The sequence below is a fragment of the Triticum dicoccoides genome, chromosome 6A (assembly GCF_002162155.2).
Source record: "Triticum dicoccoides isolate Atlit2015 ecotype Zavitan chromosome 6A, WEW_v2.0, whole genome shotgun sequence".
Classification (NCBI taxonomy): Eukaryota; Viridiplantae; Streptophyta; class Magnoliopsida; order Poales; family Poaceae; genus Triticum; species Triticum dicoccoides.
In genome coordinates, this window is record NC_041390.1 from 565,154,536 (window position 1) to 565,226,624 (window position 72,089).

A 72,089-nucleotide genomic window follows, 5' to 3' on the forward strand; every position below is an offset into this window, starting at 1 on the left:
TACCCATCTAAACAACTTTGTTGATTTGTGTGATATGCAAAAGATGAAAGATGTGGACAACGATATTGTTAAACTTAAGCTATTTCCGTTTTCTCTTAGAGATCGTGCTAAAGCTTGGTTTTCGTCTTTGCCTAAAAATAGCATTGATTCATGGAATAAGTGCAAAGATGCTTTTATCTCTAAGTATTTTTCTCCCGCTAAGATCATCTCTCTTAGAAACGATATTATGAATTTTAAGCAACTTGATCATGAACATGTTGCACAAGCTTGGGAGAGGATGAAATTAATGATACGTAATTGCCCTACACATGGATTGAATTTATGGATGGTTATACAATTTTTTATGCTGGATTGAATTTTGCTTCTAGAAATCTTTTAGATTCGGCCGCGGGAGGCACTTTTATGGAAATCACTTTAGGAGAAGCTACCAAACTCCTAGATAATATTATGGTTAATTATTCTCAATGGCACACTGAAAGATCCACTAGTAAAAAGGTTCATGCAATTGAAGAGATTAATGTTTTGAGTGGAAAGATGGATGAACTTATGAAATTGTTTGCTATTAAGAGTGCTCCTACTGATCCTAATGATATGCCTTTGTCTACTTTGATTGAGAATAATAATGAATCTATGGATGTGAATTTTGTTGGTAGGAACAATTTTGGTAACAACGCGTATAGAGGTAATTTTAATCCTAGGCCGTTTCCTAGTAATTCCTCTAATAATTATGGTAATTCCTACAACAATTCTTATGGAAATTATAATAATATGCCCTCTGATTTTGAATCTAGTATTAAATACTTCGCAAAAGAGTTTCAATGCCTTGATTGAAGAAAAATTGCTTAAGATTGATGAGTTGGCTAGGAACGTGGATATAATTTCTCTTGATGTTGATTCTTTGAAACTTAGATCTATTCCACCTAAGCATGATATCAATGAGTCTATCAAAGCCATGAGAATTTCCATTGATGAGTGCAAAGAAAGAACCACTAGGATGCGTGCAAAAAGAGATTGCTTTATGAAAGCGTGTTCTTCTAGTTTTCATGATAATAAGGATGAAGATCTAAAAGTGACTGATGTGTCCCCTATTAAATCTTTGTTTTGCAATATGAATCCCTTGTTTCAATCCGTGCTAAATTCTCCTCATGCTTATAGTCAAAATAAAGCTAGTACCAAACATATCGTTGATGCTTTGATGCAATCTTATGAAGAAAAACTTGAGTAGGAAGTTTCTAGCCCTAGAAAACTTTATGATGAGTGGGAACCTATAATTAAAATTAAAATTAAAGATCATGAATGCTATGCTTTGTGTGATTTGGGTGCTAGTGTTTCCACGATTCCAAAAACTTTGTGTGATTTGCTAGGTTTTCGTGAATTTGATGATTGTTCTCTAAACTTGCACCTTGCGGATTCCACCATTAAGAAACCTATGGCAAAGATTAATGATGTTCTTATTGTTGCAAATAGGAACTATGTGCCCGTAGATTTCATTGTTCTTGATATAGATTGCAATCCTTCATGTCCTATTATTCTTGGTAGACCTTTCCTTAGAACGATTGGTGCAATTATTGATATGAAGGAACGGAATATTAGATTCCAATTTCCGTTAAGGAAGGGCATGGAACACTTTCCTCGAAGGAAAATTAAATCACCATATGAATCTATTATGAGAGCCACTTATGGATTGCATACCAAAGATGACAATACCTAGATCTATCTTCGCTTTTATGCCTAGCTAGGGGCGTTAAACGATAACGCTTGTTGGGAGGAAACCCAATTTTATTTTTATTCCTTTCTTTTTACTCCTGTTTAGTAATAAATAGTTTATCTAGACTCTGTTTTGGTTGTGTTTTTTGTGTTTAATTAGTGTTTGTGCCAAGTAGAACCGTTGGGAAGACTTGGGGAAAGTCTTTTTGATCTTGCTGTAAAAAATAGAAACTTTAGCGCTCACGAGAATTGCTGCCATTTTTTTACTGGATAGTGTTATTTAGTTAATTATTTTTGAAGAAGATTAATAGATAAATTCCTCAGGTCCAGCAATTTATTTTAGAATTTTTGGGGTTCCGGAAGTATTCAAAACCTACAGATTACTACAGATTGTTCTGATTTTGACAGATTCTGTTTTTTGTGTGTTGTTTGCTTATTTGGATGAATCTATGGCTAGTAAAAGAATTTATAAACCATAGAGAAGTTGGAATACAGTAGGTTTAACACCAATATAAATAAAGAATGAGTTCATTACAGTACCTTGAAGTGGTGGTTTGTTTTCTTTTACTAATGGAGCTCACGAAGATTTTTTTTAAGTTTTGTGTTGTGAAGTTTTCAAGTTTTGGGTAAAGAATTGATGGATTATGGAACAAGGAGTGGCAAGAGCCTAAGCTTGGGGATGCCCATGGAACCCCAAGGTAAAATAAAAGGACACCAAAAAGCCTAAGCTTGGGGATGCCCCGAAAGGCATCCCCTCTTTTGTCTTTGTTCATCGGTAACTTTACTTGGAGCTATATTTTTATTCGCCACATGATATGTGTTTTGCTTGGAGCATCTTGTATGATTTGAGTCTTTGATTTTTAGTTTACCACAATCATCCTTGTTGTACACACCTTTTGAGAGAGACACACATGAATTGGAATTTATTAGAATACTCTATGTCCTTCACTTATATCTTTTGAGCTATATAGTTTTTGCTCTAGTGCTTCACTTATATCTTTTAGAGCACGGCGGTGGTTTTATTTTATAGAAATAATTGACCTCTCATGCTTCACTTATATTATTTTGAGAGTCCTTTAGAACAACATGCAAATTTTCTTTTAGGCATAATAAAAACTTTCATATAAGTGCATTGAATACTAAGAGAAGTTTGATACTTGATGATTGTTTTGAGATATGGAGATAGTGATATCAAAGTTGTGCTAGTTGAGTAGTTGTGAATTTGATAAATAATTGTGTTGAAGGTTGCAAGTCCCGTAGCATGCATGTTGGTAAACGTTGTGTAACAAATTTGAAACATGAGGTGTTATTTGATTGTCTTCCTTATGAGTGGCGATCGGGGACGAGCGATGGTCTTTTCCTACCAATCTATCCCCCTAGGAGCATGCGTGTAATACTTGGGTGATGACTTGTAGATTTTTGCAATAAGTATGTGAGTTCTTTATGACATATGTTGAGTCCATGGATTATACACACTCTCACCCTTCCATCATTGCTAGCCTCTTCGGTACCGTGCATTGCCCTTTCTCACCTTGAGAGTTGGTGCAAACTTCGCCGGTGCATCCAAACCCCGTGATACGATACACTCTATCACACATAAACCTCCTTATATCTTCATCAAAACAGCCACCATACCTACCTATCATCAAGACACTACAAAATCATTTGATGATAGTACACCCATAGTATATAGAGCAAACTCCCCCACACTACATGCATGTGTGAATGAACTTTGAACGTCATTGCATATATTGGTTGACATAAACTAGGAGAAGATTTCTCTGTATACAATACTCATCCATGCAACAAGAATATATAACAAGGGTAGATATGCATGAGTGACAACAAGCACTACAAAAAATACTTATCTTAAACCCTCTAAACTTCTCCCCCATTGGCAACGAATGCCAAAATGGATGGAAAAATCTAGAAGACTAATATAGTATGAGTTCCTCCTTAATGTGTGCATATCGGGAAAATGTGAGTGAAATCAAATGCACATATTCAATGATGAAAAATTTGAGGAGCTCAACCCATATATAGGATTTAGAATGCAACAGGATAGTATGATATGAAAATAATGTTAAACATGGGAGGAAAACATTCAAAAGATCCAAAGAACATATTTTGGACAAGACAAAATAGGAATATCCAATGTGATCATCATGTCAAGTATGGGTCCAAAATACATCCAAAATACATGAGTGCGCATGGATATATGCAATGCATACAAGCACTCATGACACAACCTCTTACCGAAGCCACTATACGAATAAAAGGAACACACAAAGTGGTCGACAAGGAATAAATGATATCAAGGAAAGATATGAAATTTCTTATGTATAAAAATTTCTAAGTGGCCAATAATAATCATGATATGTATCCACAAAGACACCCGTATACACAAAAAAGGTTGTAGTTGATAAGAACATGATATCCATAGGTGAATCCACTGTTATATAACTTTGAGCCTAGCATAAGAACAAGGCACATGGCACAAATTGATCTCATTTGCATAACACAAAGTGATGCAAGAAATCAAAAGATCCGACGATCCGGAAGGATAAAAGAATATTATGATTTGAGCAAAGGAGTGTTCTAAGGAAAATAGAGAAGCTCCCCATGATTTGTGCACTATTTAGATTTTTTTTATTTGGATACAAGTGCACAAAATAGGATCATAATGTTAGGGAAAATAGTATTTCAAAATTTTCCTGCGATCACGCAAGATCTATCTAGGAGATGCATAGCAACGAGGGGGAGAGTGTGTCCACGTACCCTCGTAGACCGAAAGCGAAAGCGTTAATTAACACGGTTGATGTAGTCGAACGTCTTAGTGATCCAACCGATCAAGTATCGAATGCACGACACCTCTGTGATCTGCACACGTTCAGCTCGGTGACGTCACTCGAACTTCTAGATCCAGCTGAGGTCGAGGGAGAGTTTCATCAGCACTACGACATGATGACGGTGATGATGAAGTTACCGACACAGGGCTTCACCTAAGCACTACGACAATATGACCGAGGTAGAAATCTGAGGAGGGGTGCACCGCACACAGCTAAGATCAACTTGTGTGTCTATGGGGTGTCCCCTGCCACCGTATATAAAGGAGCAAGGGGGAGGCCGGCCGACCCTCATAGGGCACGCCCAAGGGGGGCAATCCTACTCCTAGTGGGAGTTGGACTCCCCCTTTTCCTAGTCCTACTAGGAGAAGAAGGAAGGAGAGGGGAAGGAGAAGGAAGGAGGGGGCGCCGCCCCTCCCCCTAGTGTCAGCTCGACATCGGAGGCGAGTCCGGGGTTTCGTTCATGCAGATACCATACGAAGTGGAATCTGCGTGTGGCTCCAGCGCTGCGTAATCGGTGGTCCCCATGATGGGGTTGAGCTTCCCATCTTTGTACGACTTGAACTGCTCCGGATTTGAGGTTGGAGCTGCTACAGGAGCTATCTCCTAGATGCGGCCTGATGACAGATTTAAGCCATGTTCATCGGGGCGACGGGGAGCGGTTGCCGCGGTCTCGAATCCGTCGAAGATCAAGTCTCCACGGATGTCCGCAACGTAATTCAAGCTCCCGAATCTGACCTGATGGCCAGGGGCGTAGCTGTCAATCTGCTCTAGATGGCCAAGCGAGTTGGCCCGCAGTACGAAGCTGCCGAATATGAAGATCTGTCCGGGGAGGAAGGTTTCTCCCTGGACAACGTCATTACTGACGATCGAAGGGGCCATCGAGCCCTTTGCTGATGGCACAATGGAACCCTCAATGGAAGCACCAATGTCGGTGTCAAAACCAGCGGATCTCGGATAGGGGGTCCCGAACTGTGCGTCTAGGATCGATGGTAACAGGAGACGAGGGACACGATGTTTACCTAGGTTCGGGCCCTCTCTACGAAGGTAATACCCTACGTCTTGCTTGATTGATATTGATGAATATGAGCGTTACAAGAGTTGATCTACCACGAGATCGTAATGGCTAAACCCTAGAAGTCTAGCCTATGTGGGTATGGTAATGAGTATATGTGGTATGCTTTCCAGAGTATCCCCTTTGGTTTATATAGACACTGAGGGGATCTAGGGTTTACATGGAGTCGGTTACATAAGAAGGAATCTTCGGTCGCCAAGCTTGCCTTCCACGCCAAGTAGAGTCCAATCCGGACACGGTGCATTCTTCGTCCTTCATGTCTTCATAGCCCACCAGTCCGGCCCATGGATAACAGGCCGGACGCTCGAGGACCCCTTAGTCTAGGACTCCCTTAGTAGCCCATGAACCCGGCTTCAATGATGAGGAGTCCGGCGCGTAGATTTGTCTTCGGCATTGCAAGGCGGGTTCTCTTCTTCCGAACTCCAGAATAGTCTTCGGACGAAGTAAGTATATCCGGACCTGCGTATATAAGGGCAGAGAATATAATACACCATGAGCCCAACTTGTTGATAACTGTTCATGACTCCATATCAAGCCTGCCTGGTTACTATTTCCAACCGTCGGCTAGCGAGCTGCCCCACATCTTGGGGTGCGGTTTTACTGGCACATCTCGTCAAGGCAGAGATCGTGTCCCTTTATTTACGGGATTCTCATCAATGCAGGTGTGGGTAACCCAACCGTCCCCTGGGTACAACTCCTTGGTAATAGGTAAGTTTAGAGACCCCGGGGGAGACGCCCAATACTCGGGGCCTTTATATAGAGACCCAATCTCGTTTTCTTCCCTTGCGCTTGCTTCTTCCTCAACCCCAGCCGCCCCAAGTTCCAACCCTTGGGTTCCAATCGCCACCAGCCCTAGTCATGTCCGGATACAACCATCAGGGCCAGTGGGTGGCTTCTTCTGTCATAGAGGAGGATATTGCGAAGCTCCACGTAGCGAGGTATCTAACCTCGGAAATCTTTCATCGGCTTCCAGCACAAGGGCAAGTCATACCGACCCCCAGATCTGGCGAGAGGGTAGTATTTGTATCCCACTTTCTTCACGGGCTGGGGTTCGCGCTTAACCCCTTCGTTCGGGGGCTCATGTTCTAGCCCCAGACTCTATTCTCCTCATCTCGACATTTATCGTCACGTGTGAGGCCTTACTCCGGACCCCTCCGCACTTTGGTTTGTGGCTCAAGACCTTTGGTGTGAGGCCACAGGTGATAGAGGAGGAGCAGGCAGAGTGCAGCAGCATCATAATAGGCAAGCTGGCCGGCGCGGTTTGGCCCGAAGGATCTTTCACCAAATATCCCAACATATGGCAGTAGGGGTGGTTTTATATCAACGAGCCGTGGGGCTCCAAGTGGGCGGCTACACCTGCGTTCTGACCCGGTCCTCCAATTCACCTTGCTTCAAGGGTCAATAAGGGATTGGACTGGGGATCCATCAATGAAGCGCAGACTCTGCAAAGTAGCATCCGAAGCCTTACCGAGAAGGGCATCGATCTATGAACGTCATTCAAATAATGCTAGTCCGCCGGATCCTACCATGTCAGCGGCGGCCTCTTCATATGTGGGAGTTTAACCCATAAGGGCGGCGGACTCTATAGCACTTCTTCAGAACTACGCACGATGGAATGTGGAAATTATATTTCAGGGAACGAGAGCAATGGCCGGACACCACTGAAGACGTTGGCCTTGACTGCAATCATCTGGACACTCCGGTAAGTACTCGATGCCCGAACACCTTTCATTCAGGCATCTCTTAACAATATACCGAACAATCCGTCCTTGTACAAGACTGGATAAAGAAAGCGGTGTTAATCTGGTGTCCGGTGCCTCTTCCCGAAGGCCCTGCGACCGACCTGCTGACGAGAATGTTGATTCCAACACCATACCAGGTGGCTGTGTTCGGGGAAACCGAAATTCTTTTGCCCAAGGACAAGAGTGCAGAGGGAGCCCTCCAGGGCAAGAAGAGGGTCGCCTCCGAAGATCAGGAGAAAAATGCTGTCGTCGAGCGGCTTGGGCCGGGCGAGCGAGGCTGCCGTAGAGTTTGATGATGGGACGAACCTCGAGGCAGACCGTAAGCGAGGCTGGGGTATTTTAAACGCACCTCGTTCTTTTCCCACTAGTGAAGTGATCGTATGTTCATCCACGCAGGTTAACACCTGGTGTTTCTCAATCGTCCTCCTCCTCGGGAGATCTTCTTCCGGAGATGATGGAGAGTGACATGCCTCCTCCGGCCTCATCGCCCAACAGAGGAGATGATACCGAGGTATCGTCCCAAAGGGCACCCGAAGGCGGTGCCTCCGTCACTCGGGGTTCCGGGATCGAGACTGGCGCCCCCGAACCATCCGGTTTACAACCGGAGACGGTTCTGGAGGCAAGCAAGCGGGTTCCTTCACAGGAATGTCGTACTCCGGTGGTGGTTTCTGAAGACCCAGGAGCGCCGAAAATGCTGACGGACATGCTATGACGAGCGTCCATTTCAGAAGAGCACAATGCCTTGATGGTTACGGTGGTCGAAAGGGTTCTATCCGCGAAGAGTGGATTGAATGAGGCCTTCACGAGCCTTCTAAGAGGTTTTGAGGTTTGTGATGTAGCTTTGTCAATTGAATTTTATTGACAGAATGCACCTGATGTATATGCAGTAGCCCCTGAGACTCGGATTGTCTTCCGAAGGAAGCGATCGGAGGATCAAAGAGATATGCTCAGGTATTAACCTTGGTTTAATTTGAAATATAGGCTACTTCCCCTCCTGTGGTTGCCCGGAATACGGATGTGGCCGAACTGCAGTGAAAGCTGGATATTGCGGAGGATGACGTTGCGTTGATCAACCGGTGTCTTGACGACTCGCAAGGTACGTATTTCGAGCATTCTTTACATCAGTGTGCTTGACGCGGGAAAGAGCTTTATATGAAATATGCATGAAATGCAGATGGTGCTGCCGCCGTGGAGGCTCTTTGGGCGGAGCTAATCCGGGCCAAGGAGCGGGCCCGGTTTAGTGATGATGCTGCTGAAGGAGCGTCGGTTGAACTAAAGGTCGAATAAGTTGCGCGATGCCAAGGCGAGGAGAAGGTATCCACGATGACACTCGCTTTGGAGAATGCTACTGGCCGCTGTGAATTTCTTGAGAAGGAGAATAAAGCCTTAACAGCTGAACTGGACAAGGCCCGACAAGAGGCAAGAGATGCGCGATCAGAGTCCAGAGCACTCCGTGAGGAGGTTCGGCATGTGAAAGAGATATTGGCTGGAAAGCCTTTTCTACTACAGACTAAGTTTGGTGACCCGGACTATGCTCAGCTGAACCAAGTGTGGAGTTCTCCGGACGAGTATTTGGACTTGCCAAAGAGTTCTTCCGATGTAGCGCAGTATTACCAAGCGCGAGCTGGATATGCAACGGAGAAGCTTTTTTGGTCACAATTTGGTGTGTCAAAGCGCCCGCTGCTGCTCAATGAACAGATGTCCCAATGGGCCGAACTTCATAGGGTATCTGGCGCTGCCATGAAGGATGTCATCGTCCGGCTATGGCGGACCGAGCCTGCGCCAAATAGCTATTTCAGTTTGGTGCAGAAGCTTGTCGATGAAGTGCCGTGAATCGATGCTGTGAAGCGATCGGTGTGCATTGAAGGTGCATGGATGGCCCTTGCCCGAGTCAAGACATTCTGGGGGAAGATGAAGGCCATCGATGTCGCGACGAAGGGTCCGCCCAAAGGCGAGGACCGTCCGAAACCAGAGCATTATTTTGAAGACGTCCTGGAGGCCGCCCGCTTGATTGAGGGCTAATGCTCGAAGAACATAATGTTCGAGTGAGGTGTATGATGATTGTAAAAGACAACTTTATAGTTAATCTATTTATGTTTTGCTCGAAAAGCTTGAATTCCTCATGTGCGGTTGTTTTAATATAATCTGAAAGTTTTCCAGTTGTCGGCTTCAGCCCCCTCGTAGGAAGTACGGGGGTGTTCGGAAAAGCATTCAATCACTCTTTATCCAACGTCTTGGCCCATGAAGGAGGTGATAATGCGGCGAACCAGGAAATCGGACTATAAGACGTTAACACTTTCACTTAACCATAGGAGTTTTATGGTGGGGCTATGGCATAGCCCCTAGTGTGTATGCGGCGTGTATTGCCTTGCATATATGATTTAAAAAAGATCCCTTGTGTTACACAGAGAATCGCTAAAGATTCCAATAAGTCGTCAAGTGGTTGACCAGCTCTCGCCGCATCATGACAGTCAGTTTTCGGCTTTCTCTACTGAGGTGCTCATCCGGTTTAGGCCAGGGCACAATCACATTAGTTCTCCCTTTACTACCCTAGCCGATAGAGCAGAACGTAGGGTAGAAAACACAGGAACCGGGCAACCCAACTATTGACCCAACACAATGATTCGGAGCTGATGCATATAAGGCCAAACTTGCGACGCCGAAGTATGCTATAGAGTTGTTCGGACTTTTACTGGAAGCTCATTCATTCCCATGCCGAGCCCCTTGCAGGGTATGCCGAGGTGCATCTACAGAGCAGCCGTTAATTAAGGTTGTACTTATTGTTGAAAGAGTATGAAAGATCAGTTCGGATGAGACTTACTAAGAATGGAGCGATGTGCCAATGATAAATTTATATATATATATATATATATATATATATATATATATATATAGAAAATAGAAACCATGGACCCGGCTATTTCACATGCTCGTGGTCGGGATCAGAGGAAAAGGGGCATAGTATAGGTTCGGAATAAAGAGTGCGGCCTACAAAAAGTAATTTTGGACCTCCTGTCGCACGTCTGCGTAGCCCATCCTCGGGGAGGGGGATCCTTAACGGAAGTAACCCCTTAGGTGAGTGTATGGATCCAAACTCTGATAGAGTTCGCTGTAGATGCTTTCCAGTTGGTCACCTGTTCTTTAAAGATGATACAGAAAAAAAATGAGAAAAACATATAAAAAACATTACGAGAATGCTTGTAGGGTTGTCCGTGTTGTGCTTCCGCCGATGCCCATGGTATCTTGAGTGTGTAGTGATGTGCGTGTGGTGAAAATTTTGCCAGTACAGTAGGTGGGTGGCGGGAGCCGAACTTCTATTTGCATTCCAGGAGTGGTCAAACGCCAAAGGGGAACTTTTTCTGGCCCCTGGTGTTCTGCTGGCGAGCCGATCTGTCGTCTTTGTCACACGGTGGCCTCCTCCCCTTGTGATCAGCGTTAAGCTTGCCTGCTTGCTTGAAGACCCAACAGTTACGGTTGGTATGATTAGCTGGCCTATCAGGGTGGCCGTGAATCTGACAAGGTCGGTCCAATATCCTGTTAAGGGTGGATGGTCCATCCTGGTTTGCCTTTAGTGGCTTATTCCGTTGACTGGGCTTTGGATTGTGAAATCCGACATTCACTACTATGTCGCATATGTTGGTATGTTTGGTTCGTCGTGGCTTGCCGTTGCCATCTCGGATTTCGGAAGTGCCCGGGCCGCTGGCATCATTGCTTTTATGAGCAAGCCTGTTGTCTTCTCCCACGCAGAAGCGGTTCATTAGAGCAGTGAGGGTTGTCATGGATTTGGGTCCTTCCTGGCCGAGGTGACGTGCGAGCCATTCATCCTGGACGCTATGTTTGAAGGCCGCGAGGGCTTCTGCGTCCGGATAGTTGACAATTTGGTTCTTTTTGACTAAGAACCTGGTCCAGAGCTCCCTAGCTGACTCACCGGGCTCCTGGACAATGTGACTTAAGTCATCGGTGCATAATGGCCGGACATATGTTCCCTGGAAGTTGTCTCGAAAGGCGTCTTCCAAATCTTCCCAGTTGCCAATAGAATTTTCTGGCAAACTGTTTAGCCAGTTCCGAGCTGGCCCTTTAAGTTTGATAGGTAGGTATTTAATGGCATGGAGGTCGTCTTCGTGGGCCATGTGAATATGGAGGAGGTAATCCTCGATCCATACCGCGGGGTCTGTTGTCCCATCGTATGATTCGATGTTAATGGGTTTAAACCCATCTGGAAATTCGTGTTCCATTACTTCATCCGTGAAGCAGAGGGGGTGTGCGGCTCCTCTATGTTAGGCCACACTATGAAGTACCTCTGGTGGGCTCCTTTTACGGTGCTTGGACCGGGCGTGGTCAGCTCTGTAGTGTCTGGATAGGCGACCATCATCATCGGTCGAGGTATATCTTCGTGATATGTACATCGATCTTGTGCGTCCTGCTCTACCATCTGTGCCAGATGGGTTGGTATGGTGCTCTGCTTGGGCTACTGCTTTGTCTGGACCGAACTGTGGTCGGCCCGCCGCATTATTCAATGGTGGTATGGGCTCCATCGCCCTGCCATCGTATTGAGGGAGCCGCCTACTCTTGGGGTGGCTTTTGTCTGGGATGCTAAGGACGTATTCTTCGGCGGCCAAGACCGAGGGAGTCCTGGATTAGGGGGTCCTCGGACAGCCGGACTATATACTTGGGCCGGACTGTTGAACTATGAAGATACAAGATTGAAGACTTCGTCACGTGTCTGGGTGGGACTCTCCTTTGCGTGAAAGGCAAGCTTGGCAATTCGGATATGTAGATCTCCTCCCTTGTAACTGACTCTATGTAACCCTAGACCCCTCCGGTGTCTATATAAACCGAAGGGTTTAGTCTGTAGGACAACAACAATCATAATCATAAGCTAGCTTCTAGGGTTTAGCCTGTATGATCTTGTGGTATATCAACTCTTGTAATACTCATATCATCAAGATCAATCAAGCAGGAAGTAGGGTATTACCTCCATCGAGAGGGCCCGAACCTGGGTAAACATTGTGTCCCCCGCCTCCTGTTACCATCAGCCTTAGACGCACAGTTCGGGACCCCCTACCCGAGATCCGCCGGTTTTGACACTGACATTGGTGCTTTCATTGAGAGTTCCACTGTGCCGTCACGACAAGGCTTGATGGCTCGTCTTGTTGTCAAGGACAACATTACCTCTGGGGGAGCCCTGGCTGTAGGCCAAACTCTTCGACTAGGCGGCTTTGTCATGACCGCCCGTTCGGCCGTCGCGCCGACGATGACTTCTCGGGTCATCAAAAAACAGCCTCCACGTCGGCTCGGGATTCACCGAGCAGATGGATCAAATGGAGCTCTCTTCCTTGAACAAGCTCTTGGATCGCATCGCTGCCTTGGGAGTCACTACGGACTATGATCGGATCGGGCTTAAACCCGACCAAAGGGAGATTAACTCTCCACCGGTCACCCATCAGATAGCGGTGGTGGAGGAGCAAAGCAGCGACTCTTCCTCTATTTTGAGGACAAACTATGTCCGGATCCCTGAGCTCTCCGAGCCGGATACCCATCTACGGAAGGACATGGCCCAAGCTTCGAACCTAGAATCGGACAGCGGGCCAGAACTACTGGGCAACGCCCCGGAGCCCGAACTGCCAAGCTCGGAAACTCCTCTGCCCCTGGGTCTCAGATCGGGTCAGGGTTTGGATCTAAATCTACCCACCCACCCTCACATAAGTGATCTTTCCCACATTAGACAAGAACCCAAAGAGACAATACATCACTATTGGGCCAGATTCCTCCTTGTAATGAGCAAGGTCAAGGACTGTCGCGAGGAAGATGCAATTTCATTCTTTTGCAAAAATTGCACGGACAAGGGGATCCTCAACGCCATAAGTCACCGTGACATAGCACACTTCGCTGACTTGGCGGCCATAGTACAGAAGTACTATGCAATGGAAAGCACCTGGAAAACCCAAACAAAATTGTGGGATCCTCCAGCTCTCACTAAATCCTCCGTCCGAACTAAAAGGGTGTACTCTCGTAAGTCACCTGATCCAATTACAAAGAAACTAAAGCCCACTACAGGGCGTGGAACCGTATTGGAGGCATGGCTCAATGGGCCATGCAAAATTCACAGTACACAGGATACCATGCCAACACATAGCCTTAGAGCATGTTGGATACTCCGGCAGGTGGCCAAGAGCGGCGAGGATCTCCTCATCAACAATACCACAGAGCACCATCCCATGGAAAATAACAGTACAGTACTAACAGTCTTCGAGACTTTCGCCTCAAATAATAGGCGCAAGCGAGCACTCCGCAGCCTCACCGAAGTCTGCCACGTTGCAACAATAAATCCATGGAACGATACGGCTATAACCTTCAATGCCAGCGACGAACCTCAATTCCAAACAGCCCGAGCACCAGCCGCTTTGGTCCTTAGTCCAATTGTGGACGGCTTCCGGCTTACTAAAGTGCTCATGGACAGTGGCAGCGGATTAAACCTCATCTACGAGGGGACTCTTAGAAAAATGGAAATAGACAAGAGCCGCATTGAGCAAACCAGCACGACCTTCAGAGGAATCATCCCTAGTCGGGAGGCACGATGTGCGGGAAAAATCACACTAGATGTGGTATTCGGCACGCCGGAGAATTATAGGTCCGAAGAAATCACATTCCAAGTGGCCCCGTTTAATAGCGGATACCACGCCCTTTTAGGGCTGGAGGCATTCACGATCTTCCAAGCTATACCCCATTACGGGTACATGAAGATCAAGATGCCTGGGCCCAATGGAATCATCACTCTAGCTAGTGATCCGGACATAGCACTCCGCGCTGAAAATAAAACCGCCGCACTGGCCCTCGAGGCGTTTTCCGAAGCCCTCGCGGTCGAAGAACTAACTGTGCTGCGCTCCACAGTGGACAGGGACGACATGATGCTCGACAAAAGACCCAAGTCCACCTCTTTTAAACTAGTAGACAAAATAGTCAAATTCCAGGTCCACCCAATGGACCCTACGAAAACAACATCCATCGGGGCACAGCTGAACCCCACAATAGACGCCACACTTCGGGAGTTCTTGTGCGAGAATTGGGACATCTTCGCCTGGCATCCTTCAGACATGCCAAGAATCCCACGCAGGCTGGCCGAGCATAGCCTAAACATTCTAAAGGGATTCAAGCCCGTCAAGCAAACTCTTCGGCGTTTCCTAGAGCCTAAGCGACAAGCCATGGGAGAAGAGCTAGCCAAGTTACTCGAGGCCGGATTCATTAGAGAAATAAAACATTCAGACTGGCTAGAAAACCTGGTGATGGTACCAAAGAAGGACAAATCCTGGCGCCTATTTGTAGATTTCAAGGACCTTAACAAGGCTTGCACCAAGGATCCCTTCCTCCTCCCCCACATTGATCAAATTATCGACGCTACCGCATGACATGACTCATTGTGTTTCCTCGACGCATACTCTGGATACCATCAAATCAAGATGGCGGAGTCCGATCAAGCTGCAACGGCATTCATCACTCCATACGGCCCCTTCTGTTTTAACACCATGCCTTTCGGGCGAAAAAAGGCCGCTGCAACCTATCAACGCATGATTCAGACATGCCTCGAAACAAAAATCGGCAAAACGGTGGAGGCATACGTAGACGATGTGGTCATTAAAACCAGACACGTCAAATCTTTAATAGACGACTTGAGGCTTACGTTCGACAATCTCCGAACATATGACATCAAGCTCAATCCGGAAAAATCCGTTTTCGGCGTGCCCGCCGGAAAGCTCTTGGGCTTCATCATTTCCAATAGAGGAATTGAAGCAAATCCGGCTAAAATCCGAGCTCTATCACAATTGGCTATCCCAACAGACCTCAAGCAAATCCAGAAATTAACCGGATGCGTGGCTGCCTTAAGCCGTTTTATCTCCCGATTGGGAGAAAAGGCATTACCTCTTTATCGCCTTCTTCGACGCACCGAACACTTTGAGTGGATGGATGCGGCCATGGCCAGATTGGAAGAAATAAAAGCCCTCTTGGCCAGCAACCCAATCTTGGCCGTGCCAAATATCGGCGAACCAATGTTGTTATATATAGCGGCAACACACCAGGTTGTAAGCGCAGTGCTCGTCATTGAACAAGAGACGGACGTACATAAGTTCCTACTTCAAAAGCCGGTATACTATGTATCCACTGTCCTCACTCGATGAAAATCACGGTACCCACATTATCGAAACATAGCATACGCGGTCTGCATGGCATCCCGGAAACTATGACACTACTTTCAAGAATGTTAAATTACGGTGGCCTCTGAAGTACCACTCAACGACATAATAAATAACCGCGATGCCATGGGCCGGATTGCTAAATGGGCTATTGAGCTCCTCCCATTCGACATAACATACAAACCACGGCGAGCCATTAAGTCGCAAGTACTGGCTGATTTCGTCGCCGAATGGACAGAAGCCGAACTCCCTAAAGAGTACAACGTGTACTCAAATTGGATCATGCACTTCGACGGCTCTAAGATGCTGCCTGGTCTGGGGGCAGGCATCGTCCTGACATCCCCCACCGGAGATACAGTCCAATGCGTACTCCAAATATTATACACAGACTCCAACAATGCAGCAGAATATGAGGCCCTGTTGCATGGTCTCTGAATGGCAGTCTTCATGGGCATTCAACGCCTAGAGGTGCGTGGGGATTCGAACCTGACAATATCTCAAATAAATGGAGACTTTGACGCCAAGGACCCAAAAATGGCAGCTTACCGCAATTCCGTCCTCAAAATGTCAGCTCGGTTCGAGGGACTCGAATTCCACCGTGTGGTCCGAGAAAACAATCAAGCGGCGGATGTCCTCGCCTGCATCGATGCTAAGCGCGACCCTGTCCCACCAAATATCTTCTTGGAAAGGCTGTTTAAGCCATCCGTGGTGTGGGAAGGGGATACCGGCAACAAAAGTCCGGATCCGGCCACAACACCAGATCCCGAACACTCTGACGTAATCGGAGGCTCCGCCATCGAAATAACACCTTCAGCCCATGTGATTATGGCTGTCATCGTCCCGTGGACAGAACCCTTCTTGGCTTACCTAAATAGGCAAGAACTCCCTGAGGACCCAAATGAGGCACGTTGCATTATGCGGCAATCTAAAGCCTACAAGGTCCACGAGGGAGAGCTTTATAATAAAAGCGCTACCGGAGTACTTCAAAGGTGCATCTCCAAAGAGGAAGGACGACAACTTTTGGCAGAAATTCATGCTGGACTCGGCGGCCATCATGCCGCAGCTCGGGCCCTTGTAAGCAAGGCCTTCCGTACAGGTTTCTACTGGCCGACAGCCCCAACAGACGCACAGGACCTCGTCCAACAATGCATCGGTTGCCAGCTTTTTGCAAACCAAAGCCATATGCCACCTACTGCTCTCCAAACAATCCCCATTACTTGGTCCTTTGTGGTCTGGGGGCTTGATATGGTCGGACCCCTTAAAGGAGGAAGCCATAAGAAAAAGTACCTATTGGTCATGGTGGATAAGTTCACCAAATGGACAGAAGCCAAACCAGTTACAACGGCCGAGTCCGGACCAGTGATAGACTTCATATCCAGGGTTGTACACCGTTATGGTGTCCCCCATAGCATTATCACCGATAACGGCTCGAACTTCACAACTGACGAGGTAAAAACTTGGTGCGGCAACATGGGCATTAAACTCGATTATGCCTCCGTCTATCACCCCCAAACAAATGTTCAAGTCGAACGAGCAAATGATCTTATTATGAGCGGCATTAACCCCAGATTAGTGCGATCCTTGAAGGAATCAGATACGCACTGGGTTGAGGAGCTCGACTCCGTACTATGGGGGCTGCGGACCACACTGAATCGCACTACCGGATACACACCGTTTTTATGGTGTACGGCACAGAGGCGGTACTGCCCTGCGACATCATTCATGACTCACCTCGAGTGTGCATGTATGAAGAGAAAGAAGCCGAGCTTGATCGGCAGGACAGTTTAGACGCCCTGGAGGAGGAGCGTGACGTTGCAAAAGCCCGCTCCGCATTCTATCAGCAACAAGATTGACAGTATCAAAGCAGAGAAGTACGGGCCAAAACTTATAACGTTGGCAAACTCGTTCTACGCCTACCAGAGAAGAAAAAGGACAGGCTCAAGCCCAAATGGGAAGGTCCCTTCATCATTGACAAAGTTCTAGTCGGTGGAGCATACCGTCTGCGATGCATCGGACAATCGACTCGAGCCAAACCCATGGAACGCGGCCAGACTCCGAAGGTTCTACGCCTAGTGCCGGACTCTGTGTTCGTCTCCTTACCCCTTACCTCTGCCTTTATATATATGTATATGTATATATATATATATTCTAATCATGGTATTAGAATAGTTATTCTGATCACATCACCCCTATAAGGGCGCGATTGAGATGCTCCCGAACTTGCCGAACCAGCAACTAATAAAAGAAAAAAGCACACCCCGACCCCAACCATCCCCTCCGCTGGCGACGCGACCTCCCCTGATCCTTCGGCGGCTTGACCTCCTAGATCCTCGCCGCCGCGCCCAAGCTTGGGTACCGACCTAGCAGCCCCGTGCGCCGCCCAGCCACTTCCCTGCGCCGTCGCCTGCGCACAACCGCCGCCGCAACCCACCTCCCCGCACCGCCACCTTCCCACCACCGCCGCCACTGGGATCCACGCACCTCCACGCGTCGCCGATGCCTGTGCTCGTCGGCGTGCCCGCGTTCTTCCCCGTTGACGAGATCGAGCGAGTGCCTCCGGTTCCACTGCAAAGTCTCCTCCCCCACGCGATGCAGGCCTCCCCGGGGCGCCATGCGCCAGCAACCCACGGCTATGTCTCCCGCCCTCCGGCTCTTCCCGACTTCACCTAGCGAGGCTCCACAGCCACCGCACTGCCTAATCCCGATGGGGATCTTCCACCGCGGTGCCTAGGCCGTTCAATGACAAAGCCCAGGTAAGTTCATATGCGCAACAATGTCCCTCGGATCCCACTGCAACCATGCTATTCTCGCCAGTGCACCATCCATGACGGGCGCCATTTTCTGTTTCTTCACTACATATGTGAATCCTCTCCTCAAATGGCCACTTGATGTAGACTGCGTCATCTTAGAAGAAATCCAGTGACAATCTATCGAGTGAAGCCGGTGCAATGTCAAGCAAACATACCTATGCAGCTGACAATTTGGCCAGCGGCAACAACATTTCTTGGCACGTGGGTGCTGGTTTTGGCTGGCAAGCAAGCAGCAACAAGCAGCTGCAGGCAAAAGCTACTAGCAGGTGGAAAATAATTCTAGATCAACAATGTTTTACATCCCGAGCTTACTTGTGTATAATTTGATGGCAGGCTGTTGGATTTAGTCGACAGTTGATGGTGTCATGTTGTTCCTACTACTGAATGCACTCTGAGTTTGTATGGTCAATGCTATGAATTATTGAAGCGGATGGACAGGTTTGTAGAATACTCAACTAGATATGTTAGTCTTCAAACATCAGCAGAGTTCGTTTTCAAACAGCAATACCAATGTACATCTTCTACAAACAAACAAAAAGGGGAAATATGCTAGTCTTGCTGCTTATCTACTCTTAATTTTGAACTGACAAAAAATTATTGATCTGAATTGGCAGGTGTTTGATTGGCTCCTCTAACTCCCTTCGCCATGCCACACACCTCGCGTTGCTGGACCACCGCGGTCACAGGCAGAATCCTTTGGTTCAGTATCCAGCGCAAGCAAATCTGAATCCGCACACGCAAGCCTTCCGTTGCCGAGTCAGCCCTCGTTCTGCTGTCTGCTTCTGCACTACTTAAGTCGCGCCACCTGCACCTGTTATCACCACATGACGTTCTACTACACATATATGCTATACTACGACTAAACACCAAGTTGTACTACAGTTATACACCGGCCGTCACAGTGGTTAACATAACTCCTGTGTGGTTACAGGACATGTGCGTGTGTGTGTGTGCTTGTAGGATTGCTGGACGTGTGTTGGACTAAGCAATAGGCTTGCTCTCAACACCATATCCCTATATTTTTCTCTCTTGCTATTTACTTCACAAAAATGTACGCATACTTTTTATTCTCTCTAAATAATGTGTGCACACGAGTGAAAAACCTAGAATTTTGAATTAAAAAAATGATCATTTCAAAAATTATATTTAAAAGGATTTTCCCCATTTCAAGAACAAACCTTGAGGTTCAAATTTAAAAGACAAAAGAAGTTCAAAGTTCAATCACGCGCGCCCTCCCGGCCTACAGCAACCCGCCCACCCTGACTCGCTCGCCTCTCGACCAAACACCGCCTCCCATCCTTTCGGCCTGCAGCTGAGGGCTTTCTTGACCTGCATCTAGAGGGGCTCTTGAAATGCATCTGGTCGCGCGCGCCACTGCGACCCACTGGCGCTGAGGTCCTCCACCTCCACCTACTGCCACCATGAAGTTCACTCTTATTATCATTGGAAAAGTTAAACACTATTTGCAGTATTTACATACATCGCTTTTTTGTTCTTCAGAAGCCACTGACTAGTTGCAGTATTTCACATACTTCAAGCATTCTTTGCAGTATTTCACATACTTCAAGCTTTCATAGTTCAGGCCACCGGGCCGCTTGAAGATTGGTGTGTTCTTCTTGGGATAAATGCAAAAGATGAAACATCAACAAAGGAATAAAATCCCACAAGTCCTACTGTTATTTTGGGAGCTGGATTGTAGTGTTATGAACTTGGTTTCTAGACGGCAGGCTCCTATGACCCGTCGTCGATTCAAGATCCGATCCATCTTTGATTCTCTTGTGCTAGTTAGTACTAAGCTGTAATCTGGTAAAGTGACTAATGCCTATGCCTCTTGTGCTGGTTATTTTGGGAGCTGGATTGTAGTGTTATGAACTTGGTTTCTAGACGACAGGCTCCTCTGACCCGTCGTCGATTCAAGATCTGATCCATCTTTGATTCTCTTGTGCTAGTTAGTACTAAGCTGTAATCTCGTAAAGTGACTAATGCTTATGCCTCTTGACGTTGGCCATGAGAAAATGTGAAGTTGTATTCCTCTGGTCCATCTTTGATTCCATATGTGGTCTAAACACTAACACGTAACACATAAAAGTTCATTTCATCACGACTTGCACCTCTGAAGTTTCGGTGTTTTCAAAAACTTTGATTTTCCTCGTTCCTAAAGAATAAAATGAAGAATTTCAAATTCAAAAACAGAGTATTTTGAAGTATACAAAAATCTCAAATTCTTTTTGCTTGTACTAGAAAAATGTGAAGTTCATTTTTTTCACAAAAAAATTGTTAGATACTTATTGAAAAACCATATTTTTTTAAAATAATAAAACTAAGAAGTTTAAATTAAAATAACAGAGAGGTTCAAAGTTTATAAAGAACTCATATTTTTTTCTCTCGTTACTAAAGAATAAAAGAAGTTCAAATTTAAAAATGGAATAATTGAAAAGTGATTATAAAAAATGGTTTCCCCTATTTTATAAAAAATCTAGAAGTTCAAATTAAAATAATGGAGCGGTTTGATATTTATAGAAAAGGATTTTCCCCATTACTAGCAAATAAAACTAAGAAGTTCAAATTTAAAAAATGGCGAAGTTCGATGTCTGCAAAAAAATCAGATTTTTCTCATAAAATTTCCCGTTACTAACGAAAAAACCAAGAAGTTAAATTTAGAAATATCCAAGAAGTTTTACGATGTTTATTACAAAACGAGGGTTTTTCCGATACAAATGAATAAACACCAAGAAGTCCAAATTGAAAAAACCAAGAACTTTATTTAAAAAAATATAATACTTTAATGTACATGAAAAACTCAGATTTTCCTCGATACTAAATAATAAATCAAGAAGTTCAATTTCGAAAAATGGAGCAGTTCATTATTTATTACAAAATCTCAAATTTTTCCCGTTGCTAACGAATAAACCAAGAAGTTCAGTTCAAAATAACCAAGAAGTTCAAAATTTACTAAAAAAACTCAAAAATTTTCCCATTTCTAAAAATACAAAAAGTGGTTTAAAAATTGAAAAAATAGAGTGGTTTGATATATATAATAATTCATTTTTTCATTGCTAAAGGGTAGCATCATTTTGTCATTTAATATTTTTGGAGCAATTTGATTTTAAAAATAAAGTCAAGAGTTTTAAACGAAAAAATGAGTACTTCAATGTATACGAAAAACTCAAATTCTTCTTGTTTGTATGCGAAAAGTATGAAATTCAATTTTAAAAAAGTTGTATGATGTTTACATAAAAAAACATTTTTTTTCTTTTCTAAGAAATAAATCTAAGAAGTTCAAATTAAAAAAGCAGAGAAGTTCAGAGATTATAAAAACCTTGGATTTGCATGCTCAATTTTGATGAGTGTTTTAGGACTTGGGGCAAAAAAAGGAGAGAGTGGTTTAAGGTGATAACAGCGTGAAGTTCACGTACTACATGGGTGTGTGTTTCATATGACAAAATAAAAATAAAAAAGCAAAGTCTAAAAAAATTGTTTTCTAGAAGTTCAAGTGCTTGGCTCGGGGAAGTTCAAAAATACTTGTGAGAGAGGCTCACCGTGTATTTACATGTGGAAAAACGCATAAAAATGTTGTTTGTGTGAAAGAGGCTCACCGTGTATTCCTTCGTGTACGGTTCAGAATTTATATTGCGGGACGACCGACCTCCAATTACATGGTTTAAAATGCCAGGAAATGACGTCCGACCTTCAATTGCGTGTAATTCGATGTATACACAAAAATGTGACAGAAGTTCATAGTGAAACCAACGAGAAGTTCAAGTACTGCAAGGAATGCATTTCAGGTGAGAATAAAAATATAGAAAAATAAAAGCATAAAAGGTTTGTTTAAATAAGTTCAAGTGCTCTGTCCAGGGAAGTTCAAAAATTCTTGCGAGAGAGGTTCACCTCGTATTTCCATGTTTGATTTTTCCGTATAAAAATCGAATACAATTCTTTACTCAAAATATGAAAAGGTGAAGTTCAAATTGAAATAACAGAGAAGTTCAGAGTTTATTAAAACCTAGGATTTACCTGTTCAAAAAATAAAAAACACAACACCATTTTTTGCTCTTTTAAAAACAACTCATAAACAGAAAAAATGGTTGCTAGAAGTTCAAGTACTCGGCGAGGAAAATTTAAAAAATCTTGTGAGAGAGGTTCACCGTGTATTTAGATGTCCAAAATACATAAAAAATGTTATTTTTTATGTTTTAGAATAATTATCTCAAATCAGAGAGAAGTTCAAAGTGATAACAGCCAGAAGTTCATGTATTACATGGTGCATATTTCATATAAGAAAAATACAATAAAGTGAAATAGAGTGAAGTTCAGACAGACTTGCCCCGGAAGTTCAACTACTTCACGCAGTGCAAAAACAGCATGTCAAAAACAGAGTGAAGTTCAAACAGACATGCCTGAGAAGTTCAACTACTTCACACAGTGCATTTCCATTCGCGGTGAAGGTAGAAATCATGATCAAGTCATTTTCTAATTTATTTCAAAACGACAGGAAAATCATTTGTGTAAGTTAAAGTCCTTGGTCGGAGAAAGTTAAAAAAAATATTGTGAGAGAGGTATGTACAACAAGAATATCATTTGTGTAACACTGGCGAAATGGATAAGAAAATTACAAACAAAAATATGCCACATAAGTTCAATGTGAAAACAGCAGAAAGTTTGACTACTATAGTGAATGAATTTGAGATGAAAAACTTTTAAAATCGTCGCGAGTACGAAAAAACGATCAACACGGGAAAGTTGCATGTTTACATCAGCTTTCCACTGGTATATAACTTGCTCAATTTCGATGAGTGGATGGAGAGCTACAAGTAGTGGATGGAGATCTACGGGCAAAAAAAGCACGTGAAAAGCAGAGTGAAGTTCAGGTACACGCGATGAGAAGTTCAGGTTCTTCACGCGGTGCATTTTTGAAGAATCTGTTTCGTGATAAAGGCAAAACAAATGATCTCGTTGTTTTCAAAATTACATGAAAATGGCTAGGAATCAGAGAAAACCATCAACATGAAAAAGTTCCGCATTTTTCGTAGCTTTTCAGCGGTATATTATTTGTCTCATTCCGATAAAGTTTGTAGAAATTACGGGGAAAATACGTTTTTATCCATTTTCAAAACTGACTTAAAACCGTAAGGAATTGGGAGCAACAATACATACAAAAAAGTTTCGCATTTCTTCAAGCTTTCCAACGCCATATCATTAGCTGCATTCGGACACACGGTTAAAAAATGAGCTCGAAAATACGAACTCAGTAGGACTTGTACCGTTTTGTAAATTACTTTTAAACCGTTCAAAGTTAGAAAAAACTTTTAACATAAAAAAGTAGCGCATTTTCATAAGCTTTCCAACGCCATATTATTTGCCTCAATTGGGTTAGCCGTTTAGAAATGGCATCGAAAAATACAAACTCGGGTGTTCGGTTTGCGAAATTTTATGTTTTTTCAAATTACTCTTTAACCATAGGGAATTAGAGAAAATTTTCAACATGTGGAAGGAGCGGTTTTTTAGCAGCTTTCCAACGCCATATTATATGCCTCTTTTTGATAAACGGTTTAGAAATGCGATCTAAAATAGGATTCACGTTTTTTGTGTGAAGAAAAAACGGTTTTCAAAACTGCTCTTAAACCGCTTGCATTTTGCCAAAAATTTAAGTTGGGTCATGATACTGGTGTCCATAACTTTCCAATGGTATATCGCAAGCCCCATTTGAGCAATGTTGGCGGAAGTTCAACCTAGTTCACATGGAAGTTCAACGTACTATTAGTGGGGCAGGTGAGGTTGTGATCAGAATATTATTCTCATCCCATGATCAGAATAGTGTTTATGTATATATATGTATATATACGCTATCTGTCTTTCTTTCTTTCTTTCTTCGCTTTTTTCACGGCCTTAAAAGGTTAAAATGTGTCTTTACTACACAATCTTGACGAGCCATGCATGCTCATTATACTTGGGGGCTTCTTATACAGAAGCTTAATATAATTATGTTCCAGGCTCTATGCCCCCTGCACATGTGTTACTTTTCTATATGTACCTTTTCTTCGCCATTATATGCATCGATATGACTTAAGTTTTGGCCAAGCTGGGTTGCCTGGCTGTTGTATTTATGCCCTATGTTCCCGTTAATTCGGCTAGGGCATAAGGGGAGCACCTCTGCGATTGTTACTGCCGGAATAGCCGGATGTGTACCTCAGACTGGGTGAAGCCGAAAGCTAGCGTTCTTAAGGGAATATTCGGTCGGTGAACAAAGGATGACTTTTACTTATTGCAATACATGCCCCTAGATGTTTATATCATGTGTCTCCTTTCGCAGTTCGGACATGCACATTAATGCATGCGTACCCAGGGAAAGGAACCCTTAACGGAACTATTCTCCCTGGAAGATGTTTCTTACTATCCATGTAATATAACATAGCTAGTTGGGTACTTGTCTGTTCAAGAACTTATGACCCCTACGCCTGGTTTCCACGCGTACCCCGGTTTTTACATAACTGAGCGGGTATTCGGATACACTCCAGACTGTCGGGTCCGGAGGACGAAGCGAAAAGGTCCGCCATGACAAATGATTTACAATCTGGCTAGGGACAAAATATGTCACTTGAAGTACACAGTCACTTAGACTGACTAAATTCTTCTTCTATACCATCCAACAGGCTGTCTAGCCTACAATCCTGTTGGGAATACTTTGCGGCTAATTTACCTGGTCATATACTAGACTAATGGGGATCTCTTTCCCATCATACCCTATAGGTCCGACCTCGGCCATGTGGTTCAGGTCAGCCTTAGTATTTCGCGTCTTCACCATGGCCCAGGCTTCCCTTGCACCTTGTCGGCAGGCAGATATCTTCCATAATCAGAAGCGCCGCCGCGCTCCCTTGAGCATCTCTACAAGCTCCCCCATGCCTCCTGGCAGGGAGGCGGATGGCCACAAGGCCTGGTCAATGCCCTGCATCACCTGCCGAACTTGTTCGTGCAGTTGTGAGAGCTCTGGCAGAAGATCGCCCGTGGATCCGGGCATCTCCTCTTCGGGACGACCCGTCAGCAAACCTACAGATATTACTCTGTTAGCCGGTTTCTTTGCCGAACTCTATAAAAGTTCATTCAAGCACTTACTAAAAATGCCGCGTTGAAGCCTCTTATTCTCCTTTACGGAGTCAGTTAGCTAGGCCCGAACATTTTTCAGTTCAATGCCCAACCGGGTATTGGCATCTTGGAGATTGTTTTGTTCCTGCCTAACCCGCGTAAGCATGCGCTCGCCAGCCTCTAGCTGTCGTTGAGCATGTTGCTCATCCCCTCGCCTGATCTTTGGATTCACTCCAGGATCATCTGCAGAATCTATTGTTAGATTTGCATGCATGCCGAATACTAACTGGTACATGTCATTTCATTATTTTCGATCCGGACAAGTATTACTAGATGGGGCCTTCTTGGACTCCTCCATTTCGGCAATTGCGGCCCGTAGTTGGGCTTTGCACCCCTCCAGCTCTTGAGAAAACTGGGTATTCTTCTCCGTAAGAACCTACGCATATAATGATCCTTAAATCAGTTGTGCCAACTGTTTCAAGTCTCAGGGGCTACTGATATACATAATTATCAGATTTTCTTACATGTATATCCTTTACATATCGATCCGTGGCTCTGACAAGGCCATTTTGAGCAGCTCGGATGTACGTGTCTCCCGAGTTGAAGGCATCAAACACCTCTTCGGACAAACCAGGGTCGCGGAGTACAGCCCGGCGACGCCTATGATTCATGGCACTCTCCACTCCAGAATTTGTAGCCGACAGCCTATCCGCGTCCTCTGTAGGAGGAACATCCGGTGTTGCCCCCACGTTAGGATCTGCCCCTAAGTCTGGCTCTGGAATCCGGCTGGTGCAGGCGTGGCCGGCAGGCTCTACGAACACGGTCCGGCGAGCGTTGTTTCTGCCAGGAACCTTGGACATTATTATATTTTAAAGACGACAACCACGAAGCAGGGTTTTTTTCATACCTCTGCGACGGCGGCTCAGTCCTGACCGCCTTCCTTTTAAGCAGACCTGTCTTCGGTGCCCCTTGTTGGTGAGTCACCGCGGGTTCGGCATGGCGTCCTGAGGGCCTTCCCTGTAAGACACCATATGTGTGCGGTGGGTGAAGTGCAAAAAAGGGATCCTTCTCGGAAGTTGGGACTCCGGTTTTACTTACATGCGATGTAGGGAGCAGGCCAGGATAATCGGCTATGATGGCCACCAAGGCACCATCGCAACTTAACTGATAGAATATCCTGTTGATGAGCTCCACAAATATGTCCGGATCTTCTTCGAGTCCGGAGTCGAGGGCCCGGTCAGGGTCCTCTGGCTATTGAGACGGGCTATGGACCTCCCTCATAGCTTTTCGCAGTTCCTGCTATGAAATAGCAAGGTAAATATCTATGATGAAGAATGCGTGAAGGTCTGGAGTAAAAGGTAGCAGATCACCCAGTTTGGGGGGTTGTACATGGAGAATCCATCCTGTGGCTTAATGCGGATGAACTCCTCTTCCTCTCCTTTGTATAAATTGGACAGTATTTTCGCTAGAGCAGCGGCGGAGTCGGGACCTTTACGGCTGCAGCTGGTGGCATCGTCTTCTCCATTGAAGTGCCACATGGGTTTCCCCCGATACTGAAGTGGCTGCACCCCCCGCATTATACATATTGACATAACCTCGATTATTGCCAGTCCTGATTTGGCCAGTGGTTTTATCCTGCCCATTAGGTAAAGGACCTCTCTGTTGTCTTCCTCCTAGGGGCTCCGAGGGCGCCAGCTACGGCGTTTCTTCAAAGGGGCATTATTAAACTCAGGAAGGCCCATCCTAATAGGGTCCGGAAGAGGGACGTCCTCCATATAAAACCACTCCGAAGGCCAGTCTTCGGATGCCTTCTTCGGAGTACCGGACAGGTATCCGGTCCCGGCGATGCGCCATATTTTGGCTCCGCCCACTTGATATATTGACCCCTCCTGTGTACGGGGTATGAAGCAGAATAGCCTCTTCCATAGCTCGAAATGAGCTTCACAGCCCAGAAACAGCTCGCAAAAGGCGACGTAGTCGGCGATGTGTAATATGGAGGCGGGAGTAAAGTTATGTAGCTGGAGGCCATAGAACTCCAGGAGCCCGCGGAGGAACAGATGGATTGGAAATCTGAGTCCCCTCAATAAGTAAGGGACAAGGCATACCCGCTCCCCCCTGGATGGGTTGGGAAACCTCTCTGCTTGCTCCCTGCCATTATAAGTGGCTAATCCGGCTCGGGCGGGGACCATATACGCAGGAGGGAGAAACCCCTGGGTCTGCAATTCTACTAATTGGCTGTGGGGGACAGAACACTTCTCCCAATTGTCTGGCTTAGTGCTACGGGAGCGAGAGGAGGAGCTGGGATGGCCGGCCATGATGGGATGGACTTTTCCGGGCGCGCTCTGATGGATACTCGCTATGGGAGGATGGTGTGATCTGGATCTGAGGATCCTCTACTCTTTAAATAGACGATTTACTTACATGGTTAGGGTGGCAAATGTAAAAATGCCCCGACTTCTCGCATTCGCTTGACACGTGGAAGATAGCCATTATTAAAGCACAGAAGCCGAGGAGTGCAACATTCATGGGAAGCCGGACACTACTCGTTACAACAGGTACTCGAGATTTGGAGAAGAACCCGCCTTGCAATGCCGACGACAATCTGCGCGCCGGACTCATCGTCATTGAAGCCTGGTTCAGGGGCTACTGAGGGAGTCCTGGATTAGGGGGTCCTCGGACAGCCGGACTATATACTTTGGCCGGATTGTTGGACTATGAAGATACGAGATTGAATACTTCATCGCGTGTCCGGGTGGGACTCTCCTCTGCGTGAAAGGCAAGCTTGGCAATTCGGATATGTAGATCTCCTCCCTTGTAACCGACTCTGTGTAACCCTAGACCCCTCCGGTGTCTATATAAACCGGAGGGTTTAGTCCGTAGGACAACAACAATCATAATCATAGGCTAGCTTCTAGGGTTTAGCCTCTACGATCTCGTGGTAGATCAACTCTTGTAATACTCATATCATCAAGATCAATCAAGCAGGAAGTAGGGTATTACCTCCATCGAGAGGGCCCGAACCTGGGTAAACATCGTGTCCCCCGCCTCCTGTTACCATCAGCCTTAGACGCACAGTTCGGGACCCCCTACCCGAGATCCGCCGGTTTTGACACCGACAAAGTCCTCGGTCCATCTATCATTGAGCAAGTCTTGGCTTGCTTGAAGCTGCAGCTGCTTCTTTCTTAAGCTCCCTGCAGTGGCTATAAGCTGGCGTTTAAAGCGCTCCTGCTCGAGAGGTTCCTTTGTCGCGGTAAAATCCTCATTGCTGAAGATCTCCTCCTCCTCGGAGAGGGGGAGATAGTTGTTGTCCTCCGAGTCCCCACATGTGGCCTGTTCGTCAGGGCTGTCTTGCCCGTCTTCCCGTTCCTCCTACTCGAATTCTACCTCAGCAGGGTCTTCGTTGTCCGGAGTATCGTCTTGTCTGGTGCTGGGAGTGTCTTCTCTTGGGAGATGAGGCCCAGAGCGCCGGTATCTTGGCTGTGTACCAGGCGGTTTATCCTCGACCGGATTCTCCTTCTCATCGTCGAGAGCGCCGTAAGGTGTGTCTATCATACACACGTCATACCAGGAAGTGCGTGTCCCGTGTCTAGCAGGTAGTAAGCTTTGGCCTTGCCCCTCATCCTCGTCCATACCGTCAATGTCTTCAGCGCGGGGATTAGGTGTGTTGGCTACATCTTTAATAGTGGCTATGAAGTGGGTGGCGGATGGGAAGTAAAATTCTCCGTTGTCCGCTGTAAGTTCGAACTGAACATAGTTCGGAGACGGGTCGCCCGCCAGGGATAGGTTTTTTAGCGAGTCTAGTATGTCGCCCATGGGCGAGTGTTGGAAGACATCTGTGGCGCTGAACTTGAAGATTGATAACCGATCGAGTTCGGCGTACGCAGGCCCGCAGGGTTCGGAGCTCGACATTGGAGGCGAGTCCGGGGTTTCATTGATGTAGATATCGTACGAAGTGGAATCTGTGTGTGCTGCGTAATCGGTGGTCCCCGTGATGGGGTTGAGCTTCCCATCTTCGTACGACTTGAACTGCTCCGGATTTGAGGCCGGAGCTGCTACGGGAGCTATCTCCTGGATGCGGCCTGATGACAGGTTTAAGCCATGTTCATCGGGGCGACGGGGAGCGGTTGCCGCGGTCTCGAATCCATTGAAGATCAAGTCTCCACGGATTTCCGCAACGTAATTCTAGCTCCCAAATCTAACCTGATGGCCAAGCGAGTTGGCCCGCAGTACGAAGCCGCCGAATACGAAGATCTGTCCGGGGAGGAAGGTTTCTCCCTGGACAACGTCATTACTGACGATCGAAGGGGCCATCGAGCCCTTTGGTGATGGCATAGTGGAACTCTTAATGAAAGCACCAATGTCGGTGTCAAAACCGGCGGATCCCGGGTAGGGGGTCCCGAACTGTGCGTCTAGGATCGATGGTAATAGGAGACGAGCACATGATGTTTACCCAGGTTCGGGCCCTCTCTATGGAGGTAATACCCTACGTCCTGCTTGATTGATATTGATGAATATGAGCATTACAAGAGTTGATCTACCACAAGATCGTAATGGCTAAACCCTAGAAGTCTAGCCTATGTGGGTATGGTAATGAGTATATGTGGTATGCTTTCTGGACTATCCCCTTCGGTTTATATAGACACCGAGGGGATCTAGGGTTTACATGGAGTCGGCTACATAAGAAGGAATCTTCGGTCGCCAAGCTTGCCTTCCACGCCAAGTAGAGTCCAATCCAGACACCGTGAATTCTTCGGCCTTCATGTCTTCACAGCCCACCGGTCCGGCCCATCGATAACAGGCCGGACGCCCGAGGACCCTTAGTCCAGGACTCCCTCACCTAGTCCAATTCGGAATAGGCCCATGTGGGTGTACGCGGCCAGCCTTTGTCTGCTCCCTCTCTCTCTCCCTTAAGGCCCAATAAGGCCCATAACCTCCCCGGTGGTTCCGCTAACCCTTCTGGCACTTTGATATTTATCCGGTGACCCCCAGAACTCATCCGGTGTCGGAATAAAATCGTCCAATATATCAATATTTATGTATCGACCATTTCGAGACTCCTCGTCATGTCCATGATCATATCCAAGACTCCGAACAACCTTCGGTACATCAAAACACATAAACTCGTAATACCGATCGTCATGGAACATTAAGTGTGCGGACCCTACGGGTTCGAGAACTATGTAGACATGACCGATGCTACCTCTTGAGCTTGCATTGGTTTTCCCTTGAAGGGTAAAGGGTGATGCAGCACAGTAGCGTAGGTATTTCCCTCAGTTTTTGAGAACCAAGGTATCAATCCAGTAGGAGACTACATGCAAGTCCCTCGCGCCTGCACAAACAAATAAGAACCTCGCAACCAACGCGATAAAGGGGTTGTCAATCCCTTCACGGCCACTTACGAGAGTGAGATCTGATAGAGATAATAAGATAAATATTTTTGGTATTTTTGTTGTATAGATTGGAAAATAAAGATTGCAAAATAAACGGTAATAGAAATAGCTAGTTGATATGGAAATAATGTGATGGAAGATAGATCCGGAGGCCATAGGTTTCACTAGTGGCTTCTCTCAAGATAGCAAATTCTACCGTGGGTGAACAAATTACTGTCGAGCAATTGATAGAAAAGTGAATACTTATGAGAATATCTAAACATGATCATGTATATAGGCATCACGTCGGCAACAAGTAGACCGAAACGATTCTGCATCTACTACTTTTACTCCACACATTGACCGCTCCAGCATGCATCTAGAGTATTAAGTTCATAAGAACAGAGTAACGCATTAGGCAAGATGACATGATGTAGAGGGATAAACTCAAGCAATATGATATAAACGCCATCTTTTTATCCTCGATGGCAACAATACAATACGTGCCTTGCTGCCCCTGCTGTCACTGGGAAAGGACACTGCAAGATTGAACCCAAAGCTAAGCACTTCTCCCATTGCAAGAAAGATCAATCTAGTAGGCCAAACAAAACTGATAATTCGAAGAGACTTGCAAAGATATTTAAATCATGCATAAAAGATTTCAGAGAAGAATCAAATATTGTTCATAGATAATCTTGATCATAAACCCACAATTCATCGGATCTCGACAAACACACCGCAAAAAGAATTACATCAAATAGATCTCCAAGAGAATCGAGGAGAAATTTGTATTGAGATCCAAAGAGAGATAAGAAGCCATCTAGCTAATAACTATGGACCCGAAGGTATGTGGTAAACTAGTCACACATCATCAGAGAGGCTATGGTATTGATGTACAAGCCCTCCATGATCCATTCCCCCTCCGGCAGAGCGCCGAAAAGGGCCCCAAGATGGGATCTCACGGGTACAGAAGGTTGCGGTGGTGGAAATAGGGTTTCGTGGTGCTCCTGGATGTTTTTGGGGTATATGGGTATATATAGGAGGAAGAAGTACGTCGGTGGAGCTGCGAGGGGCCCACGAGGGTAGGGGCGCGCCTCCCTGCCTGGTGGCCTCCTCGCTTCTTTCTTGACGTCCACTCCAAGTCTCCTGGATCACGTTTGTTCCAAAAATAACTCTCTTGAAGGTTTCATTCCGTTTGATATTCCTTTTATGCGAAACACTGAAATAGGCAAAAAAATAGCAATTTGCACTGGGCCTTTGGTTAGTGGTTAGTCCCAAAAATAATGTAAAAAGGTATACTAAAGCCCATTAAACATCCAAAACAGATAATATAATAGCACAGAACAATAAAAAATTATAGATACGTTGGAGACGTATCAAGCATCCCCAAGCTTAATTCCTACTCGTCCTCGAGTAGGTAAATGATAAAAATAGAATTTTTGATGTGGAATGCTACCTAGCATAGGTCTCAATGTAATTTTCTTTATTGTGGCATGAATGTTCAGATCTGAAAGATTCAAGACAAAAGTTTAATATTAACATAAAAATAATAATACTTCAAGCATACTAACAAAGCAATCATGTCTTCTCAAAACAACATGGCCAAAGAGAGTTATCCCTACAAAATCATATAGTCTGGATATGCTCCATCTTCACCACACAAAATATTTAAATCATGCACAACCCCATAACAAGCCAAACAATTGTTTCATACTTTTGATGTTCTTAAACTTTTTCAATCTTCACGCAATATATGAGCGTGAGCCATGGACATTGCACTATAGGTGGAATAGGATGGTGGTTGTGGAGAAGATAAAAGGAGAAGATAGTCTCACATCAACTAGGCATATCAACGGCCTATGGAGATGCCCATCAATAGATAACAATGTGAGTGAGTAGGGACTGCCATGCAACGGATGCACTAGAGCTATAAGTGTATGAAAGCTCAACAAAAGAACTAAGTGGGTGTGCATCCAACTTGCTTGCTCATGAAGACCTAGGGCATTTTGAGGAAGCCCATCATTGGAATATATAATCCAAGTTCTATATTGTAAAATTCCCGCTAGTATATGGAAGTGACAACATAGGAGACTCTCTATCATGAAGATCATGGTGCTACTTTGAAGCACAAGTGTGGTAAAAGGATAGTAGCATTGTCCCTTCTCTCCTTTTCTCTCATTTTTTTCTTTTTTCTTTTCCTTTTTTGGGCCCTCTATTTTTATGGCCTTTCTCTCTCTCTTTTTCTTTTCGTCCGGAGTCTCATCCTGACTTGTGGGGGAATCATAGTCTCCATCATCCTTTCCTCACTTGGGACAATGCTCTAATAATGATGATCGTCACACTTTTATTTACTTACAACTCAAAAATTACAACTCGATACTAGAACAAAATATGACTCTATGTGAATGCCTCCGGCGGTGTACCGGGATATGCAATGAATCAAGAGTGACATGTATGAAAGAATTATAAAGGTGGCTTTTCCACAAATACGATGTCAACTACATGATCATGCAAAGCAATATGACAATAATATGACGTGTCATAACAAACGGAACAGTGGTAAGTTGCATGGAAATATATCTCAGAATGGCTATGGAAATGCCATAATAGGTAGGTATGGTGGCTGTTTTGAGGAAGGTATATGGTGGGTGTATGGTAATGGCGAAAGTTGCGCGGTACTAGAGAGGCTAGCAATGGTGGAAGGGTGAGAGTGCGTATAATCCATGGACTCAACATTAGTCATAAAGAACTCACATACTTATTGCAAAAATCTATTAGTTATCAAAACAAAGTACTACACACATGATCCTAGGGGGATAGATTGCTAGGAAAACACCATCGCTTGTCCCCAACCGCCACTCATAAGGAAGACAATCAATAAATAAATCATGCTCCGACTTCATCACATAACGGTTCACCATATGTGCATGCTACGAGAATCACAAACTTTAGAACAAGTATTTATCAAATTCACAACTACTCAACTAGCATGACTCTAATATCACCATCTTCATATCTCAAAACAATCATCAAGTATCAAACTTCTCATAGTATTCAATGCACTTTTTATGAAAGTTTTTATCAGACCCATCTTGGATGCCTATCATGTTAGGACTAATTTTATAGCCAAAGCAAATTATCATGCTGTTCTAAAAGACTCTCAAAATAATATAAGTGAAGCATGAGAGATCAATAATTTCTATAAAATAAAACCACCACCGTGCTCTTAAAGATATAAGTGAAGCACTAGAGCAAAATTATCTAGATCAAAAGATATAAGTGAAGCACATAGAGTATTCTAATAAATTCCAATTCATGTGTGTCTCTCCAAAAGGTGTGTACATAAAGGATGATTGTGGTAAACTAAAAAAGCAAAGACTCAAATCATACAAGACGCTCCAAGTAAAACACATATCATGTGGTGAATAAAAATATAGCATCAAGTAAAGTTACCGATGGACGAAGACGAAAGAGGGGATGCCTTCCGGGGCATCCCCAAGCTTAGGATTTTGGTTGTCATTGAATTTTACCTTGGGGTGCCTTGGGAATCCCCAAGCTTAGGCTCTTGCCACTCCTTATTCCAAAATCCATCAAATCTTTACCCAAAACTTGAAAAATTCACAACACAAAACTCAACAGAAAATCTCATGAGCTCCCTTAGTATAAGAAAACAAACCACCACTCCAGGGTACTGTAATGAACTCGTTCTTTATTTATATTGGTGTTAAACCTACTGTATTCCAACTTCTCTGTGGTTCATACCCCCCGATACTAGCCATAGATTCATCAAAATAAGCAAACAACACACGAAAAACAGAATCTGTCAAAAACAGAACAGTCTGTAGTAATCTGTAGGTTTCGAATACTTCTGTAACCCCAAAAATTCTGAAATAAATTGGTTGACGTGAGGAATTTGTCTATTAATAATCTGCAAAAAGAATCAACCTGATCGCACTCTCCAGAAAAAATGGAAGCAAATCTCGTGAGCGCTAAAGTTTCTGTTTTTTATAGCAGGATCACATAAACTTCCCTCAAGTCTTCCCGAAGGTTCTACTGGGCACAAACACTAATTAAAAGCATAAAACCACATCTAAACAGAAGCTAGATGGATTATTTATTACTAAACAGAACCAAAAAGGAAGAAACAAAAATAAAATTGGGTTGCCTCCCAACAAGTGATATCGTTTAACGCCCCTAGCTAGGCATAAAAACAAGAATAGATCTAGGTATTGTCATCTTTGGTATGCAATCCATAAGTGGCTCTCATAATAGATAAATAAGGTAATTTAATTTTCTTTCTAGGAAAGTGTTCCATGCCTTTCCTTAACAGAAATTGGAATCTAATGTTTCCTTCTTTCATATCAATAATTGCACCAATCGTTCTAAGGAAAGGTCTACCAAGAATAATAGGACATGTAGGATTGCAATCTATATCAAGAACAATGAAATCTACGGGCACATAATTCCTATTCGCAACAATAAGAACATCATTAATACTTCCCATAGGTTTCTTAATAGTGGAATCCGTGAGGTGCAAATTTAAAGAACAATCATCAAATTCACGGAAACCTAACACATCACACAAAGTTTTTGGAATCATGGAAACACTAGCAACCAAATCACATAAAGCAAAGCATTCATGATATTTAATTTTAATTTTAATAGTAGGTTCCCACTCATCATAAAGTTTTCTAGGGATAGAAGCTTCTAATTCAAGCTTTTCTTCATAAGATTTCATTAAAGCATCAACTATATATTTGGTAAAAGCTTTATTTTGACTATAAGCATGAGGAGAATTTAGCATGGATTGCAATAAGGAAATACAATCTATCAAAGAGAAATTATCATAATTAAATTCCTTGAAATCCAAAATAGTGGGTTCATTGATATGTAGAGTTTTGACCTCTTCAATCCCACTTTTACCAATTTTTGCATCAAGATCTAAAAACTCCGAATCATTGGGATGCCTTTTGGCTAAAGTTAACTCATCTCCAGTCCCATCATTATCAGGATTCATATTGCAGAACAAAGATTTAATAGGAGACACATCAATCACTTTTAGATCTTCATCCTTATTATCGTCTAGTTCTTCCGGTTTGGCGGCCATCTTATTAACTAAGGTGGCCTGCTTATCCAAAATTTGGGCTATTGAGTTTTCAAGATGAGCGAACTAAGATTTCAAACCAAAAAATTCTTTAGACATATCATTGAGCTCTTTATTCATGTACCCCATAAAACTTTTTTGTTCTTTAAGCTCGTTTCTGAAGAAATTATTATGCTCAAACTTCAAGGACATAAAACTTCTAACGTTGTTTTCAATTTCTTCCAACCTTCTAAGGTGAGGATCAACACTTTTTGGTAAAGCCATCGCGGCAAACAATCCAACACACAAGCAAGCAAGAGGTAAGCAAAAGAGGCGAGCGGAAAAGGAGGGCGAATAAAATGGCAAGGGTGAAGTGGGGAGAGGAAAACGAGAGGCAAATGGCAAATAATGTAATGCGAGGGATAAGAGTTTGTGATGGGTACTTTGTATGTCTTGACTTGTGCATAGATCGCCCCGGCAACGGCGTTAGAAATCCTTCTTGCTACCTCTTGATCTTGCGTTGGTTTTCCCTTGAAGAGGAAAGGGTGATGCAGCACAGTAGCGTAAGTATTTCCCTCAGTTTTTGAGAACCAAGGTATCAATCCAGTAGGAGACTACATGCAAGTCCCTCGTACCTAGACAAACAAATAAGAACCTCGCAACCAACGCGATAAAGGGGTTGTCAATCCCTTCACGGTCACTTATGAGAGTGAGATCTGATAGAGATAATAAGATAAATATTTTTTGGTATTTTTGTTGTATAGATTGGAAAATAAAGATTGCAAAATAAACGGTAATAGAAATGGCAAGTTGATATGGAAATAATATGATGGAAGATAGACCCGGGGGCCATAGGTTTCACTAGTGGCTTCTCTCAAGATAGCAAATTCTACGATGGGTGAACATATTACTATCGAGCAATTGATAGAAAAGTGAATACTTATGAGAATATATAAGCACGATCATGTATATAGGCATCACGTCTGTGACAAGTAGACCGAATCGATTATGCATCTACTACTATTACTCCACACATCGACCGCTATCCAGCACACATCTACAGTATTAAGTTCATAAGAACAGAGTAACGTAATAGGCAAGATGACATGATGTAGGGGGATAAACTCAAGCAATATGATATAAACCCCATCTTTTTGTCCTCGATGGCAACAATACAATATGTGCCTTGCTGCCCCTGCTGTCACTGGGAAAGGACACCGCAAGATTGAACCCAAAGCTAAGCACTTCTCCCATTGCAAGAAAGATCAATCTAGTAGGCCAAACCAAACTGATAATTCGAAGAGACTTGCTGTAACATCCCAAAATTCTAAATTTTGGAATGTTATAATAAATAGATAGTTTTGGTTGCTCTGTGATTGATTGACTAAAAGTGAGTGAATTTGAAACTTTTTTAAAGTTAAATGAGAGGGAATAAAAGGACTTTCCCAAACTTTCATTCTGCATTTTGATCCCCATGAATTCAAATTCTTTTCAAATACAAAACCCTAGAGAGAAGATGATATGACTTCTTCCACTTAATTAAATAAAAAGGGCTTTTTGAAAAGATTTGAATTTTATTTGGAAATATTTCAAATTCAGAAACTTTAAGCAACTCAATGATTTTTCATGAGAGAAGATAAAATGACTTCTTCAAAATATATGAAATACGTGTTGGAAGTTTAAAAGTATCATATTTAAAGTCCATTTGAAATTATTTTCAATTTGGAGTTATTTGGGTTTATTCAAATTATTTTTCTCCAAAAATAAAATAAATGGAAAATAAGGTAAAATGATTCCCTACATCAGAAAACTGGAGAGAAATAATTTTGAAATCATTTTCGTATTTCTAAAATGATTTTTATTGGGTTTTATTGTAGAAGTAGCACTATTTGAATTATTTGAAATTTTTGTGAATTTTATTTGGCACTAGAGAAATGTTCACGTTGTAGACAATCTTTTTCTAAAAATTTTGTTATATTATATGCCTATATAATATTTATTTTATTTTATTTTATTTGTCTGAGAAAACGTTTAAAAAAAGAGACTTCTTTCCCCGCGGGCCAACTGGGCCGAAGCCCCGCGCCGCGCCCCACTCGTCCCCGAGCTCGGGACGGACTTCCGCACCCGCACGGCATCGCCGCCGCCGTACGCCGCCCGGACTCCCGCCGCCGCCTCTCCTCTGCCCCCTTCCCCACGCCACCTCGGAGCCGCCTCGCCGTCCTATAAAGCCGGAGCCCCGGTCCCCGTCTCTCCTCTTCCCTCGCCTCGCATCCCGCCGCCCGCGCCACAAACCCCGCCGCCTTCTGTCGACGCCACCGCTGCCTCTCCTCCGCCCGCGTCGCCCACTTGCTGCTGCCACCGCCGCAGTCCACCGTGCCGCGCAGCGCCGCCCCCACGTAGCGCCACCGTCGACGCCCCACTCGCAATTTTATAGGAGTAACGCAAAACCTGAGAGTTTTGAAGGAACGATAGATGTTTTATTTGGCTTGCAGAATCAATGGATTTATCCGAACCTAGTTCATTGACAAGAGAAGTTCTGCAATGCTTGTGAGGATGACCGAGTGTTAGAATGCGAGATTTGCTAAACCATGTACAAGGTAATGATTTGGGTGCGGGATGGATTGATCACCATACTGACTTACTCTTATTATCCGCCTTGCTATACGGGATAGTAAATCTGAGTGACTTACCTATAGTAGAGAGACGACGATATTAAACCTTGTTTAAACCTTAGAATGGTATAGGTATTTTTCCCTTGTACAAGGCAGCTGTTGCCAACCGTAGGTTATACGGTGAGGTTCAACCCAGACCCATTTCCTGCAGGAGAAGCCATATATGGTTGACTACCATGAGATATCGATAGTTGTTTAGTATTGGCGCCAGACCCGTCAGCTAGGAAGATCCAGTCTTGGAATAACCTTACCAAGATGAAAGGACAGAAGAATTGAGGAAAAGGTTATGCCGCTACCAAAAGAGCCCGGATAAGGAATTATCTTGAAGATCTGAGAAGACTGACACTGTTAACAATAAGAATGAAGTATATGAGTTTTAATGGAACCGTAACCATGCTTCTAAGGGTGGTAGCACCCCAGACCCCCTCCCGCGACAATTGATGGATTTTAAGGAGACCCCCAAACCCTAACCTTTTTCTTGCTAGCCTCTCCGAATCTCGAGGACGAGATTCATTTTAAGGGTGGTAGGTTTGTAACATCCCAAAATTCTAAATTTTGGAATGTTATAATAAATAGATTGTTTTGATTGCTCTGTGATTGATTGACTGAAAGTAGGTGAATCTGAAACTTTTTGAAAGTTAAATGAGAGGGAATAAAAGGACTTTCCCAAACTTTCATTCTGCATTTTGATCCCTGTGAATTCAAATTCTTTTCAAATACAAAACCCTAGAGAGAAGATGATATGACTTCTTCCATTTAATTAAATGAAAAGGGGGTTTTGAAAAGATTTTAATTTTATTTGGAAATATTTCAAATTCAGAAACTTTAAGCAACTCAATGATTTTCATGAGAGAAGATAAAATGACTTGTTCAAAATATATGAAATACGAGTTGGAAGTTTACAAGGATCAAATTTAAAGTCCGTTTGAAATTATTTTCAATTTGGAGTTATTTGGGTTTTATTCAAATTATTTTTCTCCAAAAATAAAATAAATCGAAAATAGGGTAAAATGATTCCCTACATTATAAAATTGGAGAGAAATAATTTTGAAATCATTTTGGTATTTCTAAAATGATTTTTATTGGGTTTTATTGTAGAAGTAGCACTGTTTGAATTATTTGAATTTTTGTGAATTTTATTTGGCACTAGAGAAATGTTCACGTTATGGACAATCTTTTTCGGAAATTTTTGATATATTATATGCCTATATAATATTTTTTATTTTATTTTATTTGTCTGAGAAAACGTTTAAAAAAAGAGACTTCTTTCCCCGCGGGCCAACTGGGCCGAAGCCTAGCCAGCCGGCCCAGCCCAGCGCCGCGCCCCGCTGGTCCCCGAGCTCGGGACGGACTCCCGCACCCGCACGGCGTCGCCGCCGCCGTACGCCGCCCGGACTCCCGCCACCACCTCTCCTCTGCCCCCTTCCCCACGCCACCTCGGAGCCGCCCCGCCCTCCTATAAAGCCGGAGCCACGGGCCCCGTCTCTCCTCTTCCCTCGCCTCGCATCCCGCCGCCCGTGCCGCAAACCCCGCCGCCTTCTGTCGCCGCCACCGCTGCCTCTCCTCCGCCCGCGTCGCCCGTTTGCTGCCGCCTCCGCCGCAATCCACCGCGCCGCGCAGCGCCGACGCCGCCGACGCCCCGCTCACCGGAGCCGTCCGTCGCCGTTCGCCGGACTCGTCGGACATGCCCTAGCCGCCGGGTCTCACCGGTTTTTTTGGCCGACCTGACGGTTTCGTCGAACCGCCCGAACCGGTAATAAAACCGACCGGTTTTCGTTTCATTTTTTATATATATAACTTGTTTTTTTCTTTACTATCTATTTAGCGAACGTTCATTAGGTTAGGTTCAGCAGTGAACAGATTCGTCAGTTAGCGTTCTGCAGCGAACGTTCGTTCTGTAGATTTTCCTTTTTCTTTTTAAATTCGGCCAGGGAACCATCCGTGAATACTTTATTTATAGATTAGTCCCTGTACTTCAAATGGTCACTACTTTTTACTCGTTTGTCCAAATCCAACGAAACCAATGCCCACTTCTTCGTTATGATCTTCTTTATCCAGTAAAACAACTTAACATGTTTTTGAAAGTTTTAAAATTTGAATTCAAACATATTTGTATTCAAACCTCGTTTGATCGTAATTTGAGTTTCGTAACTCCAATTTGGTTCATTCTTTTTGCAAATCGAAGCTCTTGACCTAAACTTTCTGATAAGGCCAAATTCACATAATTTTGGTACTGTTAGAAATTGTTTTATGTTGCAAGAGTTATTTTCTTGGTTTTGATGTTTTCTGAATTGTCTTCTTTGTTCTTTCCGATCTTTTGAGTGATTGCTTATGTGTGGTTACTATTGCTTGCTTACGATAGATTGACCAGAGTGTGACGAGTAGAACTGTCAAGAGTTTTGAGTGCGAATCATCTTCATCAACAGTACATGCAAGTTCACACTTTGATCATATCCCTTTCATACCTAGTTTTTATGCATTAGTTTCACCCTCAAACATTGCATGAGTAGGATTGATAACATGTGGGTATTGGGAAGTAGTTGATGAGGTGGGAACCTATTGCCCTGCATTCAAACCTTGGGAGTTACTTTTACGTTATGCTCATATTGCTATGTTATGCTCGTAGACGTGGATTGGTTTGAGAGAATTCATGACAGATGTGAGAGTTATTATTTAATGGTTAACTTAAGGTGGCTACTTTAATACACATCTGGGTGGATTGGTTGGGGCACCCTGGAGCACCCAGTGGTTTGCCCGGGCACCTGGAGAACCCAGTGTTTGCCCAAGGGGATCCCGGAGGACCCGTGTGATCACCCTATGGAATGCCACCCAGGCTCAAAGGGATCATAAGATTATTCATGCTAGAAACATCCGTGTGCAGCCACAAGCTATTATGTGCTCTAACATAGTTGAGTAAGTTGCGTGAAGCTCTTGAAGAGGTAGACTAGCAGATGTAGTGGGTTGTAGGTGGTATAGTCTATCCGGGGTAGAGAGTTAATGCTTCTGAAAGACTGTGTCTCGGTCATCCGTTTCTCAAACACCCTGTAGTGCGAGAAATCTAACGGAGGAGATCAAGTCTTGTGGGGAAAAGTGCGCAAACCTCTGCAGAGTGTACAAACTAATCATGGTTAGTCGTGTCCCCGGTTATGGACATCTTGAGTATCTAGTTCTTGGATTATCATATTGATCTCATCATGTTACTTAAATAATTTGTTGGTTTATTGATGTTAATTTGGGATTGAGTTGGAGGAACCTTCTCAATATTTTTTTCAACCAACTTTGTAGTTAAATAAATTATATTCCTTTGCAGTAGGGAAAAATTGGCTTTTCGCAAAAACATTATAACTATAGAGCCTCCACCAGCCATATATGCATGTAGTGATAGTTATTATTCATCATTATCCTATGGTGTGAATTTGCTAGTATATTCAATGTACTGACCCTTTGTGGCTGCAATGTCTCATGTTGCAGAATTTTCTTATGACGAGTAAGTGATACGTTAGGGTTACGATTTCTACACTCAACTTTGCAACCTTGTTGTTACTTCCGCCTTTTGGATTGAGGTAATAGTATTTACATTACTTTATACATGTGATTTACCTCTGTTATAAATCCTCGAGTACTGTGTGTGTCAGCATACCGATCCAGGGATGACACTTAAGCACAGAGACTTGACCGTCTAAGGTCGGGTCGCTACACTTGCAAAGATATTTAAATCATTTATAAAAGATTTCAGAGAAGAATCAAATATTGTTCATAGATAATCTTGATCATAAACCCACAATTCATTGGATCTCGACAAACACACCGCAAAAAGAGTTACATCGAATAGATCTCCAAGAGAATCGAGGAGAACTTTGTATTGATATCCAAAGAGAGAGAACAAGCCATCTAGCTAATAACTATGGACCCGAAGGTCTGTGGTAAACTACTCACACATCATCGGAGAGGCTATGGTGTTGATGTAAAAGCCCTCCGTGATCGATTCCCCCTCCGGCAGAGCGCCGGAAAAGGACCCAAGATGGGATCTCACGGGTACAGAAGGTTGCGGCGGTGGAAATAGGGTTTCGTGGTGCTCCTGGATGTTTTCAGGGTATATGGGTATATATAGGAGGAAGAAGTACGTCGGTGGAGCTGCGAGGGGCCCACGAGGGTGGGGGCGTGCCTATCCCCCTGGGCGCGCCTCCCTGCCTCATGGCCTCCTCACTTCTTTCTTGACGTCCACTACAAGTCTCCTGGATCACGTTTGTTCCAAAAATAACTCTGCCGAAGGTTTCATTCCATTTGGATTCCATTTGATATTCCTTTTCTGCGAAACACTAAAATAGCCAAAAAATAGCAATTTGCACTGGGCCTTTGGTTAGTAGGTTAGTCCCAAAAATAATATAAAAAGGTATATTAAAGCCCATTAAACATCCAAAACGGATAATATAATAGCATGGAACAATAAAAAATTATAGATACATTGGAGACGTATCAACCGAGACTCATATCCGGTCAATAACCAATAGCGGAACCTGGATACTCATATTGGTTCCTAAATATTCTACGAAGATGTTTATCAATCAAACCGCATAACAACATACGCTGTTCCCTTTGTCATCGGTTTGTTACTTGCCCGAGATTCGATCATCGGTATCATCATACCTAGTTCAATCTCGTTACCGGCAAGTCTCTTTACTTGTTTCGTAATGCATCATCCCACAACTAACTCATTAGTCACATTGCTTGCAAGGCTTATAGTGATGTGCATTACCGAGAGGGCCCAGAGATACCTCTCCAACAATCGGAGTGACAAATCCTAATCTTGATTTATGCCAACTCAACAAACACCATCGGAGACACCTGTAGAGCATCTTTATAATCACCCAGTTATGTTGTGATGTTTGATAGCACACTAAGTGTTCCGCCGGTATTCAGGAGTTGCATAATCTCATAGTCATAGGAACATGTATAAGTTATGAAGAAAGCAATAGCAATAAACTAAACGATCATAGTGCTAAGCTAACGGATGGGTCAAGTCAATCACATCATTCTCTAATGATGTGATCCCGTTCATCAAAAGACAACTCATGTCTATGGCTAGGAAACTTAACCATCTTTGATTAACGAGCTAGTCAAGTAGAGGCATACTAGTGACACTTTGTTTGTCTATGTATTCACACATGTACTAAGTTTCCAGTTAATACAATTCTAGCATGAATAATAAACATTTATCATGATATAGGAAATATAAATAACAACTTTATTATTGCCTCTAGGGCATATTTACTTCAGTCTCCCACTTGCACTAGAGTCAATAATCTAGATTACACAGTAATGATTCTAACACCCACGGAGTCTTGGTGCTGATCATATTTTGCTCGTGAGAGAGGCTTAGTCAACGGGTCTGCAACATTCAGATCTGTATGTATCTTGCAAATCTCTATGTCTCCCTCCTTGACTTGATCGCGGATGGAATTGAAGCATCTCTTGATGTGCTTGGTTCTCTTGTGAAATCTGGATTCCTTTGCCATGGCAATTGCACCAGTATTGTCACAAAAGATTTTCATTGGACCCGATGCACTAGGTATGACACCTAGATCGGATATGAACTCCTTCATCCAGACTCCTTCATTTGCTGCTTCTGAAGCAGCTATGTACTCCGCTTCACATGTAGATCCCGCCACGACGCTCTGCTTGGAACTGCACCAACTGATAGCTCCACTATTTAATATAAATACGTATCCATTTTGTGACTTAGAGTCATCCGGATTAGTGTCAAAGCTTGCATCGACGTAACCATTTACGACGAGTTCTTTGTCACCTCCATAAACGAGAAACATATCCTTAGTCCTTTTCAGGTATTTCAGGATGTTCTTGACCGCTGTCTAGTGATCCACTCCTGGATTACTTTGGTACCTCCCTACTAAACCAACAGCAAGGCACACATCAGGTCTGGTACACAACATTGCATACATGATAGAACATATGGCTGAAGCATAGGGAATGACTTTCATTTTCTCTCTATCTTCTGCATTGGTCGGGCATTGAGTCTGACTCAACTTCACGCCTTGTAACACAGGCAAGAACCCTTTCTTTGCTTGATCCATTTTGAACTTCTTCAAAACTTTATCAAGGTATGTGCTTTGTGAAAGTCCAATTAAGCGTCTTGATATATCTCTATAGATCTTGATGCCTAATATATAAGCAGCTTCACCGAGGTCTTTCATTGAAAAATTATTATTCAAGTATCCTTTTATGCTATTCAGAAATTCAATATCATTTTCGATAAACAATATGTCATCCACATATAATATTAGAAATGCTACAGAGCTCCCACTCACTTTCTTGTAAATACATGCTTCTCCAAAAGTCTGTATAAAACCATACGTTTTGATCACACTATCAAAACGTATATTCCAACTCCAAGAGGCTTGCACCAGTCCATAAATGGATCGCTGGAGCTTGCACACTTTTTAGCACCTTTTGGATCGACAAAACCTTCTGGTTGCATCATATACAACTCTTCTTTATGATATCCATTAAGGAATGCAGTTTTGACATCCATTTGCCAAATTTCATAATCATAAAATGCGGCAATTGCTAACATGATTCAGACAGACTTAAGAATCGCTACAGGTGAGAAGGTCTCATCGTAGTCAACTCCTTGAACTTGTCGAAAACCTTTCGCAACAGGTCGAGCTTTGTAGACAGTGATATTATCGTCAGCGTCAGTTTTCTTCTTGAAGATCCATTTATTCTCTATGGCTTGCCGATCATCGGGCAAGTCAACCAAAGTCCACACTATGTTCTCATACAAGGATCCCATCTCAGATTTCATGGCCTCAAGCCATTTCACGGAATCTGGGCTCATCATCGCTTCCTCATAGTTCGTAGGTTCATCATGATCAAGTAACATGACCTCTAGAACTAGATTACCGGACCACTCTGGTGCGGATCTTACTCTGGTTGACCTACGAGGTTTGGTAGTAACTTGATCAGAAGTTTCATGATCATTATCATTAGCTTCCTCACTTACTAGTGTAGGAATCACTGGAACTGATTTCTGTGATGAACTACTTTCCAATAAGGGAGCAGGAACAGTTACCTCATCAAGTTATACTTTCCTCCCACTCACTTCTTTCGAGAGAAACTCCTTCTCTAGAAAGGATACATTCTTAGCAACGAATATGTTGCCTTTGGATCTGTGATAGAAGGTGTACCAACAGTCTCCTTTGGGTATCCTATGAAGACACATTTCTCCGATTTGGGTTCGAGCTTATCAGGTTGAAGCTTTTTCACATAAGCATCGCGACCCCAAACTTTAAGAAACGACAACTTGGGCTTCTTGCCAAACCATAGTTCATATGGCATCGTCTCAACGGATTTAGATGGTGCCCTATTGAATGTAGTTGTCTCTAAAGCATAACTCCAAAACGATAGCAGTAAATCAGTAAGAGACATCATAGATCGCACCATATCTAAAAAAGTACGATTACAACGTTCGGACACACCATTACGCTGTGGTGTTCCAGGTGGCGTGAGTTGCAAAACTATTCCGCATTGTTTCAAATGAAGACTAAACTCATAACTCAAATATTCTCCTCCACGATCAGATCGTAGAAACTTTATTTTCTTGTTACGGTGATTTTCCACTTCACTCTGAAATTCTTTGAACCTTTCAAATGTTTCAGACTTATGTTTCATTAATTAGATATACCTATATCTGCTCAAAGCATCTGTGAAGGTCAGAAAATAACGGTACCCGCCGCGAGCATCAACACTCATCGGACCGCATATATCAGTATGTATTATTTCCAACAAGTCTGTTGCTCGCTCCGTTGTTCCGGAGAACAGAATCTTAGTCATCTTGCCCATGAGGAATGGTACGCAAGCATCAAGTGATAAATTATCAAGTGATTCCAAAAGCCCATCAGCATAGAGTTTCTTCATGCGCTTTACACCAATATGACCTAAACGGCAGTGCCACAAATAAGTTGCACTATCATTATTAAACTTATATCTTTTGGCTTCAATACTATGAATATGTGTATCACTACTATCAAGATTTAGTAAAAATAGACCACTCATCAAGGGTGCATGACCATAAAAGATATTACTCATATAAATAGAACAACCATATTCTCTGATTTAAATGAAGAACCATCTCGCATCAAAAAAGATCCAGATATAATGTTCATGCTTAATGCTGGCACCAAATAACAATTATTCAGGTCTAAAACTAATCTCGAAGGTAGATGTAGAGGTAGCGTGCCGACGGCGATCACATCGACTTTAGAACCATTTCCCACGCGCATCTTCACCTCGTCCTTTGCCAATCTTCACTTAATCCGTAGCCCCTATTTCGAGTTGCAAATATTAGCAACAGAACCAGTATCAAGTACCCAGGCACTACTGCGAGCATTAGTAAGGTACACATCAATAACATGTATATCAAATATACCTTTCACTTTGCCATCCTTCTTCTCCGCCAAATACTTGGGGCAGTTCCGCTTCCAGTGACCAGTCCCTTTGCAGTAAAAGCACTCAGTCTCAGGCTTAGGTCCAGACTTGGGCTTCTTCACTTGAGTAGCAACTTGTTTTCCATTCTTCTTGAAGTTCCCCTTCTTCCCTTTGCCCTTCTTCTTGAAACTAGTGGTCTTATTGACCATCAACACTTGATGCTCCTTCTTGATTTCTAGCTCCGCAGCCTTTAGCATTGCGAAGAGCTTGGGAATCGTCTTATCCATCCCTTGCATATTGTAGTTCATCATGAAGCTCTTGTAGCTTGGTGGCAGTGATTGAAGAACTCTATCAATGACACTGTCAACTGGAAGATTAACTCCCAGCTGAGTCAAGTGATTGTGGTACCTAGACATTCTGAGTATATGCTCATTGACAGAACTATTCTCCTCCATTTTGCAGTTATAGAACTTATTGGAGACTTCATATCTCTCAATCCGGGTGTTTGCTTGAAATATTAACTTCAACCCCTGGAACATCTCATATGCTCCATGACGTTCAAAACGTCGTTGAAGTCCCGGTTCTAAGCTGTAAAGCATGGCACACTGACCTATCGAGTAGTCATCAGCTTTGCTCTGCCAGACATTCATAACATCTGGCGTTGCTCCTGCAGTGGGTTTGGCACCCAGCGGTGCTTCTAGGACATAATTCCTTCGTGCGGCAATGAGGATAATCCTTAAGTTGTGGACCCAGTCTGTGTAATTGCTACCATCATCTTTCAACTTAGCTTTCTCTAGGAACGTGTTAAAATTCAACGGAACAATGGCACGGGCCATTTATCGACAACAACATAGACATGCAAAATACTATCAGGTACTAAGTTCATGATAAATTAAAGTTCAATTAATCATATTACTTAAGAACTCCCACTTAGATAGACATGCCTTTAATCATCAAAGTGATCACGTGATCCATATCAACTAAACCATGTCTCATCATCACGTGAGATGGAGTAGTTTTCAATAGTGAACATCACTATGTTGATCATATCTACTATATGATTCACACTCGACCTTTCGTCCTCAGTGTTTCGAGGCCATATCTGCATATGCTAGGCTCATCAAGTTTAACCTGAGTATTCAGGGTGTGCAAAACTGGCTTGCACCCGTTGTATGTGAACGTAGAGCTTATCACACCCGATCATCACATGGTGTCTCAGCACGACGAACTGTAGCAACGGTGCATACTCAGGGAGAACACTTTGAAATTTAGTGAAAGATCATCTTATAATGCTACCATCGTACTAAGCAATAATAAGATGCATAAAGGATAAACATCACATGCAATCAATATAAGTGATATGATATGACCATCATCATCTTGTGCCTTTGATCTCCATCTCCAAAGCACCGTCATGATCACCATTGTCACCGGCTTGACACCTTGATCTCCATCGAAGCATTGTTGCTGTCTCGCCAAGTATTGCATCCATGACTATCGCTACCGCTTAGTGATATAGTAAAGAAATTACATGGCGATTGCATTCATACAATAAAGCGACAACCATATGGCTCCTGCCAGTTGCCGATAACTGTGTTACAAAACATGATCATCTCATACAACAATTTATATAATCACGTCTTGACCATATCACATCACAACATGCCCTGCAAAAACAAGTTAGACGTCCTCTACTTTGTTGTTGCAAGTTTTATATGGCTGCTGCGGGCTTAGCAAGAACCGTTCTTACCTACGCATTAAAACCACAACGATTTTTCGTCAAGTTTGCTGTTTTAACCTTCAACAAGGACCGAGCGTAGTCACACTCGATTCAACTAAAGTGGGAGAAACAGACACCCACTAGCCACCTGTGTGCAAAGCACGGCGGTAGAACCAGTCTCATGAACGCGGTCATGTAATGTTGGTCTGGGCCGCTTCATCCAACAATACCGCCGAATCAAAGTATGACATGCTGGTAAGAAATATGACTATTATCGCCCACAACTCTTTGCGTTCTACTCGTGCATATAACATCTACGCATAGACCTGGCTCGGATGCCCCTATTGGGGAACGTAGTATTTCAAAATTTTCCTACGATCATGCAAGATCTATCTAGGAGAAGCATAGCAACGAGCGGGGAGAGTGTGTCCACGTACCCTCGTAGACCGAAAGCGGAAGCGTTAAGTAACTCGGTTGATGTAGTCGAACGTCTTCGCGAATGCACGACACCTCCGCGATCTTCACACGTTTAGCTCGGTGACGTCCCTCTAACTTCTAGATCCAGCTGAGGTTGACGGAGAGTTTCGTCAGCACGACAGCGTGATGATGGTGATGATGAAGTTACCGACGCAGGGCTTTGCCTAAGCACTACGACAATATGACCGAGGTAGAAATCTGTGGAGGGGGCACCGCACACGGCTAAGATCAACTTGTGTGTCTATGGGTTGCCCCCTGCCCCCGTATATAAAGGAGCAACGGGGAGGTCGGCCGGCCCTCATAGGGCGCGCCCAAGGGGGGCAATCCTACTCCTAGTGGGAGTTGGATTCCCCCTTTTTCTAGTACTACTACGAGAAGAAGGAAGGAGAGGGGAAGGAGAAGGAAGGAGGGGGCGCCGCACCTCCCCCTAGTCCAATTCGGACTAGGCCCATGGGGGGCGCGCAGCCAGCCCTTGGCTGCTCCCTCTATCTCCCTTAAGGCCCATAACTTCCCCGGTGGTTCCGATAACCCTTCTGGCACTCCGATATTTATCCGGTGACACCCAGAACTCATCCGGTGTCCGAATAACATCGTCCAATATATCAATCTTTATGTCTCGACCATTTTGAGACTCCTCGTCATGTCCGCGATCATATTCGGGACTCCTAACAACCTTCGGTACATCAAACACATAAACTCATAATACCGATCGTCACCGAACGTTAAGCGTGCGGACCCTACGGGTTCGAGAACTATGTAGACATGACCGAGACTCATCTCAAGTCAATAACCAATAGCGGAACGTGGATGCTCATATTGGTTCCTACATATTCTACGAAGATCTTTATCGGTCAAATAGCATAACAACATACGTTGTTCCCTTTGTCATTGATATGTTACTTGCCCAAGATTCGATCGTCGGTATCATCATACCTAGTTCAATCTCATTACCGGCAAGTCTCTTTATTCGTTACATAATGCATCATCCTGCAACTAACTCATTAGTCACATTGCTTGCAAGGCTTATAGTGATGTGCATTACCGAGAGGGCCCAGAGATACGTCTCCGACAATCGGAGTGACAAATCCTAATCTCGATTTATGCCAACTCAATAAACACCATCGAAGACACCTATAGAGCATCTTTATAATCACCCAGTTACATTGTGATGTTTGATAGCACACTAAGTGTTCCTCCGGTATTCAGGAGTTGCATAATCTCATAGTCATAGGAACATGTATAAGTTATGAAGGAAGCAATAGCAATAAACTAAACGATCATAGTGCTAAGCTAACAGATGGGTCAAGTCAATAACATCATTCTCTAATGATGTGATCCCGTTCATCAAATGACAACTCATGTCTATGGCTAGGAAACTTAACCATCTTTGATTAACGAGCTAGTCAAGTAGAGGCATACTAGTGACACTTTGTTTGTCTATGTATTCACACATGTACTAAGTTTCTAATTAATACAATTCTAGCATGAGTAATAAACATTTATCATTGTGACAGCCTGATTTTGCTCTCTCTTATTTTCCTGATTTTCATTTGGATTTATTTTGAAAGTTGGGGTTTCTGAATCTTTTCTTATGGACTTAAACACTTGGGTACCCTTGGCTTTCACCCAAGTGCATCATTCCCCTCTCTAATCATCATTCCCCTTCTGATCCATCTCAGAGTAATCTTGGGAATATTTTTCTTAAATGAAAAATATTCATTTTCTTCTCTAAAACCCTAGCTAGTTCAATGAGCTCCAAAGCAACCCTCATTTTTATGACCCACAAAAATCTGAGAAAATTCCCAAATATTCTTTGAACCCTAGGGCACCTTCCTCAGTAAAAATATTTCATCACTTTTTTCAATATTTTTGCTACAGAAAATATTTTCTATTCTGGACAGAAATGGTGGTTTCAACAACTACCATTTTACTTGCTCCCTTGTGCCTGAATTTTCTTGTGCATCATCACCTTAGTAGATGATGGCTAGCCTCCAAAGCATAGCCCCCAACTCGCAGCCATTTAACCTCGGTAACACCTCAAAGTTACTGATCAGAAGCTTACCTGGCGTGTGAAATCTTCTCTACTGCACCTGGAGCCAAACCAATGCATGGTAAATTTCAAAACTACCAGGAAAAACGTGCCAGACATCGAGTTTGGGCTTAGGTCGGCATGAGGTCATAGTTCACGTGGTGACCGCGTTCGTCCAGGCGTGCTGGCATGCAGCCGACGCGCTCTGCGACGTGCCTGAGCCTCTGTTTCTCGTGTGCTTGCTTCCCCGCCTGCCTAAGCGTGCCAAACCTCGCCACCATCATTGTCTCAACACCATTTACTCCTCCCTGGCGCTCGCCGACACCGGAGCTCACCGCAGCGAGCACGGGCACGGTCCGGCCAACCCAACAATGTGGTGCGCACTGTGCTTGTCGCCATCCCCTCATTCATGTGCTCGTCCCTGCTCGCCCACAGTTCCCGCGTGAGCTGTGTCGCCTTCTCCCCCTCTCACTAACGCCGCTCGTCGCCGGGTGCCGTGGACAGGTGTCCACCGGCGGAGCCCGAACCCCCCTCTCCGCTCGCCTATAAATGGAGCCGCCCCCAGCCTCCTCGAGCACCATCCACCGCTCCTACACACCCCACAAACGCGTAGGAAACCGTAGCCCGGTCGGGCAGGCCGTGGGCCGCCGCCCTCGAGCTCGAGCTCACCGGCGATCCCCTCTGGTCGTCGTAGTAGCTCCAGCCCCTCCCAGGCCAGGGCGATCCTTCCAGGGCATCCACCTCTCTCCGGAGAAGCCATCCCTTCCCCCTGGAGCCCCTGGAGCTGCCTCTGCTCGCTGTCTTCTTCATCTCCGGCGACCCCCGCCATCTACCTCCGTTTGCGAGGAAGATTCTGACATCGTCCGACCGCCCCTAGCTATGCTACGGGTACGGGCAGGTGCGCCTCAACCCCCTCTCTCATTCCCTCCCTCTGGTTTTGGCCAAGGAGCCCTCGTCACTGGCGAGAGCTCCGGTGAAGCCGCGACCTTCCCCTGTTTCCTTCTCCCCTCCTTCTCACCTAACTAGTGGGGCCCACTAGTCAGCCACTCTATATGCGCGCGAAGCGGTACGAGTGGTGGCGCCCCGAGGCTTTACGCCTTCGACGTCACCCCCTAGTCTGTTTATTTAAATTCAAATTTCATTCAATTCCATAGAGCTTCAAACAGCCATAACTTTTCAAACATAAGTCCAAATGAATTGATTCTTTTTGCATTATGCTCTTTGCAAGGAAATCTAGCAGCTCACCAAAAATGAGATTTTTCTGAGCTGTCTTGAATTTCTGGTGATTTTCAGAAGAGTTCTTGATATTTTCTTCTTGTGTTTAAAATTATTTTCAGAGGGTGAGGCTTGTCTTGATGATCACCAGAAGGCTTGTGAACCTCATCTGCACTAAGGCAAGCCACATCAACATTTTCATGGTGCCATTTCAATATTGATGGATTTCTTACTTGAATTAAATGATTAATCCATGCATTTTAAATAACTATTATGTTATTTATATGCTGTTAAAGTGTGTGGTGGTATTATGCTTGATTTACAGAACCTTGAAACTAGTTAGTTGATAAAGAGGCTATGATCTAATTATGGTAATGATAAAATGAGTTGTTATGTGTATGAATAATTGCTTAAAGTTATTTTCTTGCATAAATAAATAGTTAAATTTGCTAGAATATATCCTGTTTAGTGCTAGTGTAGCCATTTTACTTAATTTCCAGAATGTTTGAACCTAACTTGATTGGTAAAGAAATTAGGATTTGCTTGAGGTGATGATGGTAGAATCTTTGTTGTGCACATGAGGAATTAATCGAAGTTATTTTCTTGCATGAGAAAATAATGTTACTTGCTAAAAAATATATTGTTAAAGTGAGACTCGGAAAGTAAGATAAGTTGTTGATGCTTATGCTTAGTGTGAATATGGTTGACAACAGTCATTTTTGTATTATATGATGCATGTGTAGTATTGCATTTCATGGCATGCTATGACACCGGTCATTTTTATTTTGAGTTGAACCTGAATATAACTCAACTTGAATATATCGTTGACTGGGTCATGGTGCCGCTGAATCGAGATTTTCCCAGTGCAACCACATTTGCCTTTGTGGGGAGGCCTTGATTCGGTCCATTGACATGTCTCTGGTCGGTGCCTCCAACTAGGGAAGGTTATGGGCATGCTTACCCTGGCCCGGTAAGCAGGCATAACCTTGTGTGCCCGTTGTTGAGATTTTGGTACTGGGTCCCCGAGTGGGATTGCTTTGGCCACGACGGTGGTCGGTGTGTCTTTGGTAGACACGGGGCCACCCAGGACTAGCCCGCTGGGGATTGGGTCGGAGTGGCCGGGAGAGTGTCATGGCAATGGAAGGGTTTTGTCGGAATGCCGTTGGTCCACCCGAATGGGAGTGCGAGGCCATGGGTTATGTGGTGTGGGTACAGTGTGCTACCTCTACAGAGTGTATAATCTATCGATAGCCGAGTCCACGGTCACGGACAACTCGTAGTAGGTCCCACCATGAGTCAACGTTTAATAAACATGCACACTAAGTTATGATCATTGCACAGATGATGATGGCGGAAAGGCCATCGAGATGTTCGAGACCCAATATGGGTCGTGGTGGTGATCGTCGAAAGGATCACGAGTTACTTTGGCTAACACCATGATGGTGGTGTGGTGGTGATCGCCGAAAGGATCACGAGTTACTCTGGTTAAGCTCACGATGGTGGTGTGGTGGTGATCGCCGTAAGGATCACAAGTTACTCTGGTTAAGACCACAATGGTGGTGTGGTGGTGATCGCCGTAAGGATCACAAGTTACTCTGGTTAAGACCACGATGGTGGTTTGTTTTGTGATCCGAGAACGATCACGGTTGGTAAGTTGGTCCCGAGGGACGTTTATCCCAAGAGCATGAGCACAACATGTTGGAACATTATTGCATTATTAATTGGTTAAATATCATGATATTGTTTGTCATTATGATTACGCCTGTTGTGAGCTTGCAGTACATTCAATGTACTGACCTGGCGTGTCATGCCAGATTTTAGGAAAATCGCGTTGGAAAGGAGCGCTGCTCGAGTCTAGATCGTGTCCACATCGGTGTCCCTATGCTATGGAGTTACCACTACGACGTTGTTCCGCTACCGCATAGTTGATATGATCGAGGCCCCATTATGTTCACTAAATAGTGTACATATTGTTCAGCCGCACCGTGTGTACTGCTCGGCCTCGACATCTGTTGTAATATAAACTCTGACCCACTAGCATCAATAAAGCGGTTGTTTTCTGTACCAAGATGTTGTGTGTTGCCAGAAGACATGGTCTCTGGGCTGGAAATGCAGGGTAAACCGGTCGCTCTGAGCCGGGGTGCCACAACACTTGGTATCAGAGCCGCGCTGACTGTAGGCCACACTAGACTACGACGTGTTAACTGGACGTTAGATACGAGTTTTAGTTGAGTGTCGGTAGCTAATGTAGCTGATTGTTGCATTGCATGCACTTGATTTATATTTTTATGCTAACCTGCTAATGGTTGTGAGTGTAGATGGCTCCGGTATCGTATCCGTGCCAGTTGCAGTTGATGCCGTACACGTCACCACACCTTCTTCACAACGTGTGGTGTCGGATGTACCCCCTCGGAGACGATCCAGTCTATCATGTGTACCGGGAGCGTCTAGCCGATTCAGTGTATGAGTATCACGTAGTGGTTACTCTGCGCACTAGTTCTGATTCCGGCTCTTACACTCATACTTCTCGGAGCAGTTACGCCTCTACCGCTTCTCAGGCTGTCCAGTTTGCTGCATTCGAGGTCCTTGTCGAGCTTTGCTACAACGAGGACCAGATGCAAAACCATCCAGGTTTCTTTTACTACCCTTCTCTGCACGACAATGGTAGTGTCCGCTTCCAGATCATTGATCCGGAGTCTGATAGTGTTGCTAGCCACCTTGCTCGTTATGTCACTGCGAGCTATCTTATGATCCACGAGCTGGCTCGAGAGCTGACTCGTGCCCGTACTGCTTTAGCCGCTGCTTTGGTCACTACTAGATCTGCCACTACTCCATCTTCTCTGGGATTTACTCCCTATATTCCAGCCAGTTCTAGTTCCCCTATTTCACCGTTTACTCCCCCGGGTACCTCAGGCACCTCGACGGTGAACCCTCTCAGTACTCCTGCTGAGTGGGTTTTACTTCTCTCTACCCATGTAGCCCTGATGCTTCATCCTACCCCTGTCCCTGAGGGAGAGCCCTCGAAGCAGCGTCGTCGTGTTACCTTTAACCCGAAGGTTTCTGTTAACCACGTCAGTTCAGGATCCGAGTCCGCTCAAGGGAGGACACCGCAGCACCAGCAGAGCGGTAGTACCTCAGAGTATTAGCAGACGTCCGGATTATGTACGGATGTAGTCGTACAAGTCATGATGTTTTGTTGCATGTATGAGAGTAGTTGAACCTGTCATGTTGTTTATCTTTCATGTATGAGCCTATGTATAATTATATTGGGACTTTATTCGCCATATTTTCTTCGCTCTTTTTCTTTCTTCTGGGATTTGTGGCTGGCTTTTCCCCAAATTTATTCTTAGATGTTTCTCATCTCGATTGCGTTGTCTTGGGAAAAATCCACAATAGGATGACGAGGGGAGGCAGCAGTAGCAACGTTCGTGAGGGAACTCCTATTCATTGTTCCGCACGACAGGCAGGACATTCTCCCGAGACGTACGTTCCGCCACCGCCTCCACCGCCAAATCCGCCCTCCACCGAGCAAATTCTTTGTATGTTTGAGGAAAGAAGGAACAATGATCTGCTTGAAATATTAAGAAGTTGTGCAAGCTATGGTTGGACAGAATGGAAATCAGAACGATCATTACTCAAAGCTGTCAGATTTTCAAAGGACCAAGCCACCCAATTTCAGTCAGATTATTGACCCATTGGATGCAGACGATTGGTTGCGTACCATTGAGAAAAAGCTTGAGATTGCTCGTACTGAAGAAAATGATAAAGTTCCATTTGCAACTCATTATCTTGAAGGCGTTGCTGCCATATGGTGGGAAATACAAAAGCCATGTGGCCTGTTGATGAAGAAATCACCTAGGAAAAATTTAAGGATCAGTTCCGGAAACATCATATCCCTACTTGAGTTATGAAGGTTAAGCATCGTGAATTTCTCGCACTTGTCCAAGGAAATCAATCTGTGGGTGAATATTTGCAAAGATTCAATCACCTGGCCCATTACTCCCTGTATGACGTGGCCACCGCAGAAAGGAAGATTGACAGATTTCTTGGAGGCTTAAATCCGCAACTCCGGTGTACTCTCAGTATGTTTAACTTCCCAGATTTCCAAACTCTGGTAAACAAGGCTTTCATTGCTGAACGGGAGCACAAGCTTATATCAGATAATAGGCATGCCAACAACGACAACAAGCGTAAGTTTGAGCCAAAGAAGGATGGGTAACCAGTGCAAAAGGCTCGAACCTGGCAGCAGCCTCAGGTGGAATACAAGCCCAATTGGCAACAGAATGTTAACAAGACCACCACTCAAGTCAAGAATGTCATGAACAACCCAATACGTGAGGAGCGTCAGCGCAACAATTCGTGCTTCATTTGTGGGCAGAACGGACATTATGCCAAATAGTGCCCCAAGAACAACAAGGCGGATGCCCCATTCAGGCCACAAGTCAACTTTATAGAGTCATGCCCAACCCAGCAAAACATTACTGGGCACGTGCATCATCTCTCAGCCGATGAAGCACAAGAGAACCCCGAAATCGTCATTGATATGTTTTCTGTTAATGACATACATGTCGTAATTTTATTTGACTCTAGGGCTTCCCATTCTTTTATTTCTTGGAGTTTTGCTTCCCAAAACAAGTTTCCTTGTACACTTTTGGGCAAAAATATGCTGGTACAAAGCCCGGGATCTCTAATCAAGAGCAACATGGTCTGCCGTGATCTGGAAATCAATATCAACAGAGTCTACTTTCCAACCTCTCTGATAATTATTGAGTTTGAAAAGTTGGATATTATATTGGGTATGAATTGGTTGACCAAATATCAAGTTTGTATAAACCACGCAACACGAGAAGTCACTTTGACCAGTCTAAATGGGCAGACTACCAAATTCTATGCTCGCAAGAATCTATCCAAGCAAGAATTGGTTTTCACCACTGTGGCTGAGTTGGAATTAATTCCTGTGGTCAGCTAGTACCCTGATGTATTTCCAGAAGAACTGCCAGGCATGCCACCGGACCGAGAACTGGAATTTGCAATAGATCTTGTGCCCAGAACTGCATCGTTATACAAGAAGTATTATCGGATGCCTTCATCAGAATTAGTGGAGCTAAAGAAACAGCTTGATGAACTGCTCCAAAAAGGATATATTCGTCCCAGCTCTTCACCATGGGGATCACCCGCTATTTTCGTGGACAAAAAGGATGGCAGCCTCTACATGTGCGTAGATTACCGTCAGCTGAATGAGGTCACCATCAAAAATAAATATCCACTGCCAAGGATTGATGATTTGTTTGATCAGCTCAGTGGGGCTAAGGTATTCTCTAAGATCGATTTACGGACCGGATATCATCAGCTCAAAATTAAAAAGGAAGATATTCCTAAGACTGCATTCACTACTCGGTACGGTCTTTATGAACATACAGTGATGTCCTTTGGTCTCACCAATGCCCCTGCTTTATTCATGTATATGATGAACAAAGTATTCATGGACTTCCTCGACAAATTCGTGGTAGTCTTCATCGATGACATCCTTATTTACTCCAAGGGTGAAGACGAGCACACCGATCACCTCTGAGCAGTGCTACAACGACTCCGCGACCATCAGCTTTACGCCAAATTCAGTAAATGTGAGTTTTGGCTCAAGCAAGTTGGGTTTCTCGGACATGTACTATCCGCTGAGGGTATAGCCGTGGACCCAAGCAAAGTAAAAGATGTGCTTGATTGGTTGCCGCTCACGACAGTGACATGGATCTGGAGTTTTCTCGGATTAGCTAGATATTACCGTCGTTTCATTAAAGGGTTTTCCAAGATTGCTAAACCCATGATGGAGCTGCTCAAGAAGGATAAGAAGTTTGAATGGACGGAGGAATGTGAGAAAAGTTTTAATGAGCTAAAGATACGGCTGACAACCGCACCTGTATTGACTCTCCCAGACATTTATCGCAGCTTTGATGTGTATTGTGACGCCTCCAGGCAAGGCCTCGGTTGCGTACTTATGCAAGACAACAAGGTAGTAGCATATGCATCGCGACAGCTACGCCCCCACGAGGGAAATTATCCTACTCATGATTTGGAATTGGCTGCGGTGGTTCATACGCTAAAAATTTGGAGACACTACCTCATTGGAAAAAGGTGCCAAATTTTTACCGATCATAAAAGCCTTAAATACATATTTACTCAGCCGGATTTAAATCTCCGTCAACAAAGATGGCTAGAGTTGGTCAAGGATTATGATCTTGGAATAAATTACCACTCGGGAAAGGCCAACGTGGTTGCCGATGCCCTTAGTCGAAAGTGTGTCAGCTTAAATGTCATATCGAAATCCTTGCCTCTCAAACTCCAAGAGGAGATCGCTCAGCTCAACCTGGTCATAGTGGATGCTGGCCTTGCTAATATTTTGGAAATTACCCCCACACTTGAGGAAGAGATCCGCAAGGCCTAGCCAGCTGACATCAAACTGCAGAAGCATGCCAAGAGCCCGATGGCAGGGCAGACCCCAAATTTCTCCAAGGACAAATTCGGCACTCTCCGATTCCGTGGACGGATTTGTGTACCCAATTAGCCGGACTTAAAGAAGAAAATCCTATCAGAAGCACATGAATCCTCATATTCCATTCATCCGGGAGGCACGAAAATGTATGAGGACCTTAGACAAATATGTTGGTGGGATGGAATGAAGAAAGACATTGCCTATTTTGTGGCCTGTTGCGACATATGCAACAAGGTGAAGGCACAGCATCAGAAGCCAGCCGGACTCCTCCAACCGCTGCCGGTTTCGCAATGGAAATGGGATGACGTTTGTATGGATTTCATTGCGGGATTGCCTAAGACTCGAAGAGGAAATGATGCAATCTGGGTCATAGTGGACACCTTAACCAAGGTTGCTCACTTCATTTCGATCAGCACCAGATATCGAGCAGATCAACTTGCACATTTGTATGTATCCAGAATCGTCAGTCTACATGGAGTACCTCGAACCATCACTTTTGACCGAGGTTCCCTGTTTACCGCCGCTTTTTGGTCCCGTCTCCATCAAGCCTTGGGGACAGCGCTGAAATATAGTACTACTTATCATCCTTAGACCGATGGACAGACAGAGCGGGTAAATCAAATACTTGAAGATATGTTGCGAGCCTGTGTTTTAGCCCAAGGAACTAAATGGGAAGATTGCTTGCCATATGCCGAGTTTTCTTACAACAACAGCTTCCAGACCAGTCTAAAGATGTCACCGTATGAAGCTCTGTATGGCCGTAAGTGCCGCGCTCCATTAAATTGGTCTCAAATTGGAGATAGCCATATCTTCGGAACAGATCTCATGATGGAAGCTAAGAAGCAAGTTAAGGAAATCAGAGACAGATTGCAATTGGCCAAATCTCAACAGAAAAGTAATTATGATGCAAAGCACAGACAGATCAATTTTGAACCCGGAGAACACGTATACCTCCGAGTCACCCCTATGAAAGGAGTCAAGAGATTTCAGAGCAGTGGAAAGTTGGCACCCAGGTTTATTGGTCCATTACCGGTTATGTCCCGAGTGGGTACTGTTGCATATTAGTTGGAACTACCCGCTGAATTGGCAGACGTGCATAACGTGTTTCTTGTTTCAGAACTAAGGCATTGCATATCCCCGCCTGAGAAAAGGACTGCTATGGCTGAGGTAGAGTTGGCAAATGATTTAACCTATGAAGAAAGACCGTATAGAATTTTGGATCAGATGGAAAGGGTCACTCGCAGTAAAGTGAGAAAATTTTACAAGGTTCAGTGGGAGCATCACACAGAGTCAGAATCAACTTGGGAGCGGGAAGAATCCCTAAGGGCTCATTATCCAGAGTGGTTTTCCCAAGCAACCGAATCTCGAGGAAGAGATTCATTCTAAGTGGGGGAGGTTTGTGACAGCCTGATTTTGCCCTCTCTTATTTGCCAGATTTTCATTTGGATTTATTTTGAAAGTTGGGGTTTCTGAATCTTTTCTTATGGACTTAAACACTTGGGTACCCTTGGCTTTCACCCAAGTGCATCATTCCCCTTCTGATCCATCTCAAATAATCCTGGGAATATTTTTCTTAAATGAAAAATATTCATTTTCTTCTCTAAAACCCTAGCTAGTTCAATGAGTTCCAAAGCAACCCTCATTTTTATGGCCCACAAAAATCTGAGAAAATTCCCAAATATTCTATGAACCCTAGGGCACCTTCCTCAGCAAAAATATTTCATCACTTTTTGGAATATTTTTGCTACATAAAATATTTTCTATTCTGGACAGAAATGGTGGTTTCTACAGTAACTGCCATTTTACTTGCTCCACTGTGCCTGAATTTTCTTGTGCATCATCACGTTAGTAGATGATGGCTAGCCTCCAAAGCACAGCCCCCAACTCCCAGCCATTTAACCTCAGTAACACCTCAAAGATACTGATCAAAACCTTACCTGGCATGTGAAATCTTCTCTACTACACCTGGAGCCAAACCAAGGCATGGTAACATTTAAAACTACCACAAAAAACGTGCCAGACATGGAGTTTGGGCTTAGGTCGGCATTGTTGGAAATATGCCCTAGAGGCAATAATAAAAGTATTATTATATTTCATTGTTCATGATAATTGTCTTTTATTCATGCTATAACTGTATTATCCGGAAATCGTAGTACATGTGTGAATACATAGACCTCAATATGTCCCTAGTGAGCCTCTAGTTGACTAGCTCGTTGTGATCAACAGATAGTCATGATTTCCTGGCTATGGACATTGGATGTCGTTGATAACGGGATCACATCATTAGGAGAATGATGTGATGGACAAGACCCAATCCTAAGCATAGCACAAAGGTCGTTTAGTTCGTTTGCTAGAGCTTTGCCAATGTCAAGTATCTCTTCCTTAGACCATGAGATCGTGTAACTCCCGAATACCGTAGGAGTGCCTTGGGTGTATCAAACGTCACAACGTAACTGGGTGACTATAAAGGTGCATTACAGGTATCTCCGAAAGTAGTTGTTGGGTTGACACGGATCGAGACTGGGATTTGTCACTCCGTGTGACGGAGAGGTATCTCTGGGCCCACTCGGTAATGCATCATCATAATGAGCTCAAGGTGACCAAAGTGTTGGCCACGAGATCATGCATTACGGTACGAGTAAAGTGACTTGCCGGTAACGAGACTGAACAAGGTATTGGGATACCGACGATCGAGTCTCGGGCAAGTAACGTACCGATTGACAAAGGGAATTGTATACAGGGTTTGATCAAATCCTCGACATCGTGGCTCATCCGATGACAACATCGAGAAGCATGTGGGAGCCAACTTGGGTATCCAGATCCCGCTGTTGGTTATTGACCGGAGAACGTCTCGGTCATGTCTACATGTCTCCCGAACCCGTAGGGTCTACACACTTAAGGTTCGATGACGCTAGGGTTATAAAGGAAGTTTGTATGTGGTTACCGAATGTTGTTCGGAGTCCCGGATGAGATCCCGGACGTCAACGGGAGTTCCGGAATGGTCCAGAGGTAAAGATTTATATATGGGAAGTCCTATTTTGGCCACCGGAAAATGTTCGGGATTTTTCGGTATTGTACCGGGAAGGTTCTAGAAGGTTCCGGAGTGGGGCCCACCTGCATGGGGGGACCCACATGAACGTGAGTAGTGGGGGAAAGGCCCCACACCCCTGGTCAAGGCGCACCAAGATCCCCCCTTAGAAGGAATAAGATCATATCCCGAAGGGATAAGATCAAGATCCCTAAAAAGGGGGGATAACAATCGGTGGGGAAGGAAATGATGGGATTTCTTTCCTCCCACCTTGGCCAACGCCCCAATGGACTTGGAGGGCAAGAAACCAGCCCCTCCACCCCTATATATAGTGGCGAGGCGCATGGGAGCTTAACACAAGCCAAGGCGCAGCCCCTCCCCTCCTCAACACCTCTCCTCCTCCGTATATGCTTGGCGAAGCCCTGTCGGAGTACTGCTGCACCAACTACACCATGCCGTTGTGCTGCCGTTGGAGCAATCTTCCTCAACCTCTCCTTCCCCCTTGCTGGACCAAGAAGGAGGAGACGTCTCCCGTCCCGTATGTGTGTTGAACGCGGAGGTGCTGTCCGTTCAGCACTTGGACATCGGTGATCCGAATCACGTTCGAGTACGACTCCATCATCACCATCCCCTTGGCTAGCTTCCGCTCGTGATCTACAAGTGGTATGTAGATGCAAACTCTCTCCCTTGACTCATTGCTTAGTTGAACTCATAGATGGATCTTGGTGAAACCGTAGGAAATTTTTTTATTTTCTGCAACGTTCCCCAACAGTGGCATCATGAGCTAGGTCTATGCGTAGTTCTCTTTGCACGAGTAGAACACAATTTTGTTGTGGGCGTGGATTTTGTCATCTTACTTGCCTCTACTAGTCTTTTCTTGCTTCGGCGGTATTGTGGGATGAAGCGGCCCGGACCAACCTTACACGTACGCTTACGTGAGACCGGTTCCACCGACTGACATGCACTAGTTGCATAAGGTGGCTGGCGGGTGTCTGTCTCTCCCACTTTAGTTGGAGCGGATTCGATGAAAAGGGCCCTTATGAAGGGTAAATAGAAGTTGACAAAATCACGTTGTGGTTATTCGTAGGTAAGAAAACGTTCTTGCTAGAACCCAATTGCAGCCACGTAAAAGATGCAACAACAATTAGAGGACGTCTAACTTGTTTTTGCAGCGATTGATCATGTGATGTGATATGGCCAGAAGTTGTGATGAATGATGAATTGTTATGTATGAGATCATGTTCTTTGTAATAGGATTCACGACTTGCATGTCGATGAGTATGACAACCGGCAGGAGCCATAGGAGTTGTCTTTATTTTTTGTATGACCTGCGTGTCATTGAAGAACGCCATGTAACTCACTTTACTTTATTGCTAAACGCGTTAGCCATAGAAGTAGAAGTAGTCGTTGGCGTGACAACTTCATGAAGACACGATGATGGAGATCATGATGATGGAGATCATGGTGTCAAGCCGGTGACAAGATGATCATGGAGCCCCGAAGATGAAGATCAATGGAGCTATATGATATTGGCCATATCATGTCACAACTATATAATTGCATGTGATGTTTATTATGTTTATGCATCTTGTTTACTTAGGACGACGGTAGTAAATAAGATGATCCCTTACAAAAATTTCAAGAAGTGTTCTCCCCTAACTGTGCATCGTTGCTACAGTTCGTCGCTTCTAAGCACCACGTGATGATTGGGTGTGATGGATTCTTACGTTCACATACAACGGGTGTAAGACAGTTTTACACAGCGAAAACACTTAGGGTTAACTTGACGAGCCTAGCATGTGCAGACATGGCCTCGGAACACGGAGACCGAAAGGTCGAACACGAGTCGTATGGAAGATACGATCAACATGAGAATGTTCACCGACGATGACTAGTCCGTCTCACGTGATGATCGGACACGGCCTAGTCGACTCCGATCGTGTAACACTTAGATGACTAAAGGGATGTCTAATCTGAGTGGGAGTTCATAATTTGATTAGAACTTAATTATCATGAACTTAGTCTAAAACCTTTGCAAATATGTCTTGTAGATCAAATGGCCAACGCTCATGTCAACATGAACTTCAACGCGTTCCTAGAGAAAACCAAGCTGAAAGATGATGGCAGCAACTATACGGACTGGGTCCGGAACCTGAGGATCATCCTCATAGCTGCCAGGAAACAATATGTCCTAGAAGGACCGCTAGGTGACGCTCCCGTCCCAGAGAACCAAGACATTATGAATGCTTGGCAAACTCGCGCTGATGATTACTCCCTCGTTCAGTGCGGCATGCTTTACAGCTTAGAACCGGGGCTCCAAAAGCATTTTGAGCATCACGGAGCATATGAGACGTTCGAAGAGCTGAAACTAGTTTTCCAAGCTCATGCCCCGGTCGAGAGATATGATGTCTCCGACAAGTTCTACAGTTGTAAGATGGAGGAAAACAGTTCTGTCAGTGAGCACATCCTGAAGATGTCTGGGTTGCACAACCGTATGACCCAGCTGAACATTAACCTCCCAGATGAGGCGGTCATTGACAGAATCCTCCAGTCGCTCCCACCAAGCTACAAGAGCTTTGTGATGAACTACAACATGCAGGGGATGGAAAAGACCATTCCTGAAGTGTTCTCGATGCTGAAGTCAGCAGAGGCTGAAATCAAGAAAGAACATCAAGTGTTGATGGTCAATAAGACCACTAAGTTCAAGAAGGGCAAGGGTAAGAAGAACTTCAAGAAGGACGGCAAGGAGGTTGCCGCGCCTGGTAAGCCAGTTACCGGGAAGAAGTCAAAGAATGGACCTAAGCCTGAGACTGAGTGCTTTTATTGCAAGGGGAAGGGTCACTGGAAGCGGAACTGCCCCAAATACTTAGTAGATAAGAAGGCCGGCAAAACCAAAGGTATATTTGATATACATGTAATTGATGTGTACCTTACCAGTACTCGTAGTAACTCCTGGGTATTTGATACCGGTGCCGTTGCTCATATTTGTAACTCACAGCAGGAGCTGCGGAATAAACGGAGACTGGCGAAGGACGAGGTGACGATGCGCGTCGGGAATGGTTCCAGAGTCGATGTGATCGCCGTCGGCACGCTGCCTCTACATTTACCTACGGGATTAGTTTTGAACCTTAATAATTGTTATTTAGTGCCAAGTTTGAGCATGAACATTGTATCTGGATCTCGTTTAATACGGGATGGCTACTCATTTAAGTCTGAGAATAATGGTTGTTCGATTTATATGAGAGATATGTTTTATGGTCATGCTCCGATGGTCAATGGTTTATTCTTAATGAATCTCGAGCGTAATATTACACATGTTCATAGTGTAGATGCCAAAAGATGTAAAGTTGATAACGATAGTCCCACATACTTGTGGCACTGCCGCCTTGGTCACATTGGTGTCAAGCGCATGAAGAAGCTCCATGCCGATGGACTTTTAGAGTCTCTTGATTATGAATCGTTTGACACATGCGAACCATGCCTCATGGGCAAGATGACCAAGACTCCGTTCTCCGGAACAATGGAGCGAGCAACCAACTTATTGGAAATCATACATACCGATGTGTGCGGTCCAATGAGCGTTGAGGCTCGCGGAGGATATCGTTATGTTCTCACTCTCACTGATGACTTAAGTAGATATGGGTATGTCTACTTAATGAAACACAAGTCTAAGACCTTTGAAAAGTTCAAGGAATTTTAGAATGAGGTGGAGAATCAACGTGACCGAAAGATAAAGTGCCTACGATCAGATCGTGGAGGAGAATATTTAAGTCACGAATTTGGCACACACTTAAGGAAATGTGGAATCGTTTCACAACTCACGCCGCCTGGAACACCTCAGCGAAACGGTGTGTCCGAACGTCGTAATCGCACTCTATTGGATATGGTGCGGTCTATGATGTCTCTTACTGATTTACCGCTATCATTTTGGGGATACGCTCTAGAGACAACTACATTCACTTTAAATAGGGCACCGTCTAAATCCGTTGAGATGACACCGTATGAATTATGGTTTGGGAAGAAACCTAAGCTGTCGTTTCTAAAAGTTTGGGGATGCGATGCTTATGTCAAGAAACTTCAACCTGAAAAGCTCGAACCCAAGTCGGAAAAATGCGTCTTCATAGGATACCCTAAGGAAACTGTCGGGTATACCTTCTACTTAAGATCCGAGGGCAAAATCTTTGTTGCCAAGAACGGATGCTTTCTGGAAAAAGAGTTTCTCTCGAAAGAAGTAAGTGGGAGGAAAGTAGAACTCGATGAAGTACTACCTCTCAAACGGGAAAGTGGTGCAGCTCAGGAAAATGTTCCTGTGATGCCCACACCAACTGAAGAGGAAACCAATGATGATGATCAAGGTACTTCGGATCAAGTTGCTACTGAACTTCGTAGGTCCACAAGGACACGTTCCGCACCAGAGTGGTACGGCAACCCCGTCCTGGAAATCATGTTGTTAGACAATGGTGAACCTTCGAACTATGAAGAAGCGATGGCGGGCCCAGATTCCAACAAATGGCTTGAAGCCATGAAATCCGAGATAGAATCCATGTATGAAAACAAAGTATGGACTTTGATAGACTTGCCCGATGATCGGCGAGCGATAGAAAACAAATGGATCTTTAAGAAGAAGACAGACGCGGATGGTAATGTCACCATCTATAAAGCTCGACTTGTCGCTAAGGGTTATCGACAGGTTCAAGGGATTGACTACAACGAGACATTCTCTCCCGTAGCGAAGCTAAAGTCCGTCCGAATCATGTTAGCAATTGCCGCATACTATGATTATGAGATATGGCAGATGGACGTCAAAACAGCATTCCTTAACGGGCATCTTAAGGAAGAACTGTATATGATGCAGCCGGAAGGTTTTGTCGATCCTAAGAACGCTAACAAAGTATGCAAGCTCCAGCGATCCATTTATGGGCTGGTGCAAGCATCTCGGAGTTGGAATATTCGCTTTGATGAGATGATCAAAGCGTTTGGGTTTATGCAGACTTATGGAGAAGCCTGCGTTTACAAGAAAGTGAGTGGGAGCTCTGTAGCATTTCTCATATTATATGTAGATGACATACTCTTGATGGGAAATAATATAGAATTTCTGGACAGCATTAAGGCCTACTTGAATATGTGTTTTTCAATGAAGGACCTTGGAGAAGCTGCTTACATATTAGGCATCAAGATCTATAGAGATAGATCGAGACGCCTCATAGGTCTTTCACAAAGCACATACCTTGATAAGATTTTGAAGAAGTTCAAAATGGATCAGTCCAAGAAGGGGTTCTTGCCTATGTTACAAGGTGTGAGATTGAGCTCGGCTCAGTCACCGACCACGGCAAAAGATAAAGAAGAGATGAGTGTCATCCCCTATGCTTCAGCCATAGGATCTATTATGTATGCCATGCTGTGTACCAGACCTGATGTAAACCTTGCCGTGAGTTTGGTAGCTAGATACCAAAGTAATCCCGGCAAGGAACACTGGACAGCAGTCAAGAATATCCTGAAGTACCTGAAAAGGACAAAGGACATGTTTCTCGTTTATGGAGGAGACGAAGAGCTTGTCGTAAAGGGTTACGTCAATGCTAGCTTCGACTCAGATCCGGATGACTCTAAGTCACAAACCGGATACGTGTATATGTTGAATGGTGGAGCAGTAAGCTGGTGCAGCTGCAAGCAAAGCGTCGTGGCGGGATCTACGTGTGAAGCGGAGTACATGGCAGCCTCGGAGGCAACGCATGAAGCGATTTGGGTGAAGGAGTTCATCACCGACCTAGGAGTCATACCCAATGCGTCGGGGCCAATCAAACTCTTCTGTGACAACACTGGAGCTATTGCCCTTGCCAAGGAGCCCAGGTTTCACAAGAAGACCAGGCACATCAAGCGTCGTTTCAACTCCATCCGTGAAAATGTTCAAGATGGAGACATAGAAATTTGCAAAGTACATACGGATCTGAATGTCGCAGATCCGTTGACTAAACCTCTCTCGCGAGCTAAACATGATCAACACCAGAACTCTATGGGTGTTCGATTCATCACAATGTAACTAGATTGGTGACTCTAGTGCAAGTGGGAGACTGTTGGAAATATGCCCTAGAGGCAATAATAAAAGTATTATTATATTTCATTGTTCATGATAATTGTCTTTTATTCATGCTATAACTGTATTATCTGGAAATCGTAATACACGTGTGAATACATAGACCTCAATATGTCCCTAGTGAGCCTCTAGTTGACTAGCTCGTTGTGATCAACAGATAGTCATGATTTCCTGGCTATGGACATTGGATGTCGTTGATAACGGGATCACATCATTAGGAGAATGATGTGATGGACAAGACCCAATCCTAAGCATAGCACAAAGGTCGTTTAGTTCGTTTGCTAGAGCTTTGCCAATGTCAAGTATCTCTTCCTTAGACCATGAGATCATGTAACTCCCGGATACCGTAGGAGTGCCTTGGGTGTATCAAACGTCACAACGTAACTGGGTGACTATAAAGGTGCATTACAGGTATCTCCGAAAGTAGCTGTTGGGTTGACACGGATCGAGACTGGGATTTGTCACTCCGTATGACGGAGAGGTATCTCTGGGCCCACTCGGTAATGCATCATCATAATGAGCTCAAGGTGACCAAAGTGTTGGCCACGAATTCATGCATTACGGTACGAGTAAAGTGACTTGCCGGTAACGAGACTGAACAAGGTATTGGGATACCGACGATCGAGTCTCGGGCAAGTAACGTACCGATTGACAAAGGGAATTGTATACAGGGTCTGATCGAATCCTCGACATCGTGGTTCATCCGATGAAAACATCGAGAAGCATGTGGGAGCCAACATGGGTATCCAGATCCCGCTGTTGGTTATTGACCGGAGAACGTCTCGGTCATGTCTACATGTCTCCCGAACCCGTAGGGTCTACACACTTAAGGTTCGATGACGCTAGGGTTATAAAGGAAGTTTGTATGTGGTTACTGAATGTTGTTCGGAGTCCCGGATGAGATCCCGGACGTCACGAGGAGTTCCGGAATGGTCCGGAGGTAAAGATTTATATATGGGAAGTCCTATTTTGGCCACCGGAAAATGTTCGGGATTTTTCGGTATTGTACCGGGAAGGTTCTAGAAGGTTCGGGAGTGGGGCCCACATGCATGGGGGGACCCACATGAACGTGAGTAGTGGGGGAAAGGCCCCACACCCCTGGTCAAGGCGCACCAAGATCCCCCCTTAGAAGGAATAAGATCATATCCCGAAGGGATAAGATCAAGATCCCTAAAAAGGGGGGATAACAATCGGTGGGGAAGGAAATGATGGGATTTCTTTCCTCCCACCTTGGCCAACGCCCCCAATGGACTTGGAGGGCAAGAAACCAGCCCCTCCACCCCTATATATAGTGGGGAGGCGCATGGGAGCTTAACACAAGCCAAGGCGCAGCCCCTCCCCTCCCCAACACCTCTCCTCCTCCGTATATGCTTGGCGAAGCCCTGTCGGAGTACTGCTGCACCAACTACACCATGCCGTCGTGCTGCCGTTGGAGCAATCTTCCTCAACCTCTCCTTCCCCCTTGCTGGATTAAGAAGGAGGAGACGTCTCCCGTCCCGTACGTGTGTTGAACACGGAGGTGCTGTTCGTTCAGCACTTGGACATCGGTGATTCGAATCACGTTCGAGTACGACTCCATCATCACCATCCCCTTGGCTAGCTTCCGCTCGTGATCTACAAGTGGTATGTAGATGCAAACTCTCTCCCTTGACTCGTTGCTTAGATGAACTCATAGATGGATCTTGGTGAAACCGTAGGAAAATTTTTAATTTTCTGCAACGTTCCCCAACAGGCATGAGGTCATAGTTCACGCGGTGACCGCGTTCGTCCAAGCGTGCTGGCATGTAGCCGACGCGCTCTGTGATGCGCCCGAGCCTCTGTTGCTCGCGTGCTCTCTTCCCTGCCTGCCTAAGCATGCCAAACCTCACCACCATCATCGTCTCAACGCCATTTACTCCTCCTTGGCGCTCACCGATGCCGGAGCTTGCCGCGGCGAGCACGGGCACGGTCCGGCCAACCCAACAGTGTGGTGCGCACTGTGCTCGTCGCCATATCCATGTTCCTGTGCTTGTCCCCGCTCGCCAACAGTTCCCGCGTGAGCTGCGTCGCCTTCTCCCCCTCTCACTGACGCCACTCATCGCCGGGCGCCATGGACAGGTGTCCACTGGCAGAGCCTGAACCCCCCTCTCCGCTCGCCTATAGATGGAGCCGCCCCCAGCCTCCTCGAGCACCATCCACCACTCCCACACACCCCACAAATGCGTAGGAAGCCGTAGCCCGGCCGGGCAGGCAGCGGGCCGCCGCCCTCGAGCTCGAGCTCGCCGGCGATACCCTCTGGCCGCCGAGCTCCAGCCCCTCCCAGGCCAGGGGGATCCTTCCAGGGCCTCCGCCTCTCTCCGGAGAAGCCACCCCTTCCCCATGGAGCTGCCTCTGCTCGTCGTCTTCTTCATCTTCGGCAACCCCCGCCCTCTGCCTCCGTTTGCGAGGAAGATTCTAACATCGTTCGACCGCCCCTAGCTACGCTACGGGTACGGGCAGGTGCGCCTCAACCTCCTCTCTCGATCCCTCCCTCTGGTTTTGGCCAACGAGCCCTCGTCGCCGGCGAGAGCTCCGCCGAAGCCGCGACCTTCCCCTGTTTCCTTCTCCCCTCCTTCTCACCTGACTAGTAGGGCCCGCTAGTCAGCCACTCTGTACACGCGTGAAGCGGTACGAGTGGTGGGGCCCTGAGGCTTTACTCCTTCGACGTCACCCCCTAGTTTGTTTATTTAAATTCAAATTTCATTCAATTCTAGAGAGCTTCAAACAACCATAACTTTTCAACCATAAGTCCAAATGAATTGATTCTTTTTGAATTATGTTCTTTGCAAGGAAATCTAGCAGCTCACCAAAAATGAGATTTTTCTGAGCGGTCTAGAATTTCTGGTGATTTTCAGAAGAGTTCTTGATATTTTCTTATTGTGTTTAAAATTATTTTCAGAGGGTGAGGCTTGTCTTGAGGATCACCAGAAGGCTTGTGAACCTCATCTGCACTAAGGCAAGCCACAACAACATTTTCATGGTGCCATTTCAATATTGATGGATTTCTTACTTTAATTGAATGATTAATCCATGCATTTTAAATAACTATTATGTTATTTATATGATGTTAAAGTGTGTGCTGGTATTATGCTTGATTTACAGAACCTTGAAACTAATTAGTTGGTAAAGAGGCTAAGATCTAATTATGGTAATGATAAAATGAGTTGTTATGTGTATGAATAATTGCTTAAAGTTATTTTCTTGCATAAATAAATAGTTAAATTTGCTAGAATATATCCTGTTTAGTGCTGGTGTAGCCATTTTACTTAATTTCCAGAATGTTTGAATCTAACTTGATTGGTAAAGAAATTAGGATTTGCTTGAGGTGATGATGGTAGAATCTTTGCTATGCATATGAGGAATTAATCGAAGTTACTTTCTTGCATGAGAAAATAATGTTACTTGCTGGAAAATATATTGTTAAAGTGAGACTCGGAAATTAAGATAAGTTGTTGATGCTTATGCTTAGTGTGAATATGGTTGACATCAGTCATTTTCGTATTATATGATGCATGTGTAGTATTCCATTTCATGGCATGCTATGACACCGGTCATTTTCATTTTAAGTTGAACCTGAATATAACTCAACTTGAATATATCGTTGACTAGGTCATGGTGCCGCTGAATCGAGATTTTCCCAGTGCAACCACATTTGCCTTTGTGGGGAGGCCTTGATTCGGTCCATTGACATGTCTCTGGTCGGTGCCTCCAACTAGGGAAGGTTATGGGAGTGCTTACCCTGGCCCAGTAAGCAGGCATAACCTTGTGTGCCCGTTGTTCAGATTTTGGTACCGGGTCCCCGAGTGGGATTGTTTTGGCCACGACGGTGGTCGGTGTGTCTTTGGTAGACACGGGTCACCCTAGACTAGCCCGTTGGGGATTGGGTCAGAGTGGCCGGGAGAGTGTCATGGCAATGGAAGGGTTTTGTCGGAATGCCGTTGGTCCACCCGAATGGGAGTGCAAGGCCATGGGTTCCATGGTGTGAGTACAGTGTGCTACCTCTGCA